The 72,089-nt window shown below is 42.2% G+C and overlaps 2 protein-coding genes across 2 annotated transcripts in view; both read right to left on the bottom strand.

The window, feature by feature from the left end:
* LOC145403800 (organic cation transporter 1-like) overlaps positions 1-25,472 on the bottom strand; it is a 39,288-nt gene extending 13,816 nt beyond the window's left edge. Inside the window, exons 1-6 of the mRNA XM_080275480.1 lie at positions 25,308-25,472; positions 23,949-24,058; positions 22,794-22,894; positions 10,676-10,841; positions 8,761-8,915; positions 1-30 (exon numbers count right to left, since the gene is read on the bottom strand). The exon at positions 1-30 is cut by the window's left edge and continues 139 nt beyond it. Of these exons, the coding sequence (XP_080131606.1) occupies positions 1-30; positions 8,761-8,915; positions 10,676-10,841; positions 22,794-22,894; positions 23,949-24,058; positions 25,308-25,418 (673 nt within the window). The 5' untranslated portion in view covers positions 25,419-25,472. The remainder of the gene's footprint in view (positions 31-8,760; positions 8,916-10,675; positions 10,842-22,793; positions 22,895-23,948; positions 24,059-25,307) is intronic.
* A 27,115-nt stretch (positions 25,473-52,587) lies between these two features.
* On the bottom strand, positions 52,588-67,671 carry LOC145403604 (coiled-coil domain-containing protein 97). Its single transcript, XM_080275280.1, has 7 exons — positions 67,447-67,671; positions 64,367-64,536; positions 64,052-64,214; positions 61,553-61,669; positions 60,094-60,273; positions 55,576-55,824; positions 52,588-54,079 (listed from the first exon to the last, which is right to left on the bottom strand). The coding sequence occupies exons 2-7, from the start codon at positions 64,521-64,523 to the stop codon at positions 53,518-53,520; spliced, it is 1,428 nt and encodes a 475-aa protein (XP_080131406.1). The 5' UTR covers positions 64,524-64,536; positions 67,447-67,671; the 3' UTR covers positions 52,588-53,517.
* Between the last annotated feature and the right edge of the window lie 4,418 nt (positions 67,672-72,089).

The raw sequence follows: 72,089 nt of genomic DNA, 5'->3' as shown, positions 1-72,089 counted from the left end.
CTTTCCTTTCGGCGGAGATAATTTCCATTGCTGCCGTAATGATAGAATTTAGTGCACGAAGGGAAATATAGTCCACGGCGTCTTGTGTAGTCAAAGAAGAAGGAGAGAAAGAAGTTATCCGCTCCTTCATCCCACTAAAACATTGATAAGGAGCGTCTGCGATAAATAATATTCAATTCCCTTTTTCGTTATTTTTAGTTATGCGTGATTATTCCTGTACCTTTTTCCTGTATTCTTGGATATGCGCGACTACTACTGCCCGAAAGTAGCTTATAAGTTAGGGTAAGTTAGGTTATCAAGATTAGGTTAGGTTAGGTTAGGTTAGGTACTACTACTACTACTACTATACTACTACTACTACTAAGCAGTAAAACAGTTAAAGAATAACAAGGCACCAGGGGAGGTTGGTTTATTTCCGGAAATGTTTAAAGTGGAGGGGGATAGATTAATAATGATCTTGACCAAGCTATTCAATAAGATATGGGTGACGGGGTTACTACCATCAGTTTGGAAGAATGGTGTAATTGTTAAAATTCCGAAGAAGGGAGACCCGAGTGAATGTGGTAATTGGAGGGGAATCTCTTTGTCACCGATAGCTTTGAAAGTTTTCAGTAGAGTGTTGTTAAATAGGTTGGAGCCAGTGGTTGAGGGTATTCTGAGGGATGAACAGGCTGGTTTTAGAAAGGGACGTGGTTGCAATGATCATATCTTTATAGTTAGGCATTTGATGCAGCAAGTTAATGAAATGAGAGTACCGTTAAGTCTTTGTTTTGTTGATTTTGAAAAGGCTTTTGATAGTGTTTCGAGAGAGACTATGGGGAAGATCATGAGACATTATGGAATACCAGAGGAGTTTGTGAGGGTCATTATGAACATGCATGGGGACACATTTTGTAAAGTGATGGTTGATGGTTGTCTGAGTGATTCGTTTGAAGTCAAGTCCGGAGTAATTCAAGGTGGTGTTCTATCGCCTTTACTATTTATATTGGTCATTGATTACATTATGAAACGTGTTGGAACAGAAACCGGTGCAGGTATACTTTGGGGAGAGAACAGGAAACTTTTGGATTTAGATTATGCAGATGATATAGTTTTGATTTGTGATGGGCCAGAAGAGATGCAGAGAGTGTTGGACTGTTTGGTGAGTGAAGGTCGCAAGGTGGGTTTGGTTATTAATTGTGGAAAAACTGAAATAATCAATATGAATATGGAAAATGCGCAGGAATGTGTAATTGGAGGTATGGTTGTAAAGCAAGTTGATAGGTTTAAATATTTAGGTACTTATTTAGCCAAGGATGGTTCTTTGAACTTTGAATTCGAGGAAAGGTTAAAGAAGGCTAATCAGGCAATGGGAATGCTTAAAAATATTTGGAATAATAACAATTTTTCTGTTCATACAAAAATCAAACTTTATAAGGTAATGGTTAGGAGTATCTTAATTTATGGACACGAGTCTTGGTACAGCACAGTGACTATGGAAAATAAATTCTTGGTGTTTGAAAATAAAGCACTTAGAAGAATATTAGGAGTTAAGTGGTGGGAAAGGATACCAAAGAAGAATATTAGGAGTTAAGTGGTGGGAAAGGATACCAAATAGTAGAATTAGAGAAATAACGGGAGTGCAGCCGATCGATGAATATGTTAGATTCTCACGATGGAAGTGGCTAGGACATGTGTATAGGAGACAGGGAATAGTACGAGGTACACCAGGGTGGGTGGCACTTGGTAGGAGAGGTAGAGGAAGGCCAAAAGAGACGTGGGTGAGGACAATGAGACGGGAAGCTGGAGATGAGTGTTGGGGAGATCTTGAGGAGTTAGCACAAGATAGGATGTGGTGGTGTGAGTTCATCGAGGCCCTATGCATCCCCGAGGGTGCCACAGGAAATGATTGATTGATTGATTGACTACTACTACTACCACTACTGCTGCTACTACCACCACCACCACCACCACCACCACCACCACCACCACCACTACTACTACTACTACTACTACTACTACTACTACTACTAGGGCTATGATGAAAGGGGAGTTCTTACCCCCCACATGCCTCAAGCTTTTACACGTGAGAAGGAAAATCATTGGAATTATCTGAAACACTATAGGAAAGCGTTAGGCGGTACAGCAACATTTCTTACCACGGACCATCATTGTTAACGGGTCCTGAAGTAGCATAATAGTAGTACACCGGGGAGCAATTTGGATTATAGTTTGTTTAATTTCGCTTGACAAATAACCGTAACCTTCTTCAGCCCAGTTAATGACCAGATGTCGTCAGGTTGGAGGATAAATTTCACTAGTAACCACGGAGACTCATTCCTACCTCATAGCCAAGACTAACCAAATTGCACGCCACCATGACTTAGTATTTAGTTGTATAATTGTTCCAGGTCACTCATAGAAAAATAAACCAGCTATAGTCATGCATCAGTGAAGAATTATCATCAAAACAACTGCGTACGTGGTGTTCAAGGGAAGAGGTGATGGGAACGGTGTGGTGATGGGACTTGTGATGGTAGTTTCGAAAGCTGAGGGGGAAGTAGCGAAGGGGGACGTAATGGAAACGGGAGAGGGTGAAATGGAAATGGGAGGGGAGAAAGAGTGGAAGTGGTGGGAGAAATGGCAGTGATTCTGCAGCACAAAACACATAGGCATGTAGCTAATGCTGCTGGGATATGGTGGGATGGCGTTACCTTACCTGGAAGATAGTGTGGCAACAGTGGGACGTGCAAGGCGGAGAGAAAGAAAGAGAGAGAGAGAGAGAGAGAGAGAGAGAGAGAGAGAGAGAATGTTGGAGGCGGGTAAGTCTTGGCTGGTGTGATATGAATGATGAAGGTATGATACAGTGGAATATGTGGAGCGAATAACACAACAGACTCTCTCGGGCTGCATCCTCTAGGGGTCATCCCAATCCCCCTTATTTTTCCCCAGGGACCTGTTACCACATTTCCAAGTATTTGCCTTTGGACCTATTTTCCTATTGAACCCATTTTCTCATTAATCCTATTTTCCACTGGGACCTATTTTGACTCTGAACCTGTTTCCTCAATGGACTGATTTTCCCTCATGAATTCAATTTCTCCTTGGAGATATTTTCCTTTCCTGCAGCTATATTCCGTCGTAGACCTGTTATCCCCAAGGACCCATTTTTTATTTTGACATTTTTCTCAAAGATCTGTATTCCCACATGGATCTATATACCATCACTGTCCTGTCATTACCAAATTCACGTATTGTCCCATTTCCATCCTTTTAACTATTTCCTCTAAGGACCTACGTTGACCTCTTGTGTTTGTTCCCACTTGGACCCATTCCCCAGGGACATAATCCTCTCTGGGCTCATTTTTCAACATGTGTATATTTCAGCCATGGATCTGTTTACCCCATGGAACCATTATTCCACATCCACCCAGCAGCATTGCCCTCTCAGCTACAAAACCACCCACTCACCCACCAACCCCTCCTTGATTATCCACCCAGCCTGTCCACCCACTCCACTCATTTACCCACCCTGCCTATCCACCAACCTACCCATCCCACCCACTCACGCATCTTAACCACCCTGCCACCCACCTGCCTACCCACCAACCCCTCCTTACCCTGCCCATCCCCAACACACAATGGCCACCCCGCCCACCCACTCCACCCACCCATCACCACAATAAGGTCCACCAGTAAGATGACTCAGCAACTTTCCACAAAACAGAGAGAGAGAGAGAGAGAGAGAGAGAGAGAGAGAGAGACAGAGACAGACAGACAGACAGACATGCATTTATGGGTAAGATGATGACGATATAAGAATGACAGGAAGGAATGATGGGATGAAAGATAGGAGTGAGAGTGTTGGAGATAATATTGTAATGGTGGTGATGGTGGTGGAGATGTTGCAGTGGTGGTGGTGAAGGTAGGACAGATGTAGATATTGTAGTGGTGGTGGTGGTGGTGAAGGTAGGAAAGATGTAGGTAGTGATGTAGTAGTATTCACGCCTTCGTGGATACCTTCAGAGGGGTTCCGGTAGAAGAGTAGGGGTAATGGTGGTGGTGAGACGGTCGTGGTTTTGAAGGAATGAAGTTAGCATGACGGGAATGTACAAAGACACAATTATCTTCCTAATTCCGTCTAAAGAAAATCTACACCTGATGAAGTACAGTGAAAATCCTAATTCTCTACCAGTGCGTGTTTCAAAATGGTTCGATGTTTCCGCTATATATTCGTCACACTTTGGGAGAGGATGGAGAGTGAGAGACTGACGAGGAGAATGTATGTCAGTTAGGTGGAGGGGAAGAGAGGGAGGGGGAGGCCAAGGATGAGATGGAGGGATGGAGTGGAGAGGTATATGAGAGAGGAGGGTGTGTGCTTGGAGCAGAGCAGTAAAATGGCGTTGAACAGGGCGACATGGAGGCGATTTGTTTGTGGCCACCCCTTACGGGATTAAGGCGTTTGGCAATAGATAGATAGATAGATATATTTTGGGAAGATGATTGTGTATTAAACTGTAGTCAATCCAAAATGCATCGCTCTCCTTATCGCACGTATCATTCAGAAACACGGACGGGGCATTGTGGTATACGGAGAAGCTTGTGATTATACGTGCATACCCGTATGTTATCCTTGGTGATTATTAAGACTCGAAATAGCACACAAGTTTACATGTTGGGTGCCGTGTGTGTGTGTGTGTGTGTGTGTGTGTGTGTGTGTGTGTGTGTGTGTGTGTGTGTTAAGGCAGTAGCTTGATTCAGGTGTGTCCTACAAAATTCGCTCATTTTCACATCCATCGTATCCCAGGTGTGCCAGACTTTTTTCTTTTTTACCTCGCCCGAACGGAGTCCGGCGAGGTATTGTTTTTTGGTCGAGTTAATGTGTTTGTTTTGTTTGTTTGTTAGCAACATAACGACAAAACGGCGTAATGAAATTATATGAAGCTTTTAGGATGTGTGGGCACTGGTCCCATAAGTAAGTGATTAAATTTTGGAGGTAATCGAGTGACCTTGAAGTCACGGATTTTCAGAGGGCTATAACTTGAAAACGGTTGAAGGTAGAGATATTTACTATTATAAACATACAGGAACTCGTAATATGGGCCTTCATTTGGCACCAAGACCTTTGATCTTGAATGACCTTGAAAGGTCAAACTCAGGGTCACGAATATTCAGGGGGCTATAACTCGAAAGTGGTTGAAGATGGATATATTTACTATTACCAGTACACACGATATCCCATACGGGTTTTTAATTGGCACCTTGACCTTTGACCGTAAGTGACCTTGAAGGGTCAAGCTCAAGGTGACGGATATTCAGGGGGCTATAACTCAAAACTCGTTGAAGATAGAGATAATCATTATTACCAATCTATAGGAAGTATCATATGAGCTTTCAATTGGCAGCATGACTTTTGACCTTGAATGACCTTTCAAGGTCAAATACAAGATCAAGGATTTTCAGAGGGTGTACCTTGAAAACATTTGCGCCATTACCTACACTTTAATTGTGCACTGACACTGAATGGCAGAAACGAGTCAGTATTTAACAGCAATAAAATAACTGCTGTGCCTGGAACCACTTGTTTATGTAAGGAGACGAGTGAGTCTGTTGTTGTGGAATACAAAAAGGAATCCAATGTTTTTAATGTCAGCAAAAAGTATATCATAAAAATAAATAATGTAGCGAAATACAACTAGGAATCCAAATCTTAACACGTCGTATTAATTAGGAACGTTTTGACCTCAGCTTAGAGTGCTATCCCTGTTTCGTGTCGGTTGAAGCTCCCTGACATCTTTTTTTAAGCGATTTATTTTGTTTAACACTTTATTTTCCTTTTCTGTGCCATCTAAATCCTTCCAATATCGCCATACTCTGCCTAAATGACGTACAAAAGGCTATTTATCAGCCATGTCTAAAAATAAATGGCTCAGGATGAGGTGTTAGGGAGCTTCCTTAACCCACGAGAATACGGGCTACAGTTCCCTTGCTTACACATCCGTTGCTCAACAACTCGGTCTAATAAGCAAAATAAATCGCTTGGGAAGATGTGTTAGAGAGCTTCCTTACACATCCGTTCCTCAACAACTCGGTCTAATAAGCAGAATAAATCGCTTAGGAAGAGGTATTAGGGAGCCTCCTTACATACCTGTTGCTCAACTTCTCGTATGACATAACAGCGGCTGTGAATAAACGTATACATCACATTAATACAGAAACACATGAAGCTGTTGTGAAAATACGGAACTTGCATCACGACTGGTGTGTAAGATGGTTACCTCCAAGCATAAAATGAAGGCAGGACGACGTAACATATTCTGTCTGTGATTCTCTGTGTGTCCATCTGTATATTTATATCTATCTGTCTGTCTATATCTTTCTATCTTAATATACTGTATATCTCTCTATTTATCTCTATGGGTTGATATATTCTATCTGTAATCATCTGTATCTATATCTGTGTATCTGTCTGTCTGTCTGTGTATCTGTTTATTTATCTGTCTATCTTATGGGTTGATGGGTAGATGGATATGATCAAGACAAGATAAATAATTTGACCATAAAATCATAATTGATAACATTGATGGTTAGATGTCAAAGGATAATTCAGTAACTTTGTCCTTTTGTCGTAAACCTGTTGAACATCTGACACACACACACACACACACACACACACACACACACACACACACACACACACACACACACACACACACACACACACACACACACACACACACATTGTTTTGAAGTCTTTTTCCACTGTCTCGCTACCTCTTACATATTGTGCATTAAATAATACCATGAAAAAGTTAACATTCTCTCTCTCTCTCTCTCAGATGGAAAGTTCAGTAGCAGTGGTCATTAACTCAGCAATTTCAACGCCACCACAAAACATAATCCACGTAGGGGAGGCCACGATTTTCTATTCTAACTGTGATTTTCATTTACAGGAAGAACTAGACAAGGGAAGATTTTTGCACCCTTTTTCCTTCATCTTCCTGCAGAAAAAAAATATATATAACCTGCTTTAATTTTCGTCTCGTAACAAAGATTTATTTAGGAAGTTAGAAGAGAACAATAGGGGAGAAAGTAAAGCCTCCGTGTCCTTCCTGCATTCCAAAACCTGAGTTGCGACAGAGAATTGATTGTCAGTGTTTTGTGTGTGTGTGTGTGTGTGTGTGTGTGTGTGTGTGTGTGTGTGTGTGTGTGTGTGTGTGTGTGTGTGTGTGTTTTATTGGTTCATGTGTCCTAATAGGAGAATTGTTGCATTTTTCCTCTGTCTTTCTGTTTGGCTGAATCTGCAGTAAAAACCAGTTTCTACTGTAAAGTCCATCATTGCTATACTGTACTCTTTTCCTTTTAACTTGGCGTAAATTTGCCATCTCTCCTGAAAGCTGAGCTGTAACAATATATCAACACTAGAATGTATAATCTTTTCACTCTAACTTGGTCTAAAATTGTCAAACTTTGTCTATAATTTCCATCTCTCCATCTTGAAGGCTGAATTGTAGCAATTGACTAATACTGAAATATTTACTCTTTTCATTCTAGTTTGGCCTAAAATTGCTGTCGCTTCATCCTGAGGGCTGAGTTGTAACAATAGATTAACACTAGAATAAGGTGCTAGTCACGAAGAAGTGCTGTGGAAAGAATATAAAGCCATAGTACCGTCTTTTTCTGCCGTTGAACAGTATGAGATAAGCTGGAAAAGGGTGAAAATCTGGATTAGGTTAAGGTAAAAAGGGTATAGATTAATTTTTAGAAGCTTCTTAACATCTTTTCCATAGCGATTTATTTTTAGATATGGGTGGTTACTATCCTTTTGCATGTTATTTATGCAGAATATGGCGATAATGAAAGGATTTACGTAACACACAAGGGGACAGTAAGGTGTAATAAATAAAATCGCTTAAGAAGAGGTGTTACGGAGCTTCCATAACCAGCGAAAATACGAACCCGGTTATTTATGTGTACCACCTTCCTTTGCAATTCTTTTTCTTACCCCCACTGACACATCCACGCCCACATCAGCAGGCTGAGTCCTCCCCGCAACACATCACGCGAGCACCTAGTGGAGCGCTATATACGGGTTACCCTGTATTATTATGGAGTAATGTGAAACTAAATCACTCAGGGAAAGATGTTGCGAACCCTCCAGTGCCAACGATAATGGAAACTGTATATATTGGATTGATATAAATAACAAGCAAAATAAATCGCCAAGGAAGAGGTGTTGAGGAATATTCACGTTGATTAAGGAATTAATAGTAAACAAGAGAATATCAATGTGTCCTGTAAAAATAAATCACTAAGGAAGAGGTTTTACGAGCTCTTCTACAGCCAAAGAGAGAGAGAGAGAGAGAGAGAGGGAACTTACTGATGATATATGGAAGCCTCCTATGCAATAATAATAATAATAATAATAATAATAATAATAATAATACCGTAATAATAATAATAATAATAATAATAATAATAATAATACCGTAATAATTGTAATAATAATAATGATAATAATAATAATAATAATAATAATAATAATAATAATACATACATACAAAGAGGACTAAAATATTGTTACTGTGAACGTACTGATGAACGATAATAAACGACACAAAAGAAATACAGGACATACAGTAGTTATGAACGCACTGGTGAATGAAAAATAAACGATACAAAATACAAGAAATACAGCAGTTATGAAAGTACTGATAAACGATAATAAACGATACAAAAGGAAAATACAGGAGTACAGTAATACAGTAATTATGTACGTACTGATAACATATGGCATGAGGTAGTTTGTCTCGAAGCAGAGTCCCTGGAGGAAGCGAAGGACGGCGTGGAGGAAGAAGTTGGAGGCGAGGAGGAGGGGCAGCGTGAAGGTGATGTGCATGACCAGGCTGACGAAAAACATGAGTCGACGGCCCGTGCTGCAACCACACGCAGGAAGGGGGTTAAGACACACACACACACACACACACACACCGAGTCATGCGTTAACGTATCCGTGTGTATGAGCAAAGAAAATGCATGTAATATTTTGGGTAAACACGTACGTTGTTGAAAGGCGTGCTTTGCGTCCTGTTTTCCTACCGACTGAGCCCTTGAGCCGTAGAGGAAGCTTCGTAACACCTCTTCCTAAGCGATTTAGTTTACTGGACCGTACGGACCTCTTCTGTACCACTTAAGTCATGCAAGTACCACCATTTTCAGCGTACACATAAATCGATGTTTGCCAGCCGTATCAAAAAATAAATCGCTAAGGAAGAGGTGCTAGGGAGCTTCCAGAACCGACGAAAATACCTGTGCGTTAATTAGTGTTTGTGCACATACAGTACGTCCGGTGTGTTAACCCCTTCAGTACGGCGAGGTAGGGTTTAGGGGATTGTAGATTTGCGCGGTTACGTCCATCAGTCCGTCCGCAGTTACGTGTCCGCCCCGTAACTTTGACATGCATGGACAGATTTTGATATAACTTCACACAGTTGCTCCCCATACCATGACGGTGTGTCTCGCGCAACAACCAGCCATCTACCCCCAAGGTCAAGGTCACACGTGCGGCTCAAACGTGGTCTGGTGCTGCCATACTTAACAGGCATACCTACATTCGTGTCCGCTCTGTGTGTTGTGTGGGGGGATCACTGAATGGCTGTACATACGTATTGCCATCATAGCCACATTGTATACACAGTGCATATGTATGGTTAGCATCCGATAGGGGACTTTGTATTGCATGACATTACGGTATTAGGCAGGGACTTGATGTATTTATTTTATTTTTTATTTATTTCTTGCAAAAAGTAACCAAGTGCCAGAAGCCCGCAAGACTGTTCCCGCCAAGAAAAAATAAAAAAATAACAGCCACTTTCTAGATCCGTTCATTCTGAGCCGCGTTTAATTTAAAGACTGGTGATCATAGGCAGTAGGAAATACAGACAGAGGAGGAGAGTTCCAGAGTTGACCTGTCGCATACCTGAAGGACTTGGAGTAACGATTAACTCTTGCATTAGAGAGTTGGAGAGAAAAAGGATGAGAGTGTTGTCAGACGAGTGCTGCGGGTGGAGGGACGCAGGCAGGTAGTTCAGAGGGGCAGTGACTGTTGAGGTAGCGATGTGCCATTCTGATTTTAGGGATTATAATGTTTTCACCTTAACTTGGGGTAGATATTAGTTTTTTTGGAGGCTATTACTCGCGCCTCAATGGAAAAATAAGTACTGCAGCATTAAATTCGTTCCACAGCACTGCTTCGTGACTAGCATCGTATTCCAGTGTTAATTTATGGTTACGACTCAGCATTCATGATAAGGAGGGGGTAGTTTTAGGCCAAGTTAGAGTAAAAAGGATATAGTTTGGAAGAATTAGTGTTGTTTGTTGTTCCTGTTTGCGTAGTGAAATAGTGGTCTCTCTCTCTCTCTCTCTCTCTCTCTCTCTCTCTCTCTCTCTCTCTCTCTCTCTCTCTCTCTCTCAGACTATTACGATATTCAAAAGACAAATTTAGGAGAGACAGACAGACAGAGAAGAATATGGCTAGTCAGAGATGGTATTAACAAAGTGAAAGGAATTTGTAGGAATAATAGAGAGAGAGAGAGAGAGAGAGAGAGAGAGAGAGAGAGAGAGAGAGAGAGACAGACAGACAGACAGACAGACAGAGACAGAGACAAAGAGAGACGCTGGGGGGGGGGGAACTCACTACTTATCCGCTATGATGGGGAGAAAAAATGTTCCCACTGCATTCCCCGCCATGCTGACAGACATGGCCGTGTGGGAGAAGTGCTGCCTCTCACACACCCAGTCATAGGTGGTGGCCACCGTTGATGTATACTGGCTGTGGTCGAACTCCCACCCGTTGACGCACCCTGGAAGATAGATAGATTGGTAGGTAGATAGATAGATAGAGGGGTAGGTAGGTAGGTAAGTAGATAGATAGATAGATAGATACACCCAGTCATAGGTCGTGGCCACTGTTGATGTGTACTGGCTGTGGTCATACTCCCACTCATTGACGCAACCTAAAAGATAGATAGATAGATAAGTAGATAGATAGATAGCTAAGCAGTTAGATAGATAAGTAGATAAATACACACGGCCAGCTATCATCAGTCTGAATAAATCGTCCTTAACCCCTTCAGCTCAGCCACGTATATTTTCATATTTGTTCTTCAGACGATTTTACTCAGCATCAGGACGATTTTTTTAAGAACTGGGGGTTAGATGCGAGCTTCACAACCCCCCCCCCAAGGCCAAAGGTGTGCCTGGGAGCTGAATAAAATCGTCTGGTGGTGGAGGGAAGGAGGGTTTGAGGTCCTGGGGTGAGGGGAGGTCGCTTGAGGTTGATGAAGTTGATTGTGATGATAGAGGAGGAGAAATAGGAAGAAGAAGAGAGAAAAAAAGGAGGATATGAAGAAGAAGAGGAAGAAGAAGATGAACACTAACAACAACAACAATAGCAACACAAAGGACAAGAATAATAACAAGCACAGAAGCAAGAACAAAAAAAAATGTAATCTCTATTCAGTGCAGTTTTTTCTGATATGAACACAACGGACAGACGTTTGGTGGAGTGGAGTGACGTAGGAAATGACGTAGGAAGTGACGTGGGTGGAATGACGTAGTAAATGACGTGGGTGGAGTGACGTAGGGAATGACGTGGGTGGAATGACGTAGGGAATGACGTGGGTGGAATGACGTAGGGAATGACGTGGGTGGAGTGACGTAGGGAATGACGTGGGTGGAATGACGTAGGGAATGACGTGGGTGGAATGACGTAGGAAATGACTTGGGTGGAGTGACGTAGGAAATGACTTGGGTGGAGTGACGTAGGAAATGACGTGGGTGGAATGACGTAGGAAATGACGTGGGTGGAATGACGTGAGTGGAGTGACGTAGTAAATGACGGGTGGAGTGACGTAGGAACTGACGTAGGGAATGACGTGGGTGGAGTGACGTAGGAAATGACGTGGGTGGAATGACGTAGTAAATGACGTGGGTGGAGTGACGTAGGGAATGACGTGGGTGGAGTGACGTAGGAAATGACGTGGGTGGAATGACGTAGTAAATGACGTGGGTGGAGTGACGTAGGGAATGACGTGGGTGGAGTGACGTAGGGAATGACGTGGGTGGAGTGACGTAGGAAATGACGTGGGTGGAATGACGTAGGAAATGAAGTTGGAAGTGACGTAGGTGGAATGACGTAAATGTTACACGCGCGTGAGTACGAAGCTAGGCGGAGATATTTGACCTTGTTCGCCCTTTCAGTAGGAGGAGACGGGGGAAGGGGGAGAGAGGGGGAGGGGAGAGGTGGGGAGGGGGGAGGGAGAGGGGGAGGGGGGAGGGAGAGGGGGAAGGGGGAGAGCGAGGGGAAGGGAGGGAAGAGGGGGTATGATAGCAGATGCCCTGTGGAAAAATCAAGCTTGTTCTGTTTCCCTCAAGGACTTAAGAAATTGGAATAGAAAAAAAAAGAAAAATAGCTTCCTTAGAGAGAGAGAGAGAGAGAGAGAGAGAGAGAGAGAGAGAGAGCATCCGTACCATCACAGTATTATCCAAACCCTTATCTCTCCCACACTCTGACATGAGCACAGATAATAAATGCTTTACTGATAAGCCTTGATGATATGCTAGTCCTGTCATACTGTAACTCAATGCGGCACAAAACGCCTTTATTTTGGGTTGTATTAATATCACATATTCATTTTTCCTCCCCCCTATCTCGTCTCCCCCTCCTCCTCCTCCTTCCTCTCTCTCTCTCTCTCTCTCTCTCTCTCTCTCATTTTCTTTCTTTCTTTCTCTCTTCCTCTTCTCCCCCTCCCCTCTCTCTCTCTCTCTCTCTCTCTCTCATTTTCTTTCTTTCTTTCTCTCTTCCTCTTCTCCCCCTCCCCTTCCCCAGCTCCTTCTTCCCTCCGTCTTTCTCCCTCACTTTCTTCCCCTCCTCCTTCTCCCCTCCATCATTCTTCCTCCTCCTCCTCCTCCTCCTTCTCGTCTTCTTCTCCGTCATCTAGAAATCCAGCACCAGCTGTTAAACTCCCTCAGTATCATGACTTCTGTTATTGTGCATGGAAAAGTTTGGAAGGAATGAGAGAGTGTTTTTGATCGGTGATATGAATGGTAAAGTTGGGAATGTGAAGGTGGATGGAATAGTTGGTGAGTGGGGTGTGCCTGCTGAGATAGATGAGAATGGGAGTGCGTTAGTGGACATTTGTGCTGGGAGGGGGTTGGTGATAGCCAATACCCTCTTCAGGCATAAAATGATCCACAGGTATACATGGCGAGTGATGAGAAGGGTGGGTGGTGAACTGAATGAAAGGAAGGCAATGATTGATTATGTGTGTGTGGATGAAAGGATGCGAAGATGTATAAAGGATGCAAGAGTGTATAGAGGTTGGGGGAGTGGACTTTCTGACCACTACTTGGTGGTGGCCAGAATTAGAATGCGAGTAAGATGGAGGAATAGAAGAAGGGAAAGACGAGAGGAAGGAGTAGTTGCAAGGAGAGTGGAAAGGTTACAAGAGGATGTGAAAAAGGCAGAGTATAAGAGAGAAGTGGAGGAACGATTGGGCAAATATGAATTGGAGCAGATGGGAGACGTGGAAGGTGTGTGTAAGATATTTACAGAAGAAATATGTGCAGCATGTGATGTGGTGTGTGGAAGGAAGAGAAGACGGAGGGGGGTGCAAGGAACAGCGTGGTGGACTGAAGAGGTGAAACAGGCTGTGGCACAAAAGAAGAAAGCATACAATGAATGGATGAGAAATAGGGGCGTGGAAGAAGTTGAGAGGCGGAAGAGAGAGTTATATGTGGAAAGAAAGAGAGGTGAAAAGATTAGTAAGAGAGAGTAAGAAGAGAGTGGATGAGGAATTTGGAAGGAATTTGAGTGTAAAGGGGAGGGACTGTAAGAAAATGTTCTGGAGAGAAGTGAAAAGAGTAAGACAGGGTGGAAGTGAAGTTAGCAGGGGAGTGAAAGATAAAAATGGTAGATTACTAGTGGAGAAGGGAGAAAAAGTGAACAGATGGAGAGAACACTTTAAGGAATTGTTGAACGTAGAGGATGGAAGTAATGCGAGTATAAGTGGCTGGGGAATGGCTGGGAGAAGGAGGGAGGTGAGAAGACAGGAAGAAATCAGTAGGATAGAAGTTGTGGAAGCAATGAAGAAAGTTAAATCGGGGAAAGCCCCAGGAATTGATGGTGTGTGTGGTGAAATGCTGAAGCATGGGGGAGAGAAAGTAGTAGAATGGATGTGGAAGATGTGCAGATTGGCCTGGGAGGAAGGTAGAGTCCCGGAGGATTGGAAGTCAGGTACTCGTATAATTATTCCCTTGTACAAAGGAAAAGGGGAAAAAGAAGTGTGTGGTAATCATAGGGGCATTTGTCTTCTTAGTATAATAGGAAAAGTGTATGGTAGGATACTTATTGACAAAGTTAGAGAAAGAACAGAGAAATTAGTTGGAGAAGAACAGGGAGGCTTTAGGAAGGGAAGAGGTTGTGTAGATCAGATGTTCATTCTTAGATCTTTAGTGGAAAAGTTTCTAGAGAAGGGAAAGAAGTTGTATGCGGCTTTCATGGATTTGGAGAAAGCATATGACAGGGTGGATAGACAAGGATTGTGGAAAGTGTTAAGAATATATGGAGTAGATGGGAAGTTGTTGAATGCTGTGAAGAGTATGTACGATGGTGCGAAGGCTGCAGTGCGTGTGGATGGTGAACTAAGTGAATTTTTCTCTTTGAAAGTTGGTTTGAAACAGGGATGTGTCATGTCTCCATGGTTGTTCAATCTGTACATGGATGGGGTATATAATAAAAGAGGTACAAGGTAGGGTAGTGGATGTTGGAGTGGCCCTGGTGAGTGAGGATAGTGTTTGGAAACTCCCTGTACTGTTGTTTGCAGATGATACTGTGTTGTTGAGTGAAGACGAAGGGGAGCTGCAAGGCTTGGTGGATGAGTTTGAGAGAGTGTGTAAGAAACGGAATCTAAAGGTGAATGCAGGGAAGAGTAAAGTGATGGTCTTTGAGAGAGGTGAAGTTAGTGAATGTACAGCGAGGTTGGATGGTGAGGAATTGGAAAATGTGAGTACGTTTAAGTACTTGGGTAGTGTGATGAGTAAGGATGGTGGTTTGGAGGGTGAAGTGCTTGAAAGGGTACAGCAGGGAAGAAAGGTTGCTGGTTCTTTGAAAGCAGTGATAAGAAACAGGGAAGCAAGCATGGAAGTGAAAAAGTTACTACATGACTGTATTGTGATACCAACTCTAACGTATGGAAGTGAAGCTTGGACATTGTTGGAAGGACACAAGTCAAGAGTGAGAGCAGTGGAAATGAGTTATTTAAGAGGAGCCTGTGGAGTCACGTGGAGAGACAGGCTGACGAATGAGGATATAAAGGAGCGTTGTGGTGTGGATGTGGATGTGATAGGAAGCGTTATGAGGAACACACTGAGGTAGTTTGGCCATGTGGAGAGGATGGAGGGTGAAAGACTGACGAAGAGAGTGTATGTGAGTGAGGTGGAGGGGGGAAGAGGGAGGGGGAGGCCGAGGATGAGATGGAGGGATGGGGTGGAGAGGCATATGAGAGAGGGGGGTGTGAGTTGGGAGCAGGGCAGTGAAATGGCGGGGGACAGGGCGACTTGGAGGCGATTTGTTTGTGGCCACCCCAAACGGGATTGAGGCGTCTGGCAATAGATAGATAGATAGATTATTATTTCTTTTATTTTTAACATCATTCAGTTTTATTAGTAGTAGTATTATTCAACCTCATCATCATCATCATCACTGCTACCTCCCCACCACTTCATTCAACCAGTGAAGGCCCCTCGTACTGAAGGGGCTAATGAAGGCTGTCTCTGCCTTATCGAATCCAAAGTCTCTCTCCTGATAACAATACAATCCCTTAGAAACATCAACAATTAAATATACAAAAATTATGCCACTATTTTCAGTCCCAATATTTCTTCCTTCACCTCCTCCTTTTAGTCATTTTTCATTTTATTTCAGGCAGCGTTATTTATTTATTTTTTTATTTATTTTATTTATTGCCCAGGGAAACACTTTAGCTGATATTTTAACCCATTCAGCCCGAAAACATCATTTTTTTTTCTACTTTGCGTGCTACCAGACGATTTTATTCAGCACAGGATCCCGGCTGTGTATTGATGAAGGCTTTAACCCCACCACCCTGACGAAGATCCCTAACCCCCTTCTGCTGAGTTGATGGCCAGGTGTTTTTTTTTTTTTTTTTTATGCGAGGAAGAAGGAACCAAAGGCCATGGCCCGCAGTAACAGTTCCCTCCAAGAGAAAAACAAAATACAATAGAGAGCCAAATTCAAGATCCGATCATTTTGAGATGCCTGGACACACTGCGTTTGAAGGACTGGAGATCATAGGCAGCAGGAAATACAGATAGAGGGAGACAGTTCCAGAGCTGACCTGTTGCATAAATGAAAGACTGGGAGTAACGGTTAACTCTTGCATTAGAGAGTTGGACAGAAAAGGGATGAGAGTTTGCTGCCAGACGGGTGCTACGCGCCCGTCGTAGAGGTGGAGGAATGCAAGCAGACAGTTCAGAGGAGCAGTGACCATTAAAGTAGCGATAGAAAAGAGATAAAGATGCAACAGTGCGGCAAAGAGACAGAGGTTGAAGGGAGTCAGTAAGAGGAGGAGAGTTAATGAGACGAAAAGCCTTTGACTCCACCCTATTGAGAAGAGCTGCATGTGGGGAGCCTCCCCACACATGAGAGTTGTACTCCACACAGGGGCGGATAAAACCTCTGTATAGAGTCAACAATTGTGCAGGGGTAAAGAAAGAGCGGAGTCGGCTTAGCACACCCAATCTCTTGGAAGCAGATTTTACAAGAGATGTAATATGGTCTTTCCAAGATAAGTCCCGAGTAAATGAAACCCCAAGCATGTTCAAGGATGATGCAGGATTAAGCTGAATATTATTAAACATTAATGGGTATACCTGTGGAAGATTTTGTCGGGTTGATAGGTGTAAGAACTGAGTCTTAGATGCATTAAAGACAACCATATTATTTTTACCCCAGTCAGCGATACGAGCCAAGTCAGACATTAGGTGTGCCATAGCCTCATTCCTTGTTTCTTGAAGTAACTGTTGAGATGGGCGTTGCGGGAACCGAATGGAAAGGTGAAGGGTGGAGTCATCAGCGTATGAGTGGATAGGGTTAGATGTACAGCTTAGAAGATCATTGATGAATAAAAGGAAGAGAGTTGGTGATAGGACAGAGCCCTGAGGAACACCACTGTTGATAGATCTAGGAGAAGAACGATGGCCGTCTACAACAGCGGCTATAGAACGACCAGAAAGGAAGCTAGCGATGAAGGCACAGATAGAAGGATAGAAACCGTAAGAGGGCAGTTTGGAAATTAAAGATTTATGCCAGACTCGATCGAAAGCCTTTGAGATGTCAAGTGCAATGGCAAAGCTTTCGCCAAAGTCCCGAAAGGAGGATGACCAGGAGTCTGAAAGGTAGGTGAGAAGATCGCCAGTGGAGCGTCCCTGACGGAACCCATACTGACGATCGGAAAGAAGGTTGTGATAGGAAAGATGCCTTAAAATTTTTCTATTAAGAATTGACTCGAAAACTTTTGAAATACAGGACGTTAAAGCAATTGGACGATAGTTGGAGGGTTGGGAGTGGTCACCCTTCTTTGGGACTGGCTGAATGAGAGCAAACTTCCAGCAAGAAGGAAAGGTACAAGTTGACAGACAAAGGCGAAAGAGTTTGCCTAGGCAGGGTGTAAGCACAGAAGCACAGTTCTTGAGAACAACAGGAGGGACCCCATCAGGCCCATATGCCTTGTTAGTATTGAGGCCAGTGATGGCAGAAAATACATCAACTGAAGAAATTTTAATGTCAGCCATGAGGAAGTCAGAGGGGAGAAGTGATGGAGGAACAGCACCGGAATCGTCTAAGGTGGAATTGGAGGAGAAAGTCTGTGTGAAGAGATCTGCTTTATCAGTAGAAGAAATAGCTACAGAACCATCAGAGTAGAAAAGAGGAGGGAAGGATGATGAGGTAAAGTTGTTAGAAAGATTTTTGGCAAGGTGCCAGAAGGAGCGGGAAGAATTCGAGTTGGAGAGTTGAGAGCATTTAGTATGGATGAAATTGTTTTTAGTAGAGCGAAGAGCAGACTTAGCATGATTCCGGGCAGAAACGTAAAGATGATGTGATTCAGGGGTGGGTTGGCTCCGGTACCTTTTGTAGGCCTTCTCCTTGTTGTGGACAGCATTAGAACAAGCGTGATTAAACCAAGGCTTTCTTGAGTTAGTCAAAGGATATGAGAAAGGAATGTATGCTTCCTTGCTCGAGAGAATAACCTCCGTAATGCGCAAGGCACACTCAGATGGCTCACGGCCATGGAAGCAATAATCATTCCAGGGAAAATCAAAGAAGTACTGCCTGAGGGCCTCCCAGTTCGCGGCTCCAAAATGCCACAGACGACGTTTCCCTGGAGGGTCCACAGGCCGTACCGGAGTGATAGGACAGGTTAAGGTAATAAGGTTGTGATCGGAGGAGCCCAACGGAGAGAAAAGATTAACAGAGTAAGCAGAAGGATTAGTTGTGAGGAAGAGGTCAAGTATGTTGGAGCTCTCTCCAAGGCGGTCAGGGATACGGGTAGGGTGCTGTACAAGCTGCTCTAGGTCATTAAGGATAGAAAAGATGTAGGCTTGTTCACCAGGTGGATCCGTGAAAGGAGAGGAGAGCCAAAGGTGGTGGTGAACATTGAAATCTCCAAGAATGGAGATTTCAGAGAAAGGAGAAATGGACAGAATGTGTTCCATCGTAGAAGTAAGATAGTCAAAGAATTTTTGATAGTCAGTAGAATTAGGGGATAAGTAAACAGCACAGATATATTTAGTCAGAGAATGACAGGAAAGCCGAAGCCAGAGTGTGGAGAATTCAGAAGAATCAAGTTCAGGAACACGAGAGCAAGATAAGTCGTTGCGTATGTATACACAACAGCCACCTTTGGCTTTGAAATGAGTATAGAGAAAGTAGGAGGATACAGAAAAGGGTTTGCTGTCGGTTGCCTCAGACAGCTGAGTCTCCGTCACAAAAAGAAGGTGAGGTTTAGAGGAGCAGAGGTGGTGCTCAACAGAGCGAAAGTTAGATGAAAGGCCGCGAATCTTGCAGAAATGAAAAAGAGAGTCAGACAGTGGTTCCAGGCACCTCGAGTCGTCACCGGGAGAGGGGCAGATGGCGGGGGCATTTATGGTCCCCCCCCCTGGGGACTCCGAGGCTTGATTAGTAGACGCCATTTTTGTTGATTTTTGAATAGGAAGTGTAGTGTGTACTGTGCATGTAGTTTGGTGAAGATAGTTAGAGAAATTTGTACTGGAGAGCATGCTGGCCTACTCTCTGTGTAACTGAGACACTGAAAAAGTTCAGCAAAGGGGGATGGTCAGGAACTAGTCCTGAGGGCTGATGAAACGGGAGCTCCAGCACTCCCTGTCATCAGCTTTCCATCCACCTCGGGAGTACTGCCCTGCTCGACTGGTGCTACAGTCTACTCCTCACAGAATGGCGGGTTGATCTGAATAGTAACCAAGGAGATGCATTCCTACCTCATAACAAAGATCCCTAACCCTTTCTGCTCGGTTGATGGCCAGGTGTAGTCAAAATGGTGGGTTAATTTGACTAGTAACCAAGGAGATGCATTCCTGCCTCATAGATCCCTAACTATTTTCAGCTCAGTTGATGGCCTGGTGTAGTCAGAACGGAGGGTTGATTTGCCTAGTAACCAAGGAGACTTATTCCTACATCCTAACAAAGATCCCTAACTCCTTCCAGCTCAGTTGATGGCCAGGTGTAGTCAGAAAGAAGGGTTGATTTGACTAGTAACCAAGGAGACTCATTCCTACCTCATAAAGTTCCCTAACACCTTCTAGCTCAGTTGATGGCCAGGTGTAGTCAGACTGGAGGGTTCATTTGACTAGTAACCAAGGAGACTCATTTCTGCTTTATAAAAATCTCTGACACCTTTCAGCTCAGCTGATGGCCAGGTGTAATCAGAAAGAAGGGTTGATTTGACTAGTAACCAAGGAGACTCATTCCTACCTTATAACCGAGATGCATCGAATTTCAAGCAACCTCAACTAAGTATTCAAGTCGTACGATTGGACCAGTTCCCTTAGATGAAAGCAGATTACAGTAATGAAGAGGTTAGACAGACCCCCCCCTTAGACAGAACTCCCCCTTAGACAGAAACCCCCCCCTCAACCCCTTCAGCACCTTGGGCCGTATTCTCGTCAGGTAAGGAGGCCCTGAACACCTCTTCCGTAACGATTTATTTTCTAAACTACCTTTTAATATTCACATTTTCCCTTCTTACATTTTCTTTTAATGACATAGATTTCATGAATAAACGCACAAGAATATAGTAGCGGAGGTGAATCAGAAATAAATCGGTAAGGAAAAGGTGTTAAGTAAGCTTCCTAACCGCACCAAAATACCTCCCTCTGACGCCTTCACCATTCTTGCTACCCCCAGATGCTCTTCCTTATCACGGGGAAGAAGCTCTCGTAATAATAATAATAATAATAATAATAATAATAATAAACTATACTCCTTTTGCTCTAACTTGGTAACTTGGCCTAAAATTGCCTTCTCTCCATCTGGAATGCTGGGTTGTAACAAGAGATTAATACTAGAATACATACTCTTTTTACTCTAACTTGGCCCAAAATTGCCATCTCTCCATCTTGAATGCTGGGCTGTAACAATTGATTAGAACTAGATTATGATGCTAGTCACGAAGAAGTGCTGTGGAGAGAGTGGAGAGCCGTAGCATTGTCTTTTTCTTTTTTTCATCAAGGTGTGTGAAATGAAGCAGCCAAAGGACGAAAATCCGGGCCAAGTTAAGGGGAAAAGACTATAGCATCAACACCCTGATTCTTTTATATTTTATTCTTTATCGCCAAACGAGTAAAAATAAATAAATAAATAAATACAGCAAAGTAGCCTCACCCTCCTGCCTAAGGCGATTTTACTTATAACACGAAAACCCGCTTGTAAAATGCCTTCAGCTTATCTTCATGCTTTTCGCGGTGTTCATACTATTGTGGAGACCATATTGTATTTACTCTCTCTCTCTCTCTCTCTCATAATATAGTGGAGACCATATTGTATTTAGCAGGTCTCTCTCTCTCTCTCTCTCTCTCTCTCTGGGGATATAGATGAAGCCATATGTGTACGTGAAATTTGGCAACACGACACCGTAGATTTTTTTTTTTTTTTTTTTTTTTTAAATTCTGAGAGGCTATCCGATTGCCTGAGGTGTTTTAATTTTATCTTGTTTATTTATTTATTTATGTCTTTATTTGATTATCTTTCTGTTTATTTATTACCGGAGACCGTCCTACGTACTCTTGGGAATATTGGAAGTAGTTAATTGCTGTTTATATCATGTAACTCAGTGGCGGATTTAAGACAATAGTACATGCATCCTCTCCATGGCACTTCATCGTGACTAGCATCGCATTATAGTATTCATCTCCTGTTAAACTTCAGGAACGGGATACAAAAGCACTTATGATCAATTCCCTGTCATAACTCGGGTTTTGAAATGCAGGAGGGACGAAGAGGCTGTAGAATATTCCCCTTTGTCCTGTTCTAACTTCGATAAATCTGAAGTTACGACACGAAATAATAATAATAATAATAATAATATTAATAATAATAAAATAATAATAATAATGACTAATAATAATGGTAATAACAACAACAACAACAATAATAATAATAAATAATAATGATAAAATAAATAATAATAATAATGATAATAATACCGTAATATTAACAATAACAGGACGATCAAGGAAGGGGGTACAAAATCTTTCCCTGTCTAGTTCTTCCAATAAAAACCTACTTGATCGTAATTATATCAGAGTATACCATCCTGGGATCGAAAATGGAGAGACGGCAATATTTTAGGACAAGCTGGGATAAAAAACGAAAGGGCTGGAATGTTCGTCTTACCATGCATAAATTTTTGGTGTGTATTCCGTCTGATGAGAGAGAGAGAGAGAAAGAGAGTAGAACAATAAATTTCACCGCTTCCTATTACGTTTCCAAAAATACCCTGAAAAAAAGAAAGAAAATATATTACCTGTGTTAGAAAAGTTATATGAAGAGATTTTAAAAAAGAATTATTGTCTCTTGCCTCCACCAGACGATTTTCTCCAGCATTAAGACCCTTAGTACTATGACTATTGTGTTTTATTGTATTTTATTCTTGCTATCACCAAAACGCTATTCATTGTAGGAGGGTAGAATTTGTGGGTACCCTGTGTGTGTGTGTGTGTGTGTGTGTGTGTGTGTGTGTGTGTGTGTGTTACGAGAAATACTTTGAGATGCCATGTGGGGAGGATGGGTAGCGAGAGACTGACTAGATGAGCATATGTGATGGAGGTGGGGGGGGTGAAGATCAAGGGTGAGATGGAGGAATGAAGCGGAGAGATGTATGAGAGAGGAGGGTGTGAGTCGGAGGGAGGACAGCTAAATGGCAGAGGACAGGGCACGGTGGAGGCGATTTGTTTGTGGTCACCCCATAAGGAAATAAAGCATCAGCCAGTAGATAGATGAATAGATAGATAGATAGTGTGGTGGTAGCAAGAGACTGTGAAGAAAAAAAAACAGGGTTCAGAGAGAGAGAGAGAGAGAGAGAGAGAGAGAGGGAGGGAGGGAGGGAGGGAGGGAGAGGAAAAAAAGGCATAGGATTCAGAGGGTTAAGAGAAAGAAAGAGGGAAAAAAGCATAGGATTCAGGGAGAGAGAGAGAGAGAGAGAGAGAGAGAGACTCACCTTTCGTGGCATTGGTGATCACGTAACTCTGCACACTGTCATTTCCGATCAGGTGATATTCGTACATCTCACACCTGGCGTACTGTCCTGTCTCGGCCGACCTGTGAGGACATAAATTCCTTCGAGGTAATTCATTCACCCCTATTTGTCTTGTGTAATTCACCGGTTGGGTAAGGGTCACGTTATTATCAGCATTTTACCCTCCCGGAAGAGAGCTGAGCCTTCATATAGTCCTATCTAAGGGCAAAGTCTTGACCTTTACACACGCCTATTCCCTTGCTCAAGGGGCAGTACCCACCCGCTTCGTCAATGAAACTTTTTGCATCCCGAGCAAGGCGCGAACCCCCGTCTTAGCAGATGCAAGGCGAGAGCATTACCACTGAGCTGGTATTGGTGTGGTGTAGGTGGGGTGGTATTGATGTGGTGTAGGTGGAGTGGTATGGGTGTGATGTAGGTGGGGTGGTATTGGTATGGTGTAGATGGGGTGGTATGGGTGTGGTGTAGATGGGGTGGTATGGGTGTGGTGTAGGTGGGGTGATATGTATGGTGTAGGTGGAATGGTATGGGTGTGGTGTAGGTGGGGTGAAATTGATATGGTGTAGGTGGGATGGTATGGGCGTGGTGTAGGTGGAGTGGTATGGGTGTGGTGTAGGTGGGATTGTATGGGTGTGGTGGTGGAGGGGTATGGGTGTGGTGTAGGTGGGGTGGCATGGGTGTGGTGTAGGTGGAGTGGTATGGGTGTGGTGTAGATGGGGTGGTATGGGTGTGGTGTAGATGGGGTGGTATGGGTGTGGTGTAGGTGGGGTGGCATATGTATGGTGTAGGTGGAATGGTATGGGTGTGGTGTAGGTGGGGTGAAATTGATATGGTGTAGGTGGGATGGTATGGGTGTGGTGTAGGTGGCGTGGTATGGGTGTGGTGTAGGTGGGATTGTATGGGTGTGGTGTAGGTGGGATTGTATGGGTGTGGTGGTGGAGGGGTATGGGTGTGGTGTAGGTGGGGTGGCATGGGTGTGGTGTAGGTGGAGTGGTATGGGTGTGGTGTAGGTGGAGTGGTATGGGTGTGGTGCAGGTGAGGTGGTATTGATATGGTGTAGTTGGGTTGGCACTGGCGTGGTATAGGTGGTGTGGTATTTGCCTGGTATACCTAACTAACCTGGGTATGGTGATATTCCTCCACTGCTGCGGTGTTAGTCCGGTGTTATGGTGTCCAGGGGTATAACACCAGTGATCAGGCACCATAAATTGGAAGATGGTTGTACTGGACTGAAAATACACAAACAATATATGTATTATGGTGACCACTTGTATTTTTTTTTTTTTTTACATCCGCGACTAGCAAAGCGATGGCAGGTGTTATGTGTTGAGCGATGTGTGTGTGTGTGTGTGTGTGTGTGTGTGTGTGTGTGTGTGTGTGTGCAAATAATTCAAGTGGTCTGTATATCTAAGTGTTCTTTAATATCAGAAATTATCAACCCGCAGTCAGAACACACCTACGCCAGTGATAATAATAATAATAATAATAATAATAATAATAATAATCCATCCATCCATCCATTATCCAATCCTACATTGCCCCACGAGGAGCGTAGGAGCCCGGGGCTAGGCAGTTGGTCCTGACATTTAAGATGAGAGTGACCAGCCTCACTCATCCCTGAGTGGCATTACGTGAGCAATCAACCCCAACCACCCCTTGGATATAAACCTTCACCGGCTCAATCCGATTGGAGTGCAGTAATTACCCACTAAACCACCAGGCGCCAAAATTTGGTCATATGGTTACCACCCAGCTTAGTAAATAGTTTTTTGGTGTACAGGAAACCATTCGGCTTGTCACTCAGTGTAGAGTCACCCACAGGCAGAAGGAAGAGGAAAGAATGAAGGAAAGAAAGACGAAAGAGGGAATCGCAGGCAGAAGGACGAGGAAAGAATGAAGGAAAGAAGGAGAAAAGAGGATGGAAGGAAAGAAGGATGGAGGAAAGGGCAGACACCCGAAAGCACCACTACATCGAGTGAGTGGATGGTGAGCGCCCCCACCTATCACAAATAATAATAATAATAATAATAATCTATCTATTGCCAGACGCCATAATCCAGTAAGGGGTGGCCATTTGACTCTGAGTTATTTGTTTTATGGGGAGGGGCACTAACCCTCCACCAACCCACTTGTTGACACGAAGGTAGCACGTATAGTTTGATTATATGGTTACCACCCAGCGTTGTAAATGGTTTCTTGGCTTACAGGAAACCATTTGGCTTGTCACTCAATGTAAAGCCACCTGTAAAGGAAAAAAGCAATAAGAAGTGACAGGAAAGACGGGAGAAATGGAAGAGAGGAGGGCAGGCAAAGAAAAAGAATGATAAAGGCTAAGGAAGAAATAGGCAGCACTACATCAAGTGAGTGGATGATGGTTGCCACCACCTGCCACTATTATAATAATGGTAAATGATACTGGTTTATTCCATTGTTTTTATCTTCAGTTAATAAAGTAAAATAAAATACATCCATACTTACTATCATACCGATGAAGAATGAGATGGGCAGAAACACAACAGCGATGTGCCGTTTTTGGTACCAGCCGAATCCACCCACTCTCTTCAGCACCTCGTCGAACTCGTATGTCATGGCGAACGCTCCTTCACTCACCTCACCACTTCCGGATGCTTTTTCTCAGCTTAAGAGTTTTCTTTTCGGTCTTGCACGGTTAAAAATACTTCAGTAAGGCGTTTTTTTTTCTTTTTACGGGGTAGTAGTCCTCTGAGCGGGCGCAAACACTCAAATTTCTTGATACAGGACTACTAGACTCTTTTCCTCAGCTTCAGAGATTTTTTTTTCGGTCTTGCACAGATTAAGAATACTTCAGTAAGTTTTTGTTCTACTTATTTCGGCTACCGCAACTTGATCTTCTTAAAGGTGTTTTCTGGTCATGCTTCAGGTTACCTTCAGACGGTTTTCCTCATCTCGGGAGTGATTTATTGTCGTCTAAAAAACAGTGTCTTTAATTCAGGTCGCCGAGACGAATTGGTACGGCTTAGGAGCGACCTTCCGTTGTCTGTAAGAAACAGTATTAGTAGTAGTCAGTTTCAAAATCAGTTTCAAAAGTCAGTTTTTTATTAGCCAGAGTAACATACAGAATTGTATTGTACATACATAGAAGAGTGTATACTGGCCAGGTTTGTTGAGCCGATGGCTCTTTTACAAACATAATAAGCTTTTAAAAACAACTTGGTTCATGTGTCTCTGACAATACAAAATTATTAATTTATGAAAAAAACTTATATACAATGTATTTATTAATTAATGTTTAAGAACCCACTCAGAATTTTATGTTTATTTGCCTGGTTAAAGCAGCTTAGATTATTATTAGTTTTAAGGTGATAAGGTAGGCAGTTCCACATCACTGGTCCTGCACAGTATATATGACGTTTGCTGGTAAGTTGTAACTGCTGGGATAATGAAATTTATTTCACGGCTTCTTGTATCATGATTATGACTTACGTATTGGAACATATTGCTACAACAGTTCAATCCATTTAGAGCCTTAAATGTAAAAAGTATGCTAAAATATTTATACATTTTGTCAGTGTTAAAAATATTCAGCTTATTAAATGCATTACAAGTTGAATCATATTTTTAAAAATAAGAAATAGTTGTTACTATCCGTTTGTGCATTACAACCAAGGGACTTATACAAGCTTGACTCGCACCACCCCATACAACAATACCATATACAAGATAGGGATGTACTAAGGCGTGGTACACACTTCGAAGTGCAGAGGAGGTAAGTATTTCACGTGTTTTATACAATATACCACATGTTTTGGCAATATGACTGTTTACCCTCAGTATATATTCATTCCATTTTAATTTATAGTCAGCGGTGACGCCCAAGAATTTAGTCGTTAATTGTTTGCTTATATTATGGCCTCCAATCCCTAAGTCTTGTAAGGTTTCAACACTAGTCGTTCTGTACAAGTGCATATAGCAGTAGCAGTAGTAGGAACAGTACTGTAGTAGTAGTAGTAGTAGTAGTAGAAGTAATAGTACTGTAGTAGTAGTAGTAGTCGTAGCAGTAGTTGTTATTGTTGTTGTTGTAAAAATGGTTGTAGTAGTAGTAGTATTAGTAAGATTCCTGGCCAGTATTTACGAGCAACAAGTCTCAATAGCACTTACCTGTCAGAACCTTTTTTTTCTTCTTCTTTTTTTTTTTACGATAAGCGTCACCAATAGTTAACTTATCACTGACCTTTTTCTTATTTACGTCGGTATTGTGACTGCGAGACGTTTGATAATTTTATGAGTGAAAGATAACATGCATCTCCTTCAGACCGATGACGTGAGAGCTATTTTACGATCTTGGACGATTTTCTTCATCTCAAGGGCGATTTTTCCACCTGGAGGGATTAGATAAGCCATTTTTCAACCCCCAAGCTAATGGAGATATCACTGAAGCCCCCTAACGCCTCCTCCTTAGCGATTTATTTTTGGATATGGGTGGTTAATATTCTCTTCTACTTTGGTTGTGCAGTGTGGTGATACTGGAAGGATTTATTTAGCAGAAGAGGGCAGTAAGGTGTGATATGCAAACTAAATCGCCCAGGAAAAGGTATTAAGGTGCTTCCTCAACCGACGAACATACGGACCATTTTAACCCCTGTACGAGTCTTGATGCCTCTCCTATTTTTTTTTTTCCTTCCATGAAAATAAAATGATATATATGTATTTTTTTTACCCCGATGGGGATGTGATAGGAAGCGTTAGGAGAAACATATTGAAGTGGTTTGGCCATATGGAGAGGATGGAGGGTGAGAGACTGACGAGGAGAGTGTATGTGAGTGAGGTGAAGAGGGAGAGAGGGAGGGGAAGGCGAAGGATGGGATGGGGTGGAGAGCTGTATGAGAGAGGGGGGTGTGGATTGGGAGCAGGGCAGTGAAATGGCGGGGGACAGGGTGATGTGGAGGCGATTTGTTTGTGGCCACCCTGTTTGGGATTAAGGCGTCTGGCAATAGATAGATAGATAGATAGACCCCGACGACTAAAATTGTAATCTCTCGATCTTGAGTGCTGGTGATGTTCATTTTTAACGACCTAAAATTGTTGTCTTTCTTTTTTTCTTTTCTTTTTTTTTTAACTAGGGTATGACCAAAAATATCTGTCTTTTTTTTTTTTTTTTAATAGGGTACGACCTAAAACTGCTATCTTTCTTTTCTTTTTTTTGTTTAAACTAACGGCTACGACCTAAAATTGCTCTCTCTCTCTCTCTCTCTCTAACATGGCCTAAAATTGCCTTCTTTCTTTTTACTCTAACCTAAAATTGCCATCTCTCCCCTTTAACTGCACCTTAGCCTAAAATTGCCATCTCTTCATCACTTCTTTTTACTCCAACTTAACCTAAAATTGCCATCTTTCCATCTTGAATGCTTGTTAATATTCTCTTTAATTCTAACTTAACCTAAAATTGCCATCTTTCCATCTTGAATGCTTGTTAATATTCTCTTTAATTCTAACTTAACCTAAAATTGCCGTCTTTCCATCTTGAATGCTGTTAATATTCTCTTTAATTCTAACATAACCTAAAATTGCCGTCTTTCCATCTTGAGTGCTGTTAATATTCTCTTTAATTCTAACATAACCTAAAATTGCCGTCTTTCCATCTTGAGTGCTGTTAATATTCTCTTTAATTCTAACATAACCTAAAATTGCCATCTCACCTCTTTTTACTCTAGCAGCCTAAAATTGCCATCTCTATTTCTGCGCTAACTTATCCTAAAATTGCCATCTGTCCATCCTAAAATTGCTATCTGTCCATCTAGTATCTATCTATCTGTAGCCAGACACGTCAGTCCCATAAGGGGTGGCCACAGACAAATCGCCCCCATGTCGCCTGTCCCCTGCCATTACGCTGCCTTCCTCCCAGCTCACACCCACGTCTCTTATACTTCTCCACTTCTTCCCTCCATCTCGTCCTCGGTCATCGCCTCCCTCTCTCCTCCTCCACCTCACTCACATACACTCTTCTCGTTAGTTTCTTACTCTCCGTCCTCTCCACATGGCCAAATCACCTCAGTGTATTTCTCCTATCGCTTTCTGTCACATCCACACCACAACGCTCCTTCACTTCCTCATTTGTCAGTCTGTCTCTCCATGTAACTCCACAGGCTCCTGTCAGATAACTCACTTACCACTGCTCTCACTCTTGACTTGTGTCCGTCCTTGCTGATATTTCTCTCTCTCTCTCTCTCTCTCAACTTGACCTTGCCGTCTCTTATCTTTTTTTTTCTAACTTCACCTAAAATTGCTCTCTCTATCTCTCTCTCTCTCTCTCTCTCTCTCTCTCTCTCTCTCTCTCTCTCTCTCTCTCTCTCTCTCTCTCTCTCTCTCTCTCTCTCTCTCTCTCTCTCTCTCTCTCTCCATCTTGACTGCTGGTTAATTAATGTCTGAAGGTGTTACGGCCAGGTGCTGGTCACGTGCTTAAGAATTCGCTCGTGTTTTTTTTTTTTTAATACAAGAAAGAAAGAACCTAAGGCCAGCAAGTTCAGTTGGCCCTTAGACTTCTACATTAATCCCATAATTACCCACTGGCAACGATACTGTGTGTGTGTGTGTGTGTGTGTGTGTGTGTGTGTGTGTGTGTGTGTGTGTGTATTATCAGAACACACACACATGCACACGCACACAATCACCCACCGGCAACGACAAATTTTTATCTTGGTACTCGTAGCTGTCTTTGTGTCGATTTATTTTATCTTATCAGAGCGCACACACACACACACACACACACACACACACACACACACACACACACACACACACACACACACACACACACACACACACACACACACAAATCTCCAGCTGACCACATCAGTGAGAAGGTACGTAACATATATACATTGCTTGCTAATATGAGAACAGCATTTACATATATAAATGAAGACATGCTGAGAAAGATAACAGCATCATTCATCAGACCAACCCTGGAGTATGCATCAGTAGTCTGGAGTCCTCATCTCAAAAAACACGTAGATAAGATTGAAAAAGTACAAAGGGCCGCTACAAGATGGGTACCAAGCTTAAGAGATCTAAGCTACGACGAAAGATTAGAAAGAATGAATTTACCAACACTACAGGAGAGAAGGAAAAGAGGTGGCACGAGTATGCTTTATAAATGCATATCAGGGAAGGAGAAAATAAACATAAATGAATATATAACCCTTGGGGAAGCATCAGCAAGAGGACACTGCAAAAAAAAACTACGTAAAAGGAGAGGCGATAAAGACGTAAGGAAATTCAGTTTCCCAAATAGGGCAATTGATCGGTGGAATGCACTACCGAATGAAATAGCGTGTGCCAAAACTATTCATAATTTTAATGATATGTATGATAAAAGTGGTTTAATACACGGGACAGTACGAGCTTGACTCATTCCTGTAAAGATACAATTAGGTAAGAACACACACACACACACACACACACACACACTGCTCTCTCAACACATTTCGTTTTTCTCAGCCACGTTTTAATTTTAGTCTCCGCTCCCAGACATACTCCGTTTTCCGTTTTCTTTAGGTCAGACCCCGTTTCTCAATCCAGTAACCTTTTTCCATAATTTATTGTTATTGGATTTTTTGTTCAGTTTAGCTCTCTCTCTCTCTCTCTCTCTCTCTCTCTCTCTCTCTCTCTCTCTCTCTCTCAGGATATATTAAGCCATCCTAGTTTCAGAGTATACTGTACTAAGTCTTTGATTTCAAAGTATATTAATCCCCTCTAGTTTCAAAGTATACTAAACCCCTCTAGTTTCAAAGTATACTAAACTCCTCTAGTTTCAAAGTATATTAACCCCTCTAGTTTCAAAGTATACTCTCTAGTTTCAAATTATACCCTCTAGTTTCAAAGTATACCCTCCAGTTTCAAAGTATACCCTCCAGTTTCAAAGTATACCCTCCAGTTTCAAAGTATACCCTCTAGTTTCAAAGTATACCCTCTAGTTTCAAAGTATACCCTCAAGTTTCAAAGTATACCCTCTAGTTTCAAAGTATACCCTCTAGTTTCAAAGAATACCCTCTAGTTTCAAAGTATACCTTCTAGTTTCAAAGTATACCTTCTAGTTTCAAAGTATACCCTCTAGTTTCAAAGTATACCCTCTAGTTTCAAAGTATACTAACCCGTCTCTTCCTTATCCGTTCAGTAGCCTCCTCATCCTTCATTCCTCTCATTCTCAGATACTTCTCATCCTTATCTGTCTAAACTCTTATCGGCCTTCCGCGTGTCCACATCGTTTACGAATTACATTTATTATTATTATTATTATTATTATTATTAAACCTTCTATTCTCGTCGGCTGTTAAGGAAGCTCCCTAGCACCTCTTCCTTAGCGATTTCATTTTTGGATATGGCAGGTTAATATGGAACGTTATTGATGCTGAGTACGGTGATAGTGGGAGGAATCTGCTCTGCCCCTGATTAGGAAGATGCCCTGATAAAATATAGATAACTCTGATAAAATTGCTCTTAGCCGTAATACTGACCATGCTTCTGTCATCTTACCCCCCCCTCCTCCGTCCTTCTCAAAGTTAGCCACATGCAAGCGCCCTCCTAGCCACAAATATAGCACCCTGGCCACAAATATAGCACCCTAGCCACAAATATAGCTCCCTAGCCACAAATATAGCACCCTGGCCACAAATATAGCACCCTAGCCACAAATATAGCACCCTGGCCACAAATATAGCACCCTGGCCACAAATATAGCACCCTAGCCACAAATATAGCACCCTGGCCACAAATATAGCACCCTGGCCACAAATATAGCACCCTGGCCACAAATATAGCACCCTGGCCACAAATATAGCACCCTAGCCACAAATATAGCACCCTCCTAGCCACAAATATAGCACCCTGGCCACAAATATAGCACCCTCCTAGCCACAAATATAGCACCCTAGCCACAAATATAGCACCCTGGCCACAAATATAGCACCCTGGCCACAAATATAGCACCCTAGCCACAAATATAGCACCCTGGCCACAAATATAGCACCCTAGCCACAAATATAGCACCCTAGCCACAAATATAGCACCCTCCTAGCCACAAATATAGCACCCTCCTAGCCACAAATATAGCACCCTAGCCACAAATATAGCACCCTCCTAGCCACAAATATAGCACCCTAGCCACAAATATAGCACCCTGGCCACAAATATAGCACCCTAGCCTCAAATATAGCACCCTGGCCACAAATATAGCACCCTAGCCACAAATATAGCACCCTAGCCACAAATATAGCACCCTCCTAGCCACAAATATAGCACCCTAGCCACAAATATAGCACCCTAGCCACAAATATAGCACCCTCCTAGCCACAAATATAGCACCCTCCTAGCCACAAATATAGCACCCTCCTAGCCACAAATATAGCACCCTCCTAGCCACAAATATAGCACCCTAGCCACAAATATAGCACCCTCCTAGCCACAAATATGGCACCCTCCTAGCCACAAATATAGCACCCTCCTAGCCACAAATATAGCACCCTCCTAGCAACAAATATAGCACCCTCCTAGCCACAAATATAGCACCCTCCTAGCCACAAATATAGCACCCTCCTAGCCACAAATATAGCACCCTAGCCACAAATATAGCACCCTAGCCACAAATATAGCACCCTAGCCACAAATATAGCACCCTCCTAGCCACAAATATAGCACCCTCCTAGCCACAAATATAGCACCCTCCTAGCCACAAATATAGCACCCTCCTAGCCACAAATATAGCACCCTCCTAGCCACAAATATAGCACCCTCCTCCTTTAATAAGTGATCTGTTCCTTGTAGTGCCACTTTTCCAGTAGTTATGTTTCCTTGTCACAGAAATTGCCTTTATTGTGAAAAGACATTAAGTTCAGCCCGACTTGGATCAGAAGAAAGTCCAAGTTGGGTGGAAACGGTTGCATCCTCACCATAAACACAATTTCAGTATGTGTGTCAAATTCTTGCTCCTGAGCAGTTGTTAGCACTGTGGAATGAAAACGCTAACTTTGCCCTTATGCTACAACGAGGCTTGAACCGCACTTGGGGCTTCGGTAGGTTTTACTTCGCATTTAGACGGTCCTGGCTGTGTTAGTAGTGCCGTAATTGCTACCCCAGGTTCGTCTGAAATGTGAACTCAGTAGACTGCAAAGTTGCCCCCTCCCTCCTGCAGTCTACCATTCTCCATTCAGGGAACAGGAAAGAAATTCAGGGGCGTTTGCATGTTCAGGCATCAGAGCCGCCCAGCTTACTCAGTGCCACGGTCGAAGGCGCCCCTCTCCAGCACCACGATCCTGGCAAACACCTGTGTGGCGTGTGCCAATACAAAACTTGAGCCTCTCACTGGCCGCACTGAAATCGATACCTCCTCCAATTAAACCTGAGATTGACGTGGTTTCACCGATACTGACAATCCGCCATTTCATTAGACTGATAATCCTCGATTTCATCAGTTACCAATGCTCTTAGAATGACGAATAATTAAGAAACAACTACGGTAGTACGACAGCAAACAGTGGCTACTCAAGTTTAACAAAATCATATATATATATATATATATATATATATATATATATATATATATACACACACACACACACACACACACACAAAGCATTTCAGCAGGTATATTATTGACGAGTGTTTCCTCATACTTAACAGCAGACATTGATAACCTGTGGTGTACCACCGTGTTGTGGGTACTGACGTGCCACATTGGTACTCTGAGCCATCACAACATTTGGCTTGACGCTCACTATATTAGGCACTGAATGGGTACTTTTATTCTGAAATATGTTGAACATACCAAAAATATTTTTTTAGTAACTATTTCTCAAGAGGATTTACACAGACGTCTCTGCATGCAAGCATGTTGGAGCCTTTATAAACGATACGATGATTACCCTGTTTGGCAACACGTATTTCTGTGATCAGCTTTTTTGCGGGTAAATCTTATCCAGTCTAGCCACGCGCCTCACATTAGAGATGAATATTTAAAAAGGAATCTCAGAGTTGCAGCATTAAATAATCCTCAAAGTTTTAACCGGCTTTGATTGAAGTGGAATTTTTTAAATGAATCATGCTTACCCTATCGTGTGCTATTCGCGTGCCTTCCCATAACAGCAGATTATATAGCAATGATATTCGTTTACCAAAGCAGCGATAGGATTCTGTTGTTCATCCATCACAATATTAAACCACAATACATTATTCACCGTCGTGTGTTATTATTTGTGAGGATATTAAGTTATTATAATAGTTACTAGAAATGACGAAAAAATAATCTGTAACAAGAAAAGTAGGTCACGAGTCGACACCAAAATTCATAACTCTACCAACTCAGGACTCCATGCATGAGGTAGGATATTTGAAGGAATGCCTGACCTAGCCTTCTCTTTTGAAATGCCGTATCTTAATGTACTAAGGTAGGCTTTGTAATGCAGTGTTTATACAGGGCCAGTCATTACACTTTGCCCTGTAACCTTATTCTCAACACAAACACTCCATCCATGCAATACCATTTACCTTTTCAAGAAGCCTAGTTGTCTCGTATCTTAGTTGAGTTGACCTTGACCCCTGACCTTCCACCTTTCCCTATCACCTTGACCTTCCACCTTTCCCTATCACCTTGACCTTTCACCTTTCCCTATCACCTTAACCTTTCACCTTTCCCTTTCACCTTGACCTTTCACCTTTCCCTATCACCTTGACCTTCCACCTTTCCCTGTCACCTTAACCTTTCACCTTTCCCTATCACCTTAACCTTTCACCTTTCCCTGTCACCTTGACCTTTGACAGCTTGTTCTCCAAATAGTCCATTAATTCTTGAGTTACCCTTAATCCTTCCTCAAAGTTCGGTCTAAATCGGATGAAAATTAAGTTGACCTTGCCATGCGACCTTCACCTTTTAACCTCTTGTGCTAGAAAACAGTAGGTCAAATCTCTTGGCTGACCCTCAGCACTTCCACATTAGGTATGACCCGGACTAACACATTTTGAGTTGACACACACACAAACACGCACACACACAGACAAACCTTACACAAACAAACACCCCTACCCACCCACACACGCACACGCCGAGCAAAACACAGCACTCCCTCCCACTTCGCGAGCGGGGGTGTAAAAACGAATACCTAAAAATATATATGTAAACCAGTCTTAAGTATTTCCCCACGCTTTCCACGCAGTCTCAAAATACATACACCTGGCTAATCAGACTCATCATCTTGAAGTTCGTGGGATGGAGAGAGAAAATTGTAAAATCCGTGAGAGAAATTACATGTCTAACAAAGATTACAGTTAATTATTCGTTGCGTCTTTTTTTCCACCTCTGCTTTTTGCCTTTTCGTCTGTGTAATGATGGTGATGGTGGTGGTGATGGTGGTGGTGGTCGTGGTGATGGTGGTGGTGTTGGTAGTGGTGATGATGGTGGTGGTGATGATAGTGGTGATGTTGACGGTGGTGATGATGATAGTGGTGGTGTTGGTAGTGGTGATGGTGGTGGTCAAGATGATGGTGGTGGTGTTGGTGGTGATGTGACTTATTTCTTTTCTCTTATATACTGGGATGATGATGATGAAGGTAGTGATTTTAAAATTCTCTCTCTCTCTCTCTCTCTTTCTCCTTAAAATGTTGGAACGATGATGATGATGTTGATGGCCGGCATAACTCTTTGAATACGGTGACAAATCTTAATTGGATATTCAAGAAACGATTTTCCTCGGCTAGAAAGAGAGAGAGAGAGAGAGAGAGAGAGAGAGAGAGAGAGAGAGTATAGTGCCAGATTTGACTATAAGTAACGATTTATATATTAGTCTTTTTTTAAATCTCGTGCTACCTAACTGACATTCTACCAACACCTTTATGCAGTCGAAGGCCCGTATTCTCTTCGGTTGAGGAAACTCCCTAACACCTTTTCCCCAGCGATTTATTTTGTTTATTACACTCTGTTGTCCCCCTCTGCGTTATGTAAATCCTTCCAATATCGTCATACTCTACAAAAACAACGTACAGTGGATGTCGCGTTTTGGTAGATGTGGCGGAAGTGTGTTTGTTTACATCGTAGCTTCAGGGTTATGAATGAGCGGCATATCCTGTTGTTATGATCATGTCGCTGCTTGAGATTCACTGTGGTACAAGCTGAAGTGGTTGGTCTATTACGTATGTGATTTAGTGGTAGGTGGGGGCGCTCACCATCCACTCTCTCGATGTAGTGCTGCTTTCGGGTGCCTGCCCTTTCCTCTCCTCCTTCCTTCTTTCCTGGGGGAGCGCGGTAGCTCGGTGGTAGGGTGTCGGGCTCGTAATCGTGAGGTTGCGAGTTCGCGCCCCGCCCGGTGGCTGCTGTGCTGGGAGGGGTAGCGCTCTCCTGTAACCCTAGCAGGGCTATATGATCTGATGAGGTCTAGCTCGGGGATTAATCCCTTCCTTCTTTCCTTCCTTCCTCATCTGTCATTCTCTCCATCATTCTTTCCTCTTCCTTCAGTCTACGGGTGACTCTACACTGAGTGACAAGCCAAATGATTTCCGGTACACCAGGAAACCATTTACTACGCAGGGTGGTAACCATACAACCAAATTATGGCGCCTGGTGCTTTGATAGATAATTAAGGCTCATCAACGGGATTCAGCCTGTATAAGTTTATATCCAAGGGGTGGTTGGGGTTTATTGCTCACGTGATGCCACTCAGGGATGTGTGAGGCTGGTCACTTTCATCTTAAATGTCAGGACCAAATTACCAAGCTCCGGGATCTTACGCTCTTCATGGAGCAACACAGGATTAGAAGATTATGATTTATGTACTCGTACACACATATGAAATGTAGCAGCAGTACTATGTTAGTCATCATCATTATCTAATCCTGTGCTGCCCCAGGAGGAGCGTAGGAGTGAAACAAGTGATTACAGGCAAGGATAACCTCAAAATCCTCGCTAGTCTCTCTTCTTTATTCTTGCCTAGTTGTAACAGTTGTGTCCTGAATGACGCCCTGGTGTGAACTGGCAGAGCCGGGCGCGCCGCCAGCCTTACCTTTTCAAAAGAAGCTACAAAATCAAAACCCAAGCAGTGGCGAGACCTAAGTCAGCGGAATCAGTCACGTAGCCCTTCTCACAGCTACACATAGTTACACAGCTACATATTACCCACATTAACATTTACATAAGCCTAAACAAGGTTAACAATTTGTACAATGTCCTGTTAATAAGAAATCATTAGTAATAGGAGCCCGGGGCTAGGCAAGTTGGTCCTCACATTTAATATGAGAGTTTCCAGCCTCACTCGTCCTTGAGTGGCATTAAGTGAGCAATAAACCCCATCCACCCCTTGGATATAAACTTACACAGGCTCAATCCGATTGGAGCGCCTTAATTACCCACTGAACCACCAGGCGCCAAAATTTGGTTATATGGTTACCACCCAGCGTAGTAAATGGTTTCCTGGTGTACAGGAAACCATTTGGCGTCAGTCAGTGTAGAGTCACCCGTTGACAGAAGGAAGGGGAAAGAATGAAGGTAAAAAAGACAGAAGAGGAAGGAAGAGAGGAAACGGCAGTCACCCGAGAGCAGCACTACATCGAGTGAGTGGATGGTGAGCGGCCCCACTGACCACTGCGCAATACTAGTAACGTGTATAATTCAGATGAAGAATGCATCTTATTTATTAGGTATGTGTGTCGCACTTGGTTCAGTTTAGTTGAAGCAGACATGAGATTATAAGTGTTGTAAGTTAAATAAGATTATAAGTCTCATTAATATACTAGTAGGTTAAGTCATGGTGGGCACAGAACGAAACATCCAATATTATACACAAAATAACATGTTTTCAGAATTACTTACCTACCTATAAATATCAGGCATGGAAACAGACGCAGCTGTAAGGGTTTGAACGAATCCCTCTTCTCTTTTGAAATCCAACAACGGATGATCGTGCGAGTGAATATTTATTTCTGAAATATTCATGATATTATTGACGTGTAATGTTGATATAAAAAACGAAATGATCAAGAATTTTATACTGATATTAAAGAAGCCCGTTTTCCTTCACTCTGACTTTCCTCCCCACTTCCTCTCTCTCTCTCTCTCTCTCTCTCTCTCTCTCTCTCTCTCTCTCTCTCTCTCTCTCTCTCTCTCGTGTGTGTGTGTGTGTGTGTGTGTGAAAACCTGCAAGTAGTGTTTGTGATGCATGGTGGCTGGGTGGGTATGCTATTAAGGGCAGTGATAAGAGACGGAGGGTGAGCGAGGTAGATGAGGCAGGTGGATGAGAGCGAGCTGGGTGGATTGGGTGGGAGGGTGGGTGGACGATATGTGTTAGGTAGACTGATTGAGGTGAGTGCTTGGTCATCATGAGAGGGATGGGTGGGCCTGTCGAGTGGGTGTGGTGCGTGGGCAGTGTGGGTGGGTGGACGTGGTGGGTCTTTGGGTAGGTGGGTGGGCAGGGTGGGTCTCTAAGTAAATGGGTGAGCAGGGTCGTTGGGATGGCTGTGTGGGTGGGTAGGGAAGGTGGGTTGAGAGAATGGATGGGTGGGTGTGCCAGTCGCTGGGTGGGGTGGGATGAGGTGGGTTGTGTGGCTGTGTGGATAGACGCGCAGGGTGAGAGGGCAGGCAGGGTGGATGGGGGAGTGGGTGGTGGGAAAACAGACCAATAGGGTGAGGAGGTCCAAAATAGGAACACGTTTTTATGGTACGTAAATATACTGAATGCGTCCTAACGGAAACTGGACCAAACGAAATAAAATCCAATGGGTAATAACAGGTCCATGGAGAGAATAGGTCCATATCCGAACTGGGAATACAGGTCCATGGGGAAAATAGGTCTTTATTCTCCTCACAGACAGACGAAGCATCATGTCGTACAAAACATTAACACCCACGCTCAAATCTCAAGTACATACGGAATAAGTTTATGTAGCGCGGATGAGAGCCTGGGAGAATGAGTGCTGGAGAGAGAGAGAGAGAGAGAGAGAGAGCGTTAAGTGTAAGTTAATACATGGATGCGTCTTACATTAGCTGCATAAGAGGCAGGAGAAGGAAGAGAAGGGGGAGGTCAGAGTGAAGGACAAAGCGCTTCTTTAGTATTACCATAAATTTCTTGATCATTTCATTTTTTTATCAACATTACGCGACAATAAATTGATGAATACTTCAGAGATAAATATTTTCTTGCACGATCATCCGTTGTTGGATTTCAAAAGAAAAGAGGTACTCGTTCAAACCCTTACAACTGCGTCTGTTTCCATGCCCGATATTTATAGTTAAGTATTTCTGTAACGCATGTTATTTTGTGTATAATATTAGATGTTTTGTTGCGTCGACTTATAATCACAGTTGCTTGCATGTACGTATGCATCAACTAACCTGCACCAAGTCCAACACACTTACGTAATAAATAATACACGGTCCTCATCTTAATTAAGTAATAAATAATACACGGTCCTCATCTAAATTATTACGTAATAAATAATACACGTTCCTCATCTAAATTATATACGGTAGAGCATTTCATGTGGATGTATATGGTTACACATTCTTTATATACCAACCACTTCAGCCTATATAGACACTTATTCACAAACACTGTGATAAGATCATAGTAACAAGATTTGTCAGCTCATTGAAACCCCTGAAGCTACGATGTAAACAAACGCACCTTGCCACATGTACCAAAACGTGATAGCCACTGTACCAGATATCAGCGCTGATAACTACAAAAAAGGTACCGGTACAGTCAAGTGCGCCTTGAGCTCTTAAGCGAGCGAGCGTTTGCACGTACGCGTATCATCATAATTTCATTTTGATGTAAAGTTGGAACATTTCTGATGAGGTAGTTGAACAATAACAGAAGAATAATTGAGCTAAAACATTTATTTCCTCACATTTTCTCTCTGGATGTGCATATAGCGAGGCGCCATAGCATTTACCACACACACGCAATGTTCAGTTCTCTGCTCCCAACTTGCCGTGTCAACGAACTGCTTCGGTAAACCTTAGTTATTGGTGTAATGATAAAGCCCAGAAATAGGATGATTACCCTTGCTAATTTCACCCCCTAAACACATAAAAAAACGTTCATGTAAAATCCGATATTTACCGTAATTATTAGAATTTATGCAAGCAAATGTACTGTTTCAACAGGAAATCTTTAAAAATTCGATTTCATAGTAGAGCATGTAAATTGAAGCCCTCGGTACATTCCCGTGGAAAACTGGGAATCCAAGGGATTTCTTTGGTCTCATGAGTAAATAATAGCTAATAACAAAATGAATGTATCTACTACCTGCTGAAATAATCTCTTCTCTATCTCACAGTAGATAAGTTATTAGCCTCTGAAAACCATCGCGATCGGGCCATGTCCGTCGGGCTGCACATTTCTCAGCTGAACGTAAACATCGCTGCGCTACGCTTGCTGGCCATATCCTAAAGTAAATCGCTAACAAGCAGGTGTTAGGGAGCTTCTTTAACCGACGAGAATTCTAGCCAAAGAAACATCCATCATCCCAGTTCGTCTCAAGAAAATTTACAACTGTCGAAATACACTGAAAAGCCCTATGTCTACCAGTGCGTGTTTCAGATGGTTTGATTTGTCCCTTAAGTATTCGTCAAATGTTAGGAAAATACTTGTGTGTCTGTCCCTCGGCGGTGTCCCACTCTTGTCTGTGACCCGTATTCTCGTCAGATAAGAAGACTCCCTAGCTCCTCTTCCTTAGCGATTTATTTTTGGGTTCGGCTGGCTGATATTCTTTTTTACGTTATTTATGCAGAGTATGGCGATACAGGAAGGATTAGTAACAAAATACGACAGTAATATGTAATAAGCAAATTAAATCGCTTGGTCTTTTGAAAGAGTGATAGGGAGTTTCCTTAACCGACACGTGGTACGGCACTCCTGAATTTCGAAAGTCACCCCCGTAAAGGAAATAAAGCAGCGGGAATAGGAACCCCCCATTTTATCTTCACCTCCAGATTTTGTTTAGGTATATAGATAGATAGATAAACCGTGTATATATATATATATATATATATATATATATATATATATATATATATATATATATATATATATATATATATATATATATATATATATATATATATAGACGGGATGTATATATGACCTTCATTTACTCTCATGGGAGAGAGAGAGAGAGGGGGGGGGAGTAAGTAGTGAAGGGGTTAATGAAGGCTGTATCTAACCCCTTCAGTCCGACTCTCCTGTCTGAGTAAAATCGTCTAGAGATAGCAAGAATAGAAATAAATAAAAAAATAAATAGTTTTAGGATAGCAAAGATAATGAAATCAAGTGAAGGCGTCGCTGAATAACACCCGAAGGCCGAAAAGGAAAATAGCGATCTTTAATCCTCATACAGTGGTTTTCCTTCGGCCCTCAGGCGCGATTCGGCCCTCCACGCCTTGCACGCCACCACTTGATACACAAAAAACGATGGTAGGGAGTAACAAAGTGGCCAATATTAAAAATTTCCACAAAACATGATGGTATATAGTAACACAGTGGCCAGTTTTGAAAATTTCCACAAAAAACGATGGTATATAGTAACACTGGCCAGTATTAAAAATTTCCATGGTAGAGAGTCTCAAAGTGGCCAATATTAAAAATTTCCACAGAATTTCCACAAAAAAAATTATGGCAGCAAGCAACAGTTTGACATCATCATCATCATCATCATCATCATCATCATCATCATCCGGACCTCCTTTCCCACCCTAGGGCAGGGTGAGGAGTAGCAATGTCCAGACAGCCCAAATTTGCCCAGTCCAGTGAGCCACGCTTCCTTTCACTCATTATTCAAGCCCCCGGAATCCTGGCTCTATCGGATATGCCAAAAACATTCACCACGTTTGACAATGTTAGAAATTCCAACAAAAAATGTTTGTGTCAAGTAACATTCAAATCATTTAAAGACATTTCCACAGAAAATGATGGTATCATGGTAGTATGGAGTATCAAATCCCTTTTTTTTTTTAATTTCTACAAAAAATGATGGTAGCATGTGGCAGCCAGATTAGTGTAATCTCTAAGAGGCATACAAGTACATGAAGAATTATGGGGTGTTTCAGTGCTGGATATGAATTTTGGATGCTGTACTTGTTTTGAGAATGTATAGTTTGTTTAAATGAAAGAAATGCATTTACCGAATGCTAATCGTCCGCCAAAATATGATGTTGGGTAAGGTAAGTTACGTAGTACGTACAAACCACATTTGAAAACAGTTCGAAAAACTCCACGGAATTCAGTCACCGCGTTTCGTAAAAGGCTACCCCCCTCCCCCCCTAAAAAAAATGATGGCACTGATAGTATTTTTATTTTTATTTTTTTAAAGATACGTCAGTTGAATCTTGTGATAATGTAATCGCAGCACTTGAGTGGTTAAGAGCAGCAGCTTTAGGCAACCGGTACTCTCACAAAGGCTTTGGAGATTACGGAACAACTCCTTTATCGATACATTTCGTGTGTTATTAGCATTCACTTTTATGCTGTTTATATAGTATTGGTGGTGGCATAGGCGGTGCGAGTACTAAATGATACTCGAGTGCAATGGGTAGAATAAATCGCCACGGAAGAGATGTTAAGCAGTCTCCAACGAACAGCTTGTTTAGGTACTCATTCATTTCACTTGACACGCCACTTCACAGCTACGCAATTTTAGGGTCCTGACACATCTCCCGTAGCGATTTATTCTTCTAATTTTCAGTAGCCTATTGTCTTTTTTTTTTTTTATGTTACTGATTCCATTTCGACATTAACGCGGTATAAATAGAGAGAGAATGCTAAGGTGTAAAGTCCCAAACAGATCGCTAAGAGAAAGGCGTTACGTATTAAATGTAGTGTAAAACATGCGCTTAGCGGATAGGGCCGCTAAGCGCATGTCCCCGAGACTCACTGACACCAAACCTGACATGGGCCTGCTCTGACGTACCGGGCATGCCCATGGGAAATTTCATCTCATTCCTCCCAGCGGTATGACCTGTAGAGGCTTCCCAATGTCTGGCGAAAAATCGGACACAGAAGAGTGCGTGACTCGCGCTCAACCGACCGCACGCAATTATGATTTATCTCATCTTTGTCGGCTCGTCGTTCGATGTCTATTGATGTATGGCACGTCGAAATCCGAAGGGGTCAAATGTGGACAGACACACACAACGCTTATTTACTTAGTGTTGTTGATTCAAAATAAATCGTTAAGAGAAAGGAGCTACGACCATGTTCTGTTAGATGTAGTGTAAAATTCAAAATAAAATCGTTAAGGAAAAGGAGCATCGAATCACCCAATATCAGATGTAACTCGCAAAATAAATCACAAAGGAAAATAAGTTACGAATCCTATAGCGTTACTCAGAACACTAGAGGCCACGGCAGGCGTTAATAGTTTGTGCAGCGGAGTAAAGGCGGATTCAAGAGCATTTGTCGGCCGGAGAGACACGCGTAGAAAAAGGCGCGCACTGGTTCGCAGAGGAGAACACACTGACTCGTCCTCCTGTATGTGTGTGTGTGTGTGATAGAGAGGGGAGGTGGAGGTGAGAGCAGTGAGGTGTGTTGGGGGGTGGACCTAGGAGTCTTCCTGGTTCTCCCTTACCAATCACTATCAGGTTTTACAAGTGCCATTCAAACGCTGCCTTCTTTGTTAATTCCCCTGTTTTCTCGAGGCTTTACAGGTCTCCCTTGTCATTTTCGCCTTTATGTGTCGATTTGTACCTTTCCATCTTGCAGGAAGTTTCTGTTATTCAGCCTCTCCCAAAGACAAGTGACCATTCTCAGCCCTCTAACTACCGCCCAGTTGCTCTGACGTCCTGTATTTCTAAGTTCTTGAATCTATACTTATAAAAAAAAAGCAAAACATCTTTCCTATCAGAACCTTTCCGATCGCTAGTATGGGTTCCACCAGGGACGCTCCACTGGCAATCTTCTCACCTTCCTTTCAGACTCCTGGTCATCCTTCTTTCGGGACTTTTGGCGAAAGTTTTGCCATTGCACTATACTGTACATCTCAAAGGTTTTCGATCGAGTCTGGCACATACCTTTAATCTCCAAATTGTCCACTTAAGGTTTCTATCCCTTCATCTATAGCTTCCTTTCTGGTCATTCTGTAGCTGCCGTTGTAGACGGCCACCTTTCTTCTAGAACTGTCAACGATGATGTTCCTCAGGGTTCTGTCCTATCACCAATGCTTTTCCTTCTATTCATCAATAACCTTCTAAGCTGTACATCTAACCTAATCCACTCATATACTGATGGCGCCATCCCTCATATTTCTGTTCGCCTCTCGCAGCGTCCATCTCAGCAGTTACTTTAACAGACAAGGGATGAGATTATAGCACACCTAATGTCTGACTTGGCTCATATCTCTGATTGGGTTAAAGTATTTTTTTTTTTTTTATGCATCAGAAACTTAGCTCTTACATCTTTCGACCCGTCAGAATCTTCCGTGGGAGTATCCTCTAGCTTTTAACAATACGCAATTCAGTCCTGCATCATCTCATAACATACTTGTAGTTTCATTCTCTTGGGGTTTATCTTGGAAATATCATATTACAGTACCTCTCGTAAAATCTGCATCCAAGAGATTTGTTGTGCTAAGTCGACTTTATATCCACTTTACCTCTGCAGAGTTGTAGCCTTTACAGTATACAAAGTTTTTTTTCGCCCCTGTGTAGAGTATAACTCTCATGTATGGGGAGGCTTCCCACATACAACTCTTCCCAACAGGGTGGAGTCAAATTTAGGCTTTTCGTTTCATTAACTCTTCTCCTACTGGCTCCCTTCAATGTGTCTCTTCGCTGCATTGTTGTATCTTTATTTCTTTTCTGTCTCTACACCAATGGTCGCTGCTTCTCTGAACTGTCTTCTTGCATCCCTCCACCACTACGGCAAGCGTAGCACCTGTATAGCAGCAAACTCTCATCCCTTTTTTCTCCAACTCTCTCTGATTCGAGCTAACATTTACTCCCAGTCCTTCATGTGTACAACAAGTCATTTGTGTGCATTTCCTACTGCCTGTGACCTCCAGTCTTTTAAACACAGTGTGTCCAGGCATCTCGAAGTGAACGGATCTTGACTTTGGGTCTCTCTCTCTCTCTCTCTCTCTTTTGAGGAAGTTTTTTTATGCAATGAAGAAGGAATGCTTGGATCCTTAGGTTCCTTCTTCGTTCATTAAAAAAAAAGATTCAACACGTAATCTTCTCTCTGTGTGTTATATATGTAGATCTGTGTTAGTGTTAGAAAGGCGATACTAATCAAGGTAATAGCACTGACGACGGGAGGCCAAACCCGAGCTGAATGAATCGTATGGTAGCAGCCGAATTTGGAATTGTGGGAGCAGATATCTGGTAGAGGCCTTTGCTTTCATTTTATTATTATTATTATTATTATTATTATTAATAGTAGTAGTAGTAGTATATTTTTATTATTATTATTATTAAGAAACTGAGGGTCAGAGCGAAGGAAACGAGTGGAGACCATCGCAGTTACCTTGTCAATATCAAAGGCGTAGAGGCGAAATGGGAGCGTCTGAAAATCCACCGGCAAGGTATTCGGCATTTCCTTTCGTTATGCCGTAGTAACGCTCTATATCTGACTGTGAAAAAATCGGTTAGTCAGAGTCAAAAATTTCCTTCGCCTTAGTAACTAAAATTACATGGTTTTGACATTTTTTTCCTTCATATATAAGAATTAGTATGCAAGGTTCGTGATAACTTACCAATGACTGATTATGCTAGTGCGGGGTTTCTAGCACGTTGTAAAGAGGTCCTAGTATATATATATATATATATATATATATATATATATATATATATATATATATATATATATATATATATATATATATATATATATAAGATTTCGTATCGTATCGTTTATAAAGGCTCCAGCATGCTTACATGTTCGGCCTTGGTCACCTAATGACGGCTGTCCACGCTGCTCGATCTCTGGCAGTCTCCCTATTCAGTTCCTTATCCGTATGGTCACAATCTATGACCTCATCCCAAATATTTCTTGGTTTGCCTCGCAGCCCTACCCCCGACGTACACACTTCTCACCTTCCGCACCCAATTGTCGTCGTCCAGCCCCTCAACATTCCCAGATCATCTCAGTTTATCCCTCGTCATCACAACATCATTTCATTTCAGTCTCACCCTTTCTCTCAACTCTAATAGCAATCCAAGCCCCCCAGGCCTTGCATTCAAGGACGCATTACTCGTCCATCTAATCATTGTCATTTCTGTTCGTTTGAGCCTATAAACGTACGTGATGTTGAGCCAGCTGTGGTACCCCTCCTAACTGAGCGGAAACGCAATAGCAGCATCCGTCCAGGAACAAAACCTTCACATTTTTCCCTGCGCCTCGCTGTTTGCTGGGGGTGTCAGCCGCAAGGGAACATTGATTAACTGCACGGAACGACCCTGCAGGAGCGGTTGCTTGCTTGTAGTAGTAGTAGTAGAGTAGTAGTAGTAGTTGTTGTTCCCTAGGCAGTCTGGCCGAACAGCCCCAAGTCCCTTAGGAAGGCCATGGCCGAGACCGGGCTTTCCCACAGAGCTCTCAAAGAGTGTATATTGTGTTGTTGGCGTAGGTGATTGTGTGCAGTGTAGTCTTCCATAATGTGCTTAATAGTATGGGGTGCTGTGTTGCATCCTGGACAGGCATCAGCGACGGAGTCATCCAGCCTCTTCTGGTAGCTTAAGAGGGCTGGATGGTGCCCACATCTCAGCCTGGCCAGGTGGACCCTGTCCTCATGAGGAAGATAGGATTCAGAAGGGTGGATGTCAGGAGGCCGTGCATGCAGCTGTGTGTTGTCTTTAAGTGACTGAATGGAGCGGCGAGTGATCTGAGTGTGGATATGCTTCTGGAAGCTGGTCTGAGGGGGGCGAGGGGGGAGGGATGACAGTATTTGTGTATGGTATCGTGTGCTGGGTGTTGCTTTGATGTTCCTTGGTGTGGGTGGATGTGCTGCCATGTACTGTAGTGGATGTTGTGGGTTTGTGGAGGCTGCAGCAAGAAACTGGGTGCCTCTTATGTCTAGGTGATCCTTGACTTTGAGGACTTTGATTTCTTGATGTAGGTGGTCTGTGGGTGTAGTAGCTGTGCAGCCTGTGATTATTTTTAGGGCCTTGTTCTGTATGGTCTGTAGAGTGTTGTAGTGTGTTTTGGTGAGGTTAGAAGCCCAGGCAGGGCTTGCATAATTCATCATTGAACGTATGTATTGTTTATATACTGTGGTGGTGGTTTCTTTGTTGTGTCCGAATGTTGTATGGGTAAGTGACCTCAAAGCATCGAGTCTTGGTGTTATTTTATTTTTAATGTTTGTGATGTGTTGTTTAAATGACATCGATGTGTTGTATGTTACATCAAGGATTTTGTGTGTGTGTGTGTGTGTGTGTGTGTGTGTGTGTGTGTGTGTGTGTGTGTGTGGTAGGGGAGTGTTGTTTATGGTGAGATGTGGGATGTGACTGTGTTCTGCTGTCCAGTTTGTGAGAAGAGTCACTGTAGATTTGGCTGGGGCTATTTTGAGCCTGTTTGTGGTGAACCATTCGTGTAGTGTGTTGAGGTAAGGATGAATGATGTGTGCAGCTGTGTTTGCGTTTTGGTGCGTACATGTAAGTGTTATATCATCTACATAGGAAGCTATGTGTATCTGTGGGGTGTGGGTACGTCGTGCATGAATAGGTTAAAGAGTGTTGGGGACAAAACTGATCCTTGTGGGACGCCGTTTGTGAAGTTTCTGATGTTAGAACACTGACCAGCAAATGTTACGCGTGCACATCTGCCTGCTAAGTAGTTTGCCAGCCATCTTTTTGTGTTATTGTGCATGTTTGTGTTGAGTATTTTGTTTGTGAGGTTGTGGCGAGGGATGGCATCAAAAGCCTTGCTAATGTCTAGTATGATTAGGAGTGTTCTGTGTGGTGGCCTAGCTGAATTCATGCCATCGAAAACTCTCTGTGTAAGGTCTGTAAGAAGGGTGTTTGTGGAGTGTAGTGGCCTAAAGCCATGTTGTGACTGGGCTAGGGGAATGTGAGGTGTGACTAGTTGTAGTACCAGTCGTTCAGTGACTTTAGAGGGGATGCAGAGGAGTGTGATGGGGCGATGTGAGGAGGGTAACGTGGGGTCTTTGTTGGGTTTAGGGATAGTGATGATATTGCCATGCTTCCAGATGTTGGGTATTATGCTGTGTGAGTAGCTGTAGTTTGATAAGTTGGCGAGTGCTTGTATGCCTTGTGGTCCTAGGTGTTAAAGGTGAATGTTGCTTATGTTGTCTGGTCCACAGGCAGATGAATGCTTGAGGTTGTTAGTGATGAAGTTGTTAATGATGTGCTTGTAGTTGTCTGCGCTGCCAGAAGGATGGCGGTAGATCAACAACAACAACCGATTACAACTCTCTGCTTCTAGTCACTTGATAACGTATTGAAGAATAATGGCCTTGGCGGTGCATCACTCTGCGTCTGACAGTGAGTGACCGAGAGTGACTGATAAACAACAGGTGTGCAGCTCCTGGGCATTGGCCACTACTGATAGTATCAACGAAATAGCTAACGATGACAGTTTTGTGACTGTTGTGGTTATGGGCGCGTGTGCATCGCATGTGCTCAGCAGCCAACTAAGAATGCCCCCCCCCTCCAAAAAAAAAAAAAAATGTTACTCAACAGTTTCCAGGTGATTTTTTTTTTTTTTTTTTTTTTTTTTTTTTTTTAATAGCGTCGGGCCCCCGAAAGTGCACGGCCCGTAGCATGTGAAACTTTTGTTACCAAGTTAATCCGGCACAGCTGATTGGCGATAACATGTTCTGCTTATAGTGTAATGTGAAGGTGGCTATGACATAACGTGTTTTGTATTTAAAACTACGTAGTCTTTCACCGTGATAAACTGAATGTGGAGGTGGGATCGATTTCAGAGATGACCCCCTCCTACACAAGACTTCCTGAATATATTACGCCATTTGTCCTTACCATCATTCTTAGCATGTGTGAATTTCTCGTCCTTAGTCAGCGTTGTCAGTGTCTATTCCGCATACCGTATCCATTTCCTACTCCCACTGCCACCCCCACACCCACACCAGCAGATTGAGCCGTCCCAGCAACTCACGACGTACCTCCGGATGTTTTAGTGGATCATTATTTTTGGCCACCCTGTATTACGCGTATAATCCGAGAAGCAGAGGTCTAAAATATTTCTACAGCGTCTCTCTCTCTCTCTCTCTCTCTCTCTCTCTCTCTCTCTGATACTTGGTACTTTTGTGATGGTAGGCTTGGTCACGTTCAGTCTAGGGTTTTTATCAGTATATGGTGTAGTGTATATGGCAATAATAAGAAGGCACTCCAACCAGCACAAGAGCTATGGCACGACTGAGGAAGCGTTTAATTTATGAGATTACCACCGCCGCCATCACCACCACTGTCACCTCCACTACCATTACCACCACCACCACCACCATCACCACCATCTCTGTCACCGCCACCACCACTATTACCACCACCACAGCGGGTTCGGCCTCCATGTGCATCTGTGGCAGTACTTAAAGACAGATAAATAGATAGACTGAATAATACTGACAAATAAGGAATAACACCTAACAAACAGGACTAATAGGCGCCATACTTACACAATATTGGTAAGACAAATCAAATATTTTGCTAGTAAGTTCGAAGATAGAGGCGAGGAAGGCCATGAAGACAGATGAATAATATGAGCGTAAATAATGAAGGTACGAAGACGAAAAAGCGAAATAATTCATATAGAATTAGATGAATGAAGCATATTAATATTATGGAGATGCACTTGACACGGTTTCAGGCCACTTCTCTCTCTCTCTCTCTCTCAGTGGAATGACAGCCCCACAGGTATAAGTGAAGTGCATGAAAAATGAATGACTAAAAGCTGTGCAAAATTGCATCTGAAATGGAACGGATTGCAGGGGGTTGGATGATATGTGAAAATTGTTCTATTCGGCAGTTCTGAGTTTATGCTTCTTCATGTTTGCAGTGTGTCATGTGCACCAGGGTCGTGTATGCAATAAAGTACCCACTACCATATCCCTGGTCTCTCGGCATATTACACTAAACAGGTGATTTCCTGTGGCAGACGTGGGACAGTCTCATTTCTACAAACAAAACAAATTTGCCCGCTGTCTGCCCTTGGAAATAACCTATTTAGTATTACATGCCCAAAGGCCGGGATGTGGTATAGGGTACTTTGTGCATGTATGAACTTGGTACATATAACAGATATATTTTCTTTTCTTCTACCCATCTGTATGGTGGATTGGAATGATTGCAAACTTAACAAACGGTAGACTAATTCGCATTTAGCACCGTCTGTCAGATGACCTAGTTTGTATTTTACTGCCTTACCTAAACAGTGTAGTTCATCTGAAGATATATATGATACTTTACGAATTTGAGGGCACTGGGGTAGGCAGAAGTGTGGCTGGGGGGTATCAGGCACCCCAGGGTCCTGCCCAAAATTCGGAGCAATACCCTCAGGCCCTGCAAAGAGTTAATCCAGCGGGTATATATCCTAACTACGCCCATGCTGGAGGCGTTACATACTGTCATCAGTAATCCTTTTACAACTAAGGACTGTAGCACTGCGCTGAGTAAAATCGTCTGGTAAGATCACGAATTAAAAAAGTTCAACTGTCGACTGCGTTGCTTTCGCTCTTTGAGCAGTGACGCTGCGTCGATTTTTGGCGTAGGAGTGGGATTAACGAACGAATTTACTATCAACAGTCTCGTAATTTAAGTTTGGTTTAGCAGAGGAGACAAGAAGAGTATAGAATCTTTCCATGTCACTTTTTCTGCAGTGTCAAATCCATATCACGAGGAGAGAATGATTATTATTATTATTATTATTTTTTTTTTTCAGCAAGGATTAGGCAAGAATGTTCCCATCCCTTGTTCTTCCTGCTGTTCAAAATCTGAGCTGTGGTAGGTAAGTGATTGTTGGTTTTGTTAAGAACCATTCACCATGACTTGATTTTTTTTTTTTTTTTTTCCCCCAGTACTTCAGTGGCAGAAAGACAGTGCTACGGTTCTCTTCCTTTTCACAGCACATTTTCGTGACTGGGATCATAGTCTGGTGTTAATTCATTATTACATTTCAGCATTCAAGATAGAGATGGTAAATCAAGGTGAAGTTAAAGTGAACATAGTAGGCCTATAGTGAGTTTGGCCCAGACATAAGTATCGGCCACGACGGAGCACGACCATTTCGAAACACACACTGATATATAATTCATAAGTATGACATAGAATTGGACCTCAGGGATAAGGGATTGAATAGGGAGGCTGCCAAAGATCGAGCAGCGGGGAGAGCTGCCATTAGGTGACCACGGCCGATACATGCAAGCATGTTGGAGCCTTTATACATGATACAAGCAAAACGAACTATCTCTGAAACTTATCGATAGAATTCAGTGAAATATTGTCGATATATGGGTCATGGGCCAAGGAAAAGTTTATTAAATATTGGTGGTCATCTGAGTTCAAGTCCCGGATCAGAACTTTTTTGTTTGTTTGTCCACGAGTTATCTCAGAAACTTATTGACAGATTTCAGTGAAATTTTGTGGATGTGTGGGTCATAGACCAAGGATGAGTTGATTAAAATTTGATGGTGATCTGAACTGTCTCTTGTAGGCGCTGGATGAGGTATACACTCTGAATGCACTCAACTTTTTTTTTTTTTTTTCCTGTGTTGGTACTGATCATTTGGTGATATGGAAACCAGGCACCCTGTTATTCACGAGATTGACAAGTGTTCATAACACTGAGAAAACAAAAAGTTACTGTAATTTTAATTGGTTGTAGAAGCAGTGAAGCTACTCTTGACTGTGGTGTCTGGAGTTTGTTGTTACTACGTGAATACTGCTGAGCCTTCCAACACGCCCAACCTCTGTCCCTCGTACTTGTAATGTACCTTTCCAGTCTTTTTTGCCCCACTGGTAATATTTCCTTTTCATCACACTTTCTTACAGCTACTGTATTTAAAATTGTATCACTACAAGGAGTCATGCTTCATTATTATGGTCACTAGCCCTGTTACCCACCTACAAATTTGGAGTTAGATAAGATCCAGAAGTAACAAGAAGAAAATGAATAAGTGTGCAGCCCAGTGAAAAGGGTCACAATCACTCAGCCTTTGGAATCCTGGCTCCTTGTTATAAGTCCCCCCCCTCCCCCCCCAATAGTCGAGTACCTTACATTTGTCATCATCATCATCTAATCCTGTGTTGTCCCATGCGGAGCGTAGGAGCGCAGGGCTAGGCAAGTTGGTCCTGACATTTAAGATGAGAGTGACCAGCCTCACACATCCCTGAGTGGCATTATGAGAGCATTAAACTCCAACCACCCCTTGGATATAAACCAACACAGGCTCAATCTGGTTGGAGTGCCTTAGTTACTAACTAAACCACCAGGTGCCATAATTTGGTTATATGGTTACCACCCAGCATAGTAAACTGTTTCCTGGTGTACAGGAAACCACTGGGCTTGCCACTCAATGTAGTCATCTGTAGACAGAAGAAAAAGGAAAGAATGAAGGAAAGAAAGACAGAACAGGAAGGAAGGAAGAGAGGAATGGGCAGCCATCCAAGAGCAGCATTATATCAAGTGAGTGGATGGTGAGTGCCCCCACCTACCACTTAGAAATTATGTCAGCTGCATAAGCAGCAAGAACAAAACAGAGAAAATGCCACTGTACTGAAAGGATTAATATAATATTCCTTCTAAATGTTGTCTCTGTGTGGGTAAATAAAATAATCTGCCAGTAACAAGCATATAATAAAACTATCATTGTAAACAGGGAGCTAAAACAAATCCTCCATCACTTTTACTCAGTTCTTTGCTGTTGTAGCCCCAGGTTCACCTGAGTGTGAACCCAGTCGACTTAAGGCCGAAGCCAGTCTTTTCCTACAGTCTTCCATCCTCCTTTTAGGGGATGGGGAAGCAGATGAGACACATTTGAATAACTGGGCCAAGTTATGTCATTGCCACTGTGTGACTGTGTTTCTCTCCAGCACCAGGCTACACTAGGTGCTAGAAAGGAACACTTAAATGAGGTGGCACAGATATAACTGGGAGGCTCTGCTGCCAGGTTATACAACTGTTCCTCGTTTCCCTATCCCCCACAAAGATGGGGTGGACTACAGGAATTAGGTAAATTCAGTCTGCAGGCCAATGAGTTCACATCCTCTTGGGGCTAAAGTAACAGTCATCTACCTAATGACCAGATAGTGCTTCCCCAAAGCATTTGATGACCAAAGTGTCACATGTATCAGTCTCCATACACAGCATGTGGCACATCACTTTTTCTCACTACCCTTCATTAACGTTTATAGATGCTCTTCTGCTGAAAAGTGTTAATTACATTATGTCCTTGTACAGCTGCTCCACAAAGATTTTTTTTTTTTTTTTTCCATTCCTACATACTGGTTCCCCAACAACAAATGGCTCTTTACATGGTCCCATGCAGAACACTGATAAAACCCTTGTTTCCATCATTTCCTCCCTCCCCATCTCCCCGAACTGCATCCATGGGGATAAAAGTATCTTTCTTGAGGTAACTTCCTCCCTTCCCTTACCTACTATCCCGGATATATCACTATAATTATATCATCATCATCATCATCTGGACCTCCTTCCCCACTCTAGGGCAGGGTGAGGAACTGTTATTATATAAAGCGATAGTAAGATGATCATTAGCTCACGTCCATGGCCTCGTCTGCACTGATGCCAGTTTTCTCTTCTGTGATGCATCCATTTTCAGTCATCCTACTCTGAATACCTTGACAAGTATTTACATCCTTTTCAGAGTCTGCATCATTGTTTACTGTGCCACCAGATGCAACAGTGCTAGAATTTGAAACACTGCACATTTCATTACCAGTTTGGGACAACCCATTGTTTGACTCTTGATCAAATCTGTCACCTGTACTCTTTCCCAGTATGTCATGTGCATTTTCTCCCAATCTGGTATGTGCACTTTCTCCTAGGCTGTTGTCTGCTCTTTCTCTTCCTTTATCTGCACTACCTCCCATTCTACCATCATATTTGCTCTCTCCCAATCTGCCACCTGGTTTCACACTCATATTATCCTCTGCATCTCTGAGTTCCTTAATGGCTGCCATAACATCTGCATCTTCTTCCATCTGAGAAGGTGAATGGTGTGGTGAATCATCGGAGTCTCGGTCAAAGTAGCTCTCTTCGTCATCTCTGGCCCTAATGTCAATCAGATCATACTCATCACTTGCATCAACTTGCCTGGAAGATTGAGAGAGTAAGTTACTTGTGGTATTACAATTACTGCACTGTCAGATTGTGAGAAAATGTTAACATGATGATTTTGAATGGAAGATGTAATGGAAACTGGATGGGAAATGGCAGTGATGATGAAGGTAGTGATGATACACTGCAATAGTAATTGCTGCTCCAGGTTCATCTGAATGTGAACCCAGCAGACAGCAGGTTGAACGGCATAAATTTCTCTGGTGGTGACAAGAATGAATGAATTACTGCATGGAAGGGGTGAAACTGATGGCAACCACACTCCTGCTGGAGGAGCACAGGGTTGGATGAGGGATGGATGGATGGATGGACACTTTGATATCAGGTGGTCACAAAGAGAAATAATCTAACCATGCCACAGCTGTACACTGTATGGTTGGGAAGGTGCTAAAAGATGAAAAAGACTGAGATCACAGAAAAATCTAATATCTGTATCATATACTGTATCATAACTACTAGCAGTCCTCATTAAAAGACGGAAGAATGTGAAAATATCACAAATTCACAATTTTCCATACAACTGGTGCTGTAAACTGGGTAAAACTGCCAATGCAGCTTCATAGCTAGCGAAAAAATGATCAAAGGCAGTTTCTCTCTACCGTACTTTACTATGGACTTGCTGAAAAAGAAAGGAGGGGGGGAGGGCAAATTATAAGACGGATTTGCCATATTCATATAACATAAGAAATCAACATATGCTAAATTTATCCCTCCATGTCCTGAATTGATTATCCTTTTTATAAGCATATTTATAATATAAGCACTAGGAAGAGTATAAAGAGTTGGTTGGTTGTTTAGACTGTGACAATTCAAGTGTAACTGTCTCAGAACAATAGCTATTACCATATTTTATTCTGCCTGACTTTAGGTCAGCTTAAAGACCACTCACTGTACAAGGGTCAGAAACTTTCCATTATCCCCTGCACTGAGAAGTCTTGTCTCAAGGAGCAAAGAATGTCATCAAAAGATGCATTAGTGTACAAACAGGATTAAAGGCCCAGAATATCTACTGGGTTCATTCTATCCAGACCACTCTCTGAGGTAATAATCTTAACCCTTTATATGCCAGTTGTTTTCTTCTGCTGAATAAAAACACCAAGTATGTCTACTGTACGCGCCTGGTGGTTTAGTGGGTAATTATTGTGCTCCAGTCGGATTGAGCTGGTGAAGGTTTATATCCAAGGGATGGTTGGGGTTTACTGCTCATGTAATGCCACTCAGGGATGAGTGAGGCTGGTCACTCTCATCTTAAATGTCAGGACCAACTGCCTAGCCCGGGCTCCTATGCTCCTCGTGGGGCAACGTAGGATTGGATGATGGATGCATGTCTACTGTCAAGAAAGTTGCTAGTCAATATAGTTAACTTTCATCTTCTGCTGAATAAAGCTGTGTGGTAGCAGATGAAAGTTCACCGACCTTTTTTTTTTTTTTTAAGTAAGTATCCATTGTCCATGAAAGTTAAATAAGCTTACTCATAATCAAAGTCCTTATGGCCACCTGTGAGGAAGTCACTGTAACTGGCTGAATAAAACTCCTCCCGGTACAGTCTCTTCTCAGCATCCCCTGTTTCACCATCTTCCTCTTCCAACAGTTCTTCCTCTTTTTCTTCCTCCTCATCTGAGTCCTCCTCCTCCAGCATGTCATCCTCTTGCTCTTCCTCCAGTTTCTTGTGCTTCTTCTGTTCCTGAAGATCAATGTGCTCCAGGAGGATGCTTGAGAATCTGGGAATGATTGAAAATTAATGGGTAGCAGCCAGTCTCATTTTATCCCCACTAAGATGTTGGGGTTAAGAGTAAATGACCAAGCCACTTCCCTTGATGACACTGCATAACTGAAAAGCCTCCAGTCACCACCTGAAGATAAAACCTATGGAAATTCATTAGTAAGACTGGGGGTTAAGTGTTTTGAAAGGCAAATGTAAAAATATTATATAGTAATGGAAACAGCTAATCCAACTTTGTCCCTTTTTGGTCTCGGAATGTCCAGGGTGTAATAGGGTCTTGGACTAGGCTACCACAGTTCAGACCATTGAAGAGAAGGGCCAGGGTGGCCAAGCACATATAAAGTTGTGGACATAAATGCTGACTTAGTTCATCATGATAACAAAACAAAGACAGCAGAAAGAAATGTGAAAGTGTGAAGGATGTCCATCCATCCATCCATCATCCAATCCTACGTTGCCCCATGAGAAGCATAGGAGCCCGGGGCTAGGCAGATGGTCCTGACATTTAAGATGAGAGTGACCAGCCTCACTCATCCCTGAGTGGCATTACGTGAGCAATAAACCCCAACCATCCCTTGGATATAAACCTTCACCGGCTCAATCCGATTGGAGCACAATAATTACCCACTAAACCACCAGGCGTAAAATATGGTTATATGGTTATCACCCAGCGTAGTAAATGGTTTCCTAGTGTACGGGAAACCATTTGGCTTGTCACTCAGTGTAGAGTCACTCACGGGCAGAAGGAAGAGGAAAGAATGAAGGAATGAAAGACAGAAGAGGAAGCGAAGGATGTAAGTGGTAGATTATTAACCCATGGGGATGAAGTAAGGACCAGATGGAACAAATATTTTGAGAGCCTGATGAATGAGAATAGAGACAGCAGAGCAGCTGTAAACATGATTGGTTTTGGGGGTGCACAGAAAAAGAAGGCAGCGCCAGGAAATGTGACACTTGCACAGGTGAAGAATGCCGTGAAGTGGCTGAAAAATGGGAAAGCAGCTGGGGTTGATGAGGTTTATGCAGAGATGATTAAGTGTAGTGGAGAGAATGGAATGAAGTGCTTGTTGGAGATATGTAAGAAGGCATGGATGAGTGAAACTATGCCAGCAGAGTGGAAAAAGGCTATGATTATACCCCTGTACAAAAATAAAGGTGTGCGAAGTGAGTGCAAGAATTATCGTGGCATAAGTTTACTGAGTGTTGTAGGGAAGGTATATGGAAGAATTATTATAGAGAAAGTAAGAGAGATATCAGAAGTTTTAGTGAGTGATGAACAGGGTGGCTTTAGAAGTGGAAGAGGATGTGTAGATCAAATATTTGCAGTGAGACAGATAGTGGAGAGGGCGTGTGAGAAGGACCATAACATGTTTATGGCATTTATGGATCCGGAAAAAGCATACGACAGTAGACAAAGAGGGATTGTGGAAGGTTTTGCGCAGGTGTCGTGTAGACAGTAAGCTGCTAGGTGCCGTCAAGAGTTTTTTTGATGGTAGTGAAGCATGTGTAAGAGTAATTGGGCATCTAAGTGAATGGTTCACAATCAATGTGGCCACGCGACAAGGTTGTGTTCAATATATAAATATGGATGGGGTGATAAGTAAACACACGAGTTATGGAGAGAGGGATGGCACTGATAATGAATGGAATATCTCAAATTTGTTGTATGCTGACGATGCAGTGCTACTTGCAAATACTGGACAAGAGCTTGATAGACTAGTGCAGAGTTTTGCTGATGTCTGTGAGTGTTGTGCTTTAAGAGTAAATGCAGAAAAGAGTAAAGTGATGGTAATCGACAGGGAAGGTGACTCCCAGTGTGATGTTAAAGTGACTGGAGAGCATGAAATTGGTGAGAAAGTTCAAATACCTGGGTACAGTGATAGAAAGAGAAGAAATGTGCAGAAGAAGGGAAATGTAGAGTGGGACAAGGAAGGAAGGTAAATGGTGCTATGAAGGCTTGATAAGAAACAGAGGCTTGAGTGTTGCAGCTGCATGAGGCTTACGTGAAGGAGTGTTTGTGCCAACTTTAACATATGGAGGTCAGACTATGGTGTGGCATGAAACTGAAAAGTCACGAGTGAGAGCAGTGGAGATGGGACTGCTGAGGAATGTATGTGGGGTACAGAGAGCAGATAGGATACAAAATAATGTGATTTGTGAAAGAATCGGAATGAGGAAGTCTGTGGACGCCAGAAATGAAGAGAGTGTACTGAGATGGTATGGTTATGTGGAGAGAATGGATAACACTAGAGTGGTGAAAAGGGTATATCTGCACGAATCTGAAGGAAGAAGGAGGCAAGGCAGGCCAAGGAGAATGTGGTGGGATATTGTGGATGAGTGTGTGAGGAAGAGAGGCATGGAAGTCGGCAAGGCTAGGGGACTGACAAGAGATCGAGCTGGCTGGATGAATGGTGTTAGAAGAAGCGCATGATCAGGGATTTGGCACCCCTTTTTTACGTGACAGTGTTCAGATTGACTCTATCAGATATGTTTATGTGAAGCTACAGAATGTGGTGAAAGTTTTTGGCGTATCAGATACGGCCAGGATTCCGGGGGCTTGAATGATGAGTGAATGGAAGCATGGCCCATTGGAGTGGGCAAATTTAGGCTGTTGGGACGTTGCTACTCCTCACCTTAACCTAGGGTGGGAAAGGAGGTCCGGATGTTGATTATGATGATGAGCAAAACAGTGACAAATGACTTTCAAAACCTCATTATGTTACATCCAGCAGATGATTTTACTTACCTCAAGCGAGATGTTTTAAACGGGAGAAGTCATCATTAACCATATCATTAGGGAACTAATCATACATAGAATACAATCACATGTCAGTGGCAAAGAATGAAATACAATAAAGGCATCATCATGCTGACTGGCTTAAGGAAAGAGAAATGCTTTATGTGACTTAATTCACAGCGCAAAGAAGTGTTAACACAGAAAAAGTACACCAAAATGTGGTAAATTATGTATTTGTGTTAGAAGACATCAGCTGTGGCCTGACCTGAGCCTTCAAAAGAGCTTTACCCCTTCAACTCAGTTATATATATTTATGTTTTATTTTTCTTTCCTCCAAGCAATTTTACATAAGTTAGAGAGACCTTTTGTAGTAAAGAGTTATTAAAATAGAATCTAACCCCCTAGTTCAAAAATCACTCCATTGCAAAATAAAAATCATCAGGACATAGCAGAAATAAACAAAACATCACTGAACAGCAGGGATCAGTGAGGGCAAAATTATAAACCAGCAACAAGGATGGGTGACCGCCTGGGAACACCAGATGCTGTTGGCATCCCTACGTCAAGTGGGGTTGGTGGAGGATTAGTGCCCCTCCCTGTAAAACAATTAACTCTAAGCCCTTGGCCACCCTGTCTGGGATACATGGCGTCTGGCAATGAATGAATGAAAATGAATGAACAAGGACGAGTTGTGGCAGGTGGGCAACGCTGCATGGTAAGCTGATAAGAAGCACACCACCCATATATATATATATATATATATATATTTTAATGCAAGGAAGAAGGAACCAAAGACCAGAAGCCTGCAAATTGTTCCGTCCAAGAAAAAGAAAAAGCATGATATTACAGTATCGCTCATTGAATACTGGGGTCAGTTTCAGTTGCTTTTCTACTCACAGCAAGGTAATTGTATCTCTCTCCTTATCACTGTGACTGTGATGATGGCTCCACTACACTTAGGCCCATACCCTCATCAGCTTAGGAGGATTTCTAGTTCCTCTTCCTTTTATAATGATTTTGCATATTGTTCCTTATTACTGGTTTCTCTTGCATATTGTCTTTTTAATCTTGTAAGTTGTCTTTTTAAAATGAACATTTACTGCATACATAACATAAAAGGTATCAATCTGCCATAAGCTAAAATACTGTACACTGATAAGGAAAAAGGTGCCAGGGAGCCTCCTTGACCAATAAGAATACTGTTGTAGCCATATAAAGGAGCTGAAAATGCTCCTCTTTTGCAGTATACCTTAGATAAATAAAGGAATTAAAATTGAACTTATTCATATACGAGCAGCAAAAACTAAACAGAATGACAAATAATTATTACACACAACATAAAGGACACAAAAAACAGACCATTAGGAAAGAAAAAATAGCACTGTCACTAACTTAGATCACTTTCTTTTTTTTCTCTCTGTCTCCAGCACTGTGGTTTACTCACACATCACTCCTTATACTGCATCCTGACTCTTTATTTTACATGTATGTGTCCCTCACTTTTTCCTTCCATTCTACCAGTATGCTTACCTGAGATCACTTCTGTCAATGGAGCTACAGCTTTCATTGCGCTCATGTTCAGTCTGGTGACGTCCAATGAGCTGGTCGTACAGTAGGGGATGCCTTCTTTCCATTTCCTTTTCACTAAAATAGTCCCCCTCTTTCCGCAAACGCTGCATTGCTGCATATCGTCTGTTCCGTACACGGATTCTAGAATGGACATACAATACTGTACAATGAAAATTTTCTATTCTTACAAACTGCAATACAAAGAAATTTTGGCCTCATGAATAGGCCACATGAAAATTTTCATCACTGATTCCATAAACACACAATAATGATACTGTGCTTGTATAATACATCCCTTACTCAAAAGATTATTCGGTACCTATATGTGGGTTTTTCTTTTTTAACTCCATCACAACAATAATTTATCAGTCTAATGCTGTAAAATTTTTGTCCCCTTATAATGGGCTTCATCTACTGAAGGGCTATTAACTGTCTCCAGTAATTCCTAAAAAGGACAAAAATATCAAGACAATTCTTGTTGATGTGAAACCATTTTTACTCATTATAGAGAAGACCTTACATAGAGAAGGGGTTAATGTTAACTCTGCAAAATTATATGATATGATACCCAGACACATTATGATTCCATCACGTATGGAGTAGACTGCAGTTACTGTACTGTTATTTAGCAAGCTTGTAATTAAAACTGCAATTACTATTCCATTCAAAAATTAATGGAACTGATTACATATAACCTTTATCATCAAAGTTATCAACCTTACCTCTCCCACTTGGAAGCAGGCAGGGGGGGGGGAGGGACAGCAAGCATAAAAGTAAGACAACTATCAACATACAGTATATCCATTAACACATAAATCAAGCCTTTCAAATTCTGGGCTCCATTTTTTTTTTTTTAACACCCAAAAAAAAAAAAAAAAATGAATATACCTCAAACCCACCAGAAGCCTTCCCATTGTTCAGTCTCTACAAAACAGTATTTACATCTGCCACTGTCATATTCTTGGGAATCACAGTCCTATCTCTGCTGGTGAGTAAGATAATGGAAATACTGATAATTGTGCTGTGCTGAAGCAAGGATTGTACTGCAAAATATACTAGCATGTGACCCTACTGTAATGAGAGACCCTCTTCAGTAAATGTGCTGGTAATCTTTATGAATACAATCATGTAAAAAATTAGAGAATGCTTCTTGCTGTATAAACAGGTGGCCAAACTTCAGAATTGGCCTACATTTACAATAGGATAAATTTTTTTGACACAGAGTACAGGTAAATTCATCATAAACTGTTAAACACCATTCTAGTAGAGTACAGTATACTGCAGGAAAGAATCACTCTTATTACCACAGCACACTACAGTGGTACGGGACTAATATAATGGCATAGTTCTTAGAATAATGCAATGTTGTATTAGTAATACAACAGAGGATCAGAGTAGATGAAATGTGTTGAGGGTGTACCTGGCAGTGTGGGGGTTGTGGTGCTGCTGTGCCAGGGCCAGGTAGTGGTCCACCTCAGGGTCACCAGCATGATTCACAAAGTACTGCAGCTCATCTCCACGCATATATTTACCAAACCTGAGAATGGCATACATCAGTAATCATCAGTCTATTACTTATTGGATGACAGAAGCTTTCCCTTTGATGTATAAGCTTGTCTTGTGTTTGATAAAGTAAAATATATACAGCCATCATTTTGAGAGTTCATATTATATTGTTTATAAAGACTCCAACATGTTTGCATGTGTTGGCCTTTGGTCAGCAAATGGTGGCTCTTCATGCTCCTCCTTTTCAGTCCCTTATTGTACCTCTGAGGTCACACTCCACAACCTTAACTCAGGTCTTTTTTTTGGTCTGCCTCTGGCAACCCTACCCCTGAAATTCACACCTCTCACCTTCCACACCCAGTTGTCATCTGCCATCCTCTCAGCATGCCTGAACCACCTCAGTCTAGCCTTCCTCACAAATCTTCAATTGCAATCCATCCCTCAAGACCTCACATTCAAAGATGCACCACACATCCACCTAATCATTGTCATTTCTGTATGTTTGAGCCAATGAATATCCTCATCCTTTACTGCCCAGGTCTCGGTAGCATACAGTTAGCTGAGACTGTTTTTATATTGTGGATGACAGCATTGGTCTGAAGTGTAGGGTTTCCAAGCACTCCATCTGTGAGGCAAATAAGTAAAATAGTGCAGATTTTGTCAACAGTGAGAGGCTTTGCACCTCCCTGCCAATGTGAGGAATCCCCTACAACCTAGCTGGGACACACTGTACACTGTTTATTATACACTATGCACTGCACCACCAAAACAGTGTGAGAAAGATGTAGTGGATCTCAAGTGTCCCCAACAACAAAGGAATGGTGGAAGAGAAAGGATGACAAAGGACTATAACAGGAAGTGAAAGGATAACAAAAAGACTACAACAGGAAGGGAAAGGATGGCAAAAGACTGTAACAAACAGTATAAAATATAAAATCCAGACATGTACAGGACACAGGTCAAGCAATGCTTAAAGCCACCCAATACTACGGGGTGAACTGTGTACTCAAACAAGCCTCTCAACAACTGTACACAAACATTCATAAAATAGCTAATGAAGTGGGTTGATGAACAATATTGCAACAAGAATGCCTGCCCTTGCAGTCATTTCACAGGTCTGTTGTACTGAGGGGCAACATAACAGCCTAGCAACACATTATGTATGGGAGGACATACACCAAGGTCAGGGCACACACTTCAGTGAGGAGCCAAGTCAGTCAGACCTGGGTAGCCACACTCACAACAAACTGAGTCCATAACTCTTACTGGTACCAAGAAGAAATATATGAGCAATTGCTAGAGAACCCCAAGTCAGAGAACAGTACACCATCAACCCCCCACTGTGGTATCAACACATGAACAATGCACAGTGCCATGGGCAGGAAGAAGAGGCTAGAGTTCCCCAAATGGATACAGACATGTCATCATCAGTCACATCCATTCTATGTGATTATTATTATTATTATTATTTTTTTAATAGCCTGGCAAATTAAAAAACATACCTATGTTATGGATCTTTTGAGCTTATCTGAAACCACCAGTACATAAATACTTTTCACTGTTTGACATCACTGTACAGACCCAACTCCCCTGCACATCTGTTACAGGTAGGTTCATAGCTCCTACTGGATGGTAGGAGATGAACTTTTTGGTGGGGCTTTCATTTTCCTGTGAGTCATGTCTCAAAGAGTTCATGAAGCTTTGTTTTGAATTTCCCCATTGTTAATCCTCTCGCGCATGATGATGCAAAGCGAGTCAAAATGGTGTAAGGCCGCAGAAGAATCGATGATGCACTATGACGCACTTACTAGTGTTGGTCTGAAGGGATGCTGACTTGGCAATTTTGGACAAAAATATTCACCAAAAATTAAGTTTTAGCATGAAATGCACCATAGGGGAGGGTGTCTACTTGAAGGCCAACAAACACGAATACTATTGGTTGTATCAAAATTTGAAGACACTTGTGAAAGCTTGTGAAAGTCTGCAAATGGAAATATGTTTAGCTCTTGCATGGTGGGGGCAGAATGTTGTGGTAGGGTTTGGGAAAGTTATTTTCACTGTGGAAACACATTATTCTCACTGCATTTATTTCTGTACTTTTACTCATCAGTTTTGTGTGTTTTTATTAGCTTATCGTATAGTATAAACATCAGCAAAAATGATGGTATACAATATATACCTATACTGTATAACCAATATCTGGGACAAATAAAATATGTGGGATTGTTTTCCTCTGTGCATGAGTCCAGGCTGCCCTCATGGCATTTTCACTGATTATGTCACACAAACTTACAGAAAACTTTAGGCGCACAAAGGGGTTAAGTGAATACTGTAAGGGACACTGGGTGAAGGTAACGGGGATGATGTAATATTTCTTTTTACCTCGCATTATGTTCATTCATCACTAACTCACCTATATAAAAACTGTCCAGGCTTATCACTGAGGAGTTTGCTAAGAATGTCCTTCCTCTCCTGATATGTGAGGTCCGGCTCATAGCGCTGCTGACTCTTCACTGTCACGTTGCTTGCTGCCAGATGATGCAGGAGGCGATCCCTCAATGGTAGACCCATAATATCTAAAATGCAGAGGTTTGAGTACAAGTTCAAGCAATTACCACTGTTTAAATGTATGAATCCAATGAATAACAAATAGCTACTGGTTTTCACAGATCATAACAATATAGAAGACATCATTTGACTAAGTGGATTGCCAATGTTAGGATTTTACCATCTGAATAACCATCATCCTTGGTGTTGTTGTCGTGACTATCCTGGGTGTGTTTGGTTTTCTTCTGGTCTGCCTTGCATGAACCTGTCTTGTCAACCACTGAGGATGCACTGCAGGGGCCTCCATCTTTGTTTTCATCTTCAAATTCTCCCCACATGGCACCTACTTATCTGCATAAACATACAGATTAATTGTAGGAATTAGTAGCAGTCATGTACAATATAGCTACCCTTTATACAGTATCCTGCACTGAATATTCCATGGCCCCACCTTACAGTGCAATTTCAATCTGGCAGTTTAAGTTACTGACACAGTCATTTAACTCTTAACCATTATCTAAAATCATAAACACTGTGAGTCATAAAATTTTTGAATGACTCCTTCATTCATGCTTTGGTCCTAACCATGACATCCTTTAGTCCTAACTACCAGGTATGGCATTCTTTGGTCTTATCCATTGTGTCATAAGAAGGGTTACCGGTATTACCATAACTAGATCCACACAAACTAAACTTAATGAAACTGCTGTAACCTGTCCAAAACAGATCCCTAGTGTGTATAGCCAATTTAACAAAAAAGAAAAAAATAAATACTTATGATACTTATTAGCATTTTCTTGTCTCTAAGGCCTGTATCATTAAAACTAAGCGTCAAAGGCTTACACAAAGGGAAATTTTTGGAATTACACCTAACTAACACACACACACCAAAATTTTTCTCATTAGTGAACTTAAGGAAATCTAGGCTCTTGTAAGCATCTGTCACAAATACCTTTTTATGCACTTAATAAATGAGGAGGTGGGGCAGATTTTCCATCTCCTACAGCATACCCATCTCCATCTTTCACTACAACCCAATCCACCCTGAACTGTCCTAACCTAATTTTAATGCAGGTGCAATAATGGTCAAAGCTACAAAGCTGAACATCCCTCTCCCTCCTTATTTACCAAGTACTAAAAGGTACATTTGCGATTGATGATATAGAAGGGAATTGATGGAGTGTGTGGTGAAAAGCTGAAGCATGGGTAGAGACAGTAGTAGAATGGATGTGGAAGATGTGCAGATTGGCCTGGGAGGAAGGTAGAGTCCCAGAGGATTGGAAGTCAGGTATAATTATTCCCTTGTACAAAGGAAATGGGGAATAACAAGTGTGTGGTAATCATAGGGGCATTTGTCTTCTTAGTATAGTAGGAAAAGTGTATGGTAGGATACTTATTGACAAAGTCAGAGAAAGAACAGAGGAATTAGTTGAAGAAGAACAGGGAGGCTTTAGGAAGGGAAGAGGTTGTGTAGATCAGATGTTCATTCTTAGATATTTAGTGGAAAAGTTTCAAGAGAAGGGAAAGAAGTTGTATGCGGCTTTCATGGATTTGGAGAAAGCATATGACAGGGTGGACAGACAAGGACTGTCGAAAGTATTATGAATATATGGAGTAGATGGGAAGTTGTTGAATGCTTTGAAGAGTATGTATGATGGTGTTAAGGCTGCAGTGCGTGTGGATGGTGAACTGAGTGACTTTTTCTCTTTGAAGGTTGGGTTGAAACAGGGATGTGTCATGTCTCCATGGCTGTTCAATCTGTACATGGATGGGGTAATAAAAGAGGTACAAGGTAGGGTAGTGGATGAAGGAGTGGCCCTGGTGAGAGAGGGTAGTGTTTGGAAACTCCCTGTACTGTTGTTTGCAGATGATACTGTGTTGTTGAGTGAAGACAAAGGGAAGCTGCAGGGCTTGGTGGTTGAGTTTGGGAGAGTGTGTAAGAAACGGAAACTAAAGGTAAATGTAGGGAAGAGGAAAGTGATGGTCTTTGAGAGAAGTGAAGTCAGTGAAAGTACAGCGAGGTTGGATGGTGAGGAATTGGAAAATGTGAGTACGGTACGTTTAAGTACTTGGGTAGTATGATGAGTAAGGATGGAGGTTTGGAGGGTGAAGTGCTTGAAAGGGTACAGCAGGGAAGAAAGGTTGCTGGTTCCTTGAAAGCAGTGATAAGAAACAGGGAAGTGAGCATGGAAGTGAAGAAGTTACTACATGACAGTATTGTGATACCAACTCTAACGTATGGAAGTGAAGCTTGGACATTGTTGGAAGGACACAAGTCAAGAGTGAGAGCAGTGGAAATGAGTTATTTAAGAGGAGCCTGTGGAGTCACATGGAGAGACAGGCTGACAAATGAGGATATAAAGGAGTTGTGGTGTGGATGTGGATGTGACAGGAAGCATTAGGAGGAATACACTGAGGTGGTTTGGCCATGTGGAGAGGATGGAGAGTGAAAGACTGACGAAGAGAGTGTATGTGAGTGAGATGGAGGGGGGGAGAGGGAGGAGAAGGCCGAGGATGAGATGGAGGGATGGGGCGGAGAGGTATGTGAGAGAGGGGGGTGTGAGTTGGAAGCAGGGCAGTGAAATGGCGAGGGAGAGTGCGACGTGGAGGCAATTTGTTTATGGCCACCCCGAACAGGATTGAGGCATCTGGTAATAGATAGATAGATAAAGAAGGGAATTTGCTTAACACTGCATAAACTAAATGATAAGTATATTAGTTTCAATTTCCATTAGTTGGGTGTAATTGTGATATACAATAATACCCAGACAAGCCTGTTTGATGTGTCTACCGTAATGTAACTGTGTCGATGACAGAACAGGTCAGACCTACATTCTGTGATAGGATATATGGGCTTATTGCATCTAACAATTATTGACATTCCATAAATGACCATAACAAATTTGAGTTCTCCTTATACTTTAAGATACGTATTGTTTTAATAATACATCCATCTGATGGTATTGATCACAACCTTGAAAAACTACAGGGTGGAATGTCTCATAACCGTTATACACAATTATTTACCTTTATAACAAATCAGTTTCTAGCAGTCTGCTGCAACTTAATGTTTTACATTAGCCCGAAAAGGGTGGAAGTTAATTGCATCCAATATCAATCTGCAAACTACAGCACTTCATGCCTCCAGTGATTGTTTTAATAGTCGTCAGCAGATATGCTTTAAAAAAATAAAAATTGGATGGTATAAAAATATAAAACTTGTTTTCCTCCAATATATTAACACTGTGCCGGAAATCGAACCTGGGATTCTAGGGTGAGCCAGGCAGCAATCCACTACGCCACGACCAGGTAAAAGGTACGGTATCTTACATTGTCACAATCTTGTAACCAATGTCCCTCCGCCTCCACAGTGGGCATGAGGTGAGATAACCCCCTGACACTCGGGCAAGTAGATGCTTTCAATCAGTCCTAAGCACTAAGTTAGGTTAGGGTAAGTTAGGCTGTGTAAAGTACAGGTTTCTCTCTTCAAACACTTCTTTGCTACTCGCGGAGAACAAGAAACAACCAAACGTTTTTCTAATTAACGACCGGGATTTGTTTCTATAATTTTATCGAACCAAAATTTTTGTAAATACAGTTGTTATAATGTTACTTACATAAAGGTAGTACTTCAGTAATACAAGGTTTGCTGGTCATTTTCTAAATGACGGAGAGCACCGTAATAAGTATCCATCGCAAATGTCTTTTTACGCACAAAGTCGGGGTGGATTCGTTATGTGAATAAGAATATATATATATATATATATATATATATATATATATATATATATATATATATATAGGGAGATGAGTACCGTGGCTAAACGCCACTGGCTCTTTGTCGCAATTTTTTGGGGGGGTGGGGGAAGAACTCAGTTTTCATACATTGTTCCAATCGTAATGATCAGAATGAATAACAGTTAATTTTGATTAATACGTTTCATGAAAAGCAACGTTTGATAAGTTTAAGTCCAGCTTATATAATGGATTTCACCTTGGAACAAAAATTCGAGTGACAACCATCTTTCATTGTTTGTATAAAAGTTATTGAAAATTGTGCTAATATAATCTATTTCATTTGGTTGTTATTCTTTACTTGCTCGATAATTTGCTTTTAAAAACAATTTACGTCTGTTCTGAAAGCAGAATATACTCAGGTTCGACGCTTGTCTCATCTTGAAAGGTGGGGTAAGAAGTACAGTAGGTGAGGTTGCAGTTTTATGCCTGTTTTTACTTTGATGTAGGGTCGGTAGTTATGACTTCATTCAAACAGATGGAGGCCAAGGTTATTATAGATGAGATATAGTAATGATGATGTCATTTCAGTGCCATAGTGGGAGAAATTTTATAAAATGACATCCCCCACTTTTTTCCATAGGCATTGATGGCTCCTATCTGTACTTTATATAGATATATATACACGGGAAAAGGTGTCGGGATGATGATGAAAATAATTGTCTTGAGCCAGCCATAGAATATAATGTAAAAAAGTGATTGACTTCTTTTATTGGGAAGGCATCGGCACAAGTTACTGGTAGGCAGTTGTTGAAGTTATTCCCTACGAGTCAACAAGTGGCTTGGCGGGTGTTTAGTGTCCCTACCGGTAAAACAAATATCTCAAAGATCAACGGCCACCCATTATGGGATTGTGGCATCTACCAGTAGATAGAGAGATAGTTACTGATGTTACTTATAATTTCTTGCGAAATTTATTTTATAATAGGAAAATTTTGGCAAGCTCCACAGCACAAGTTTTTCTTTTCTTAATAATATTTTACTTTGTTGGACTTCCCCCAGATTTTCAGCAATGCATTGTATTGCATGAAGGCTGCTAAAGACATGGGATACTAAACAAATAATAAAAGTTGTGTGGTCTGAGCCAAGGCACTGGCAGAGTCCGACAGCTGCAATTTCAGTACATGAAGTCCATCTGCAGCAATTTCAGCTAGGTATAGTCCATTCACAACAATTTCAACTATGTAAAGTCCAGCTGCAGCAGCATCAGGAACGTGTCCGCCTGCAGCAATTTCAATTACGTAAAGTCCAGCTGCTGCAATTGCAGCTACTTAAAGCCCAGCAGCAGCGGTTTCAACTGTCCTTTTATATTTGGTGAATAGCACACCACAGGCTTAAAGGCCTAAATTAGGGACATGAGTACTGTAGCTGAGCATCTTAGTTTGCCTTTTTTTTTTTTTTTTTTTTCCCCCCCCAAAGTAATTGGACCTAAGGACTCAGTTTTCTTACATTGTTCCAATTTTTGTAATCTATCTATCTATTGCCAGACGCCTCAATCCCGTTTGGGGTGGCCACAAACAAATCGCCTCCACGTCGTCCTGTCCCCCGCCATTTCACTGCCCTGCTCCCAATTCACCCCCCCCCCCTCTCTTATACCTCTCCACCCCATCCCTTCATCTCATCCTCGGCCTCCTCCTCCCTCTTCCCTCCTCCACCTCACTCACATACACACTCTTCGTCAGTCTTTCACCCTCCATCCTCTCCACATGGCCAATTGTAATGTTTAGAATAAATAACGATTTTGTTTTATTCTGGTCAGTTATCAGATTTGTACTGTATTATACTTATTGAAGAATATAAACATTTGATAAACTAAATGCTCAGAACTCTCCAACACAAACTCTTCCTGCACCTTGTGTCACCTTGCGATAAACCTTTGTAACAACTTTATTCATCATCCTTTTCTCCTCTTTTCCACTCTGATGGCTCTGTAGTTATTTCTTCAATAGATGAAGCAGAATTCTTCACCCAGACTCTGCAATTCCACCTTAGATGTTTCCAGTGCCTTTCCTCCATCACTTCCTCCCTCTGACTTCCTCATGGCTGACACTAAAATTTCTCCAATTGATGTACTGTATTTTCTGGCATCTCAGGCCTCAGTACTAACAAGGCATATGGGCCAGATGGGGTCACTCTTGTTGTACACAAGAACTGTGCTTACACCTTGCTTAGGTAAACTCTTTCACCTTTGTTTGTCAGTTGCACCAATCCTTCCTGCTGGAAGTTTGCTCTCATTCAGCCAGTCCCAAAGAAGGGTGACCATTCCCAGCCCTCTAACTATTGCCCAGTTGCTTTAACATCCTATATTTCAAAAGTTTTTGAGTCTGTTCTTAACAAAAAAATTTTGAAGCACCTTTCCTATCACAACCTTCTTTCAGACGAGCAGTATGGGTTCCTCCAGGGAATCTTCACTGGAGATCTTCTCACCTACCTTTCGGACTCCTGTTCTTCCTCCTTTTGGGACTTTAGCAAAAGCTTTGCCATTGCATTTGACATCTCAAAGGCTGTCAATCGAGTCTGGCGTAAATCTTTAATATCCAAACTGCCCTTTTACGGTTTCTATCCTTCTGTCTGCGCGTTGATCTGTAGCTTCCTTTTTGGTTGTTCTTTAGCTGCTCTTGCAGATGGCCATTGTTCTTCTCCTAGAGCTATCAGTAGTGGTGTTCCTCAGGACTCTGTCCTATCACCAACTCTTTTATTCATCAAACACTTGCTAACCGTACATCTAACCCCATCCACTCCTGATAAGTCCACCCTTCTCCTGTCCATTTGCTTTCCACAGTGTCCATCTTAGTAGCTGCTTCAACAAACAAGGGATGAGGCTATGGTACACCTAATATCTGGCTTGGCTCATAGCTTTGATTGAGGTAAAAGGATTCTTGTCATTTTTAATGCATCAAAAACTCAATGTTTACATCTTCCAGCTTGACAAAATCTTCTGCATGAGTATCCTCTAATTTTTAACAATACATTATCCTGCTCAATCCTGCATCATCTTTAAACATCTGTGGGGTTTCATTCTAATAGGATTTATCTTGGAAAGATCATATTACCTCTCCTATAAAATCTGCATCCAAGAAAACTCCCTGCCTTCTTTACCCCTGCACAGTTGTTGACTTTATGCACGGGTTTTATTCGCCCCCGTGTAGAGTACAGCTCTTGTATAGGGAGGCTCCCTACATACAGCTGTTCTCTACATGGTGGAATCAAATGCTTTTTGTTTTATTAGTTCTCCTCCTCTTGCTGGCTTCCTTCAGCCTCTTTCTCTTTGCCACACTGTTGCATATTTATCTCTTCTCTCACTACTACAATGATCACTGCTCCTCTGAACCGTCTGCTTGCATCGCTCCACCACTACAGCAGGCATCCGTCTAGCTGTAAACTCTCATCCCTTTTCTGTCCAGTTTTCTAAAGCAAGAGTTAACCATTACTCCCAGTCCTTTATGTATGCAACATGTCAACTCTGGAACTGTGTCCCTTTCTATTTCCTACTGCTTATGCTCTCCAGTCTTTCAAACACAGTGTGTCCAGGCATCTCGAAGTGAATGGATCTTGAATTTGTCTCAGTGTTATCTAGTTTTTGCTTTTTCTTGGAATGAAAAGTCTTACAGGCTCCTTCCCTTTGGTTCCTATTCTTACATACAAAAATAAATCTATTACAATATATATATATATATATATATATATATATATATATATATATATATATGTGATAGGAAGCATTATGAGGAACACACAGAGGTGGTTTGGCCATGTGGAGAGGATGGAGGGTGAAAGATTGACGAAGAGAGTGTATGTGAGTGAGGTGGAGGGGGGAAGAGGGAGGGGGAGGCCGAGGAAGAGATAGAGGGATGGGGTGGAGAGGTATATGAGAGAGGGGGGTGTGAGTTGGGAGCAGGGCAGTGAAATGGCGGGGGACAGGGCGACTTGGAGGCGATTTGTTTGTGGCCACCCCAAATGGGATTGAGGCGTCTGGCAATAGATAGATAGATATAAAGTCCAGCTGCAGTAATTTCATCTATGTCAAATCCAACCACAGCATTTTCAACTACTTAACTCTAGAATGCTTACGTTATTATCCTCAAAGTACTGCTTTCGCCGGGAGAATT

This window comes from Coenobita brevimanus, chromosome 61 (genome assembly GCF_032717465.1).
Source record: "Coenobita brevimanus isolate Jiangsu-jjx chromosome 61, ASM3271746v2, whole genome shotgun sequence".
NCBI classification, from domain to species: Eukaryota; Metazoa; Arthropoda; class Malacostraca; order Decapoda; family Coenobitidae; genus Coenobita; species Coenobita brevimanus.
The sequence above is the reverse complement of the archived record's forward strand: the minus strand, read 5'-3'. Positions and strand labels throughout refer to the sequence as shown.

What these genes read in the sequence shown, in the direction of transcription:
- LOC145403604 (XM_080275280.1), bottom strand. Translation starts at nt 64,523, where the DNA reads ATGTGGGGAGAATTTGAAGATGAAAACAAAGATGGAGGCCCCTGCAGT. An exon ending in GGATGATGGTTATTCAGATG is followed by an intron (nt 64,215 to 64,366) that starts GTAAAATCCTAA and finishes TCTGCATTTTAG; the next exon opens with ATATTATGGGTCTACCATTG. An exon ending in CACAACCCCCACACTGCCAG is followed by an intron (nt 60,274 to 61,552) that starts GTACACCCTCAA and finishes TGTCCATTCTAG; the next exon opens with AATCCGTGTACGGAACAGAC.